We start from the raw sequence: 56,869 nt of genomic DNA on the forward strand, positions 1-56,869 counted from the left end.
TAGTTTAATTTAAAACTAGAGTTTGTTGTAATTTTTTTTAATTCGAACTCGACTCAAACTTGTTGTGATTATATGTGTGTGCGCACATAATTATTATTTTTTGAACAGGGCGCACACATAATTATTATATTCGTGAATTTGACCAAATTGATTTTTCCTTAGTTATGATATGATAATTAACTAAGTTGGACCAAATAATTTTTTATTGTAAACTGAGTACCATCCGCGCGTAATTGCGAATACTAATCTTTCGAGTATTATGTGACTTAAATAGACGACAAGCTCTCCCTAAGAGTTTTAACGTTATTGCATGTCTAAGACTGGATTCAAACCCAGAACCTTACTTAAGCTAGAAGAAATCTATGTCATCTCATCTAAACCCTCTTGGATCGGGACCACATAATTTACACTAGACTTAATGAGAAAAATTTAACGGACCATTTGTGTTCCTTCAACTTTAAAATCAATTCTCAACTAACCAACGACCATATAATTTTATTATATATATATAGACACACATACATATAATAGCTCGCTGATCACCTTAAAAGACAGTATATAATATGTGACGGATGTATTAGATGTATTAATTAAGTTAGACTAATTAGTTGTTCTCGTTTGTTGAATATTTATTTTGAGCACAAGTTCACCATAAGGCAAAATCCTAAATTGGAGGGGTTTTTATGGTTCGTTGCTTCCTCCACACGTGCGTACTCATCCCTCATGTCATGTCCTATTGCTAACATGGTACCACATGCACCGTACGCAACGAATTATAAACGCATCAATGAAACATGTGTTAATATGGATTCCTGTTCCTTCTGAGAATATGTATTCTTTTTCATTCATATTTTTGGACCACACAATCTAGGCCCAGGGCCGTCCATATAAAATTAGAGGCTCGGCTCTAACATTAAAAATAGACCTCTCATAAAATAAAAACACAATTTTTTAAAAGAGCAGCCTCTATTCATACTGGAAATAAGATATTAAAAAAAAATAAAAAAAATTAAAGTAGAAAAAGGAGATCCTAAAAATATTAAATTAATAAAAGAAGCAAAATAGAGGTTATGGGTGTTGAACCATGGACATCACGCATGCTAAAGCAAGCATAAACCACGACGCTACATCTACAAAGTCTAAATTTATGACGCATTTTTTATATATATTTACTTCTACGGGCAGCATATTTAAAAAAAAAAAAAAAAATTGGGCCCCAAAATTTAGGAGGCCCAGCTCAATAGAGCTGTTTGCACCCCCTCATGGCCGGCCTTGTCTAGGCCCTCATGGTTTTAGAATTGAGATTAGAGTTCTGCTCTTCACTCTGCACATTTTGCTCGCGCCCTGCACTTTTTTTAAATATAATCCTGTGTGAGTTAACTCACGCAGCGAGACTTAACTCACGCACCTCACAAGTTCTGCGTAACTTAGGTCACGCACCACTGAGCCTATGCGCGAGTTAACTTGCGCAAGTTGACCGGTGGTAAAAACTGAAGCACAAATGTTTCTTGGGCGATAGCCAATGATTTTGATTGGATTTTACACGTTTTTCTTAAGTTTTTCACACGTTTTTGGACCTCATTAAGTGCCATATACCTTATACCACCTATAAAAACCCTCACATACCTCCTCTTTTCCTCACATTTTCTCCTCCCACACTCTCCCCCTCTTTCTCTTCTTCTTCTTTGCTTCTTTAGTTTCTAGGCTTTTTTATACGCCTTTAGGTAAATACCGGTGGCTTTTTGGTGAAATAGTGGTCCGTTAAGTTGGGGAAAAAGACATCATCCCTTGAGATAAATGAATATTGAATAAATAAAATCGTTTTTATTTTCTAATTTTGCATTTAATGAATAAATAAATTAGAATGAAAATTGAATTAGTATAAAATCGAATTTATTTTAAGTGCATAAATAATTTAGAATAAAATAAAATAAAATAGAATATATATATATATATATATATATATATATATATATATATATATATATATTTAGACTTTGCGCCATATTGACTAAATAAAATAATTTATTGAATCATATTGAATAAATAAAATATTTTCGACTTTGCATCATATTGAATAAATAAATAAAAAGTAGGCACTTTGCGCCACTTGACATGCGCAACGCTACTTAACTTGCGCACAAGTTTATATTTGCGCTAGTTAACTAACACAAGGGCATTTTAGGCATGGCTGTAGGGTGCGAGCGAAATGTGCGGGATGAAGAGCATAATACTTGAGATTATCTACATCCTAGCTCATATGTCCTGCCCAATGGGCTAATTGATGTTCTACTGAGACCAAATTCAGAAAACTATAGCATAATGTGGTATTAATTGCTTAATATTAATTGGAGTTCATTTTTAGTCCCACTACCTTAGAATAAGGCGTGAAAAGAACATGGTGCAATATGGCTAATTAAAAACTACTAAGAAATATGTTGTTACATTAGCAAATCTCGTGGGGGAAGAAGCTGAAAGTTGCAATTTGGTTTAAGGGTTTTGTTACTTAAAAATCATAATTGGTAAGACTCAATCTTATGTGCTCTTCTTCACTTAGGGCTTTGGGAAGCAGGGATACAATATATATTATTGCTTTCTGTTTAACTATATTATTGCTCTTAATTAGTTTATTAAGTTAGTTTAATTAAATTGATGTATATTACAGTACGAAACCAAGTTTAGGTTTGTAGGGTTGTATGTCTCACGAGGCTTAGGTTTGAGTCAACTTGATGTAGATGTAGTGTGGCTTTGGATTTTGTTGTATTTTAATGGCAAAATGGAGCATGCAATCATGTTTGTTAAGTTGTTTAATTGTACAATAGTTACTTCAGGTTTTTTTTTTTTTTTTTTAAAAATATGTCATCTAAGTCTTATTATGTACATATATATACACAATTACCATTTTTCATACATTTTGTTACAAAAATGCATATAGGTGTACGTTACGTTGATTATTATGTTACTGGCGTGGTATAAACTGAGTTTGTAACTTATTCTTTGTATACTTCTTAGTTCTTTCTCATCTCTTATGGGTTCCTAATATTCATTTTAGAACGATTTGAGACAAATATTTTGTATAAGAGAATTGTGTGTTACGGAGTGTATTGTTAGCATAATTTTTTTCAATAATAAGAAGTTGTAGTCTATCCACATTTGTAAATTTTAAATAAATTTGAAACTCAGGGAATGGTTTTGATGTGCAGATCTTATCCGGCTCTTTGCAGTTGCACTTAAGTATCATTCAAACCAAAATCACATCTGCTCTTTATCAAACCATTCAAACTTCCATCGTTGTTTTATTCTTCGTACTTCAAGTTCTCATGGTTGATTTTCTATCTTTATGTTTTCATATATTTCAATCCCTTGGGTTTTCCGATATGCTCTCTGGTCACCGCATGTTGTTGTTGTTGTTGTTGTTTTGTTTCACTCCCTTGTTAATTACTTTCTATTTCAAAGAGTGACACCTTATATGTTCGAATTTGTTAAGAGAAATAGTACAAGATGCAAGAGTGACGATTCAATTAGACGTGTGAAAAAATAAATCCTTGTTGAACTCGATTGATTATTTTAGACAAACCGATCAATCGAATCGAACCAAACTGAATATCATAGGTTTAGTTTGGCTCGGTCCCCACCAATCCGAAAAGACAAAATTTAAACTCCTACCTTCCCTGTTTAAAGAAAGCAAGACCAAGACATCATTTTTATGTTATTTAACACCTCCAACAAGTTTGTTACCTTCCCATTAAATAAAATTGTGTTTCTATATAACCAAATGCTCCACGTTTTTTTGAGGAATCAAATGCTCCACTTAATTGCCTACTAAATTAAATGGGACAGTAATTTTTCACTTTTTTTCCTTTCACCAGACCATTAAAACTCCAAAAGGTTCACCACCACTTCACTATTGCCAAAGACAGTGGACAAGTGAAAAACAAATGATTATAAGTTTTCTCTTTATAAAAACACAATACACAACATTGTTGAAGAGGGTCTCTTACACATAATTGCCACAATTGCATCCGAGTATGAACCCTCCCATAAAACTGGGCATGAGGCATGTATTCACCTTTGTTTCTATCCAAAAATATTCACCTTTGATGGGCATGAGGCAGCCCGTAGCCACTGCATTGCAGTCCTAAAACTGTTGTCAAGGACAACTCCAATTTGCGAGCCTTTGTAGCCATTTCCTAATCCCCTTCGCGTAGCTTGAGAGAACCAATTATGCTCAAATTCATGCGCTTTTCCGATAAGCATCGTGTCATTTAAGAAATTTGTGTGGAATGTGCTTATTAGATACTACTATTAAAAAATTGGCTTAATTACTCTTTTGGTCCCTTAACTTATTTTTTAGTTTCGTTTTGATCCCTTAACTATTAAAAGTTTCGTTTTGGTCCCTTAACTTACTTTTTGATTTCGTTTTGGTCCCTTAACTATTAAAAGTTTCGTTTTGGTCCCTTAACTTATTTTTTTGTTTCATTTTGGTCCCTTAACTCTTTCTCCGTCAACCACTTTGGTCCTTTATGTTAGGATGAATGTATTACAGTTAAGGACCAAAACGAAATCAAAAAATAAGTTAAGTGACCAAAACGAAAACAAAAAATAAGTTACGGGACCAAAACGAAACTTTTAATAGTTAAGGGACCAAAACGAAACCAAAAAATAAGTTAAGGGACCAAAACGAAACTTTTAATAGTTAAGGGACCAAAACGAAACCAAAAAATAAGTTAAGGGACCAAAAGAGTAATTAAGCCTAAAAAATTATAAATGAGTGATGTGTACACTTGAGACCCATTTAAGTATCCAAAAATAGGTGTCTCAATTGTGGATGCTCTTAGGGCTCGTTTCGATTAGGTTTATTTTGAATTAATGCAATACAACTTATGCAAATAAATAAACTTTTATGTTAATTTATAAATTTTCACTAACAAAATTTATGTCTACATAAACCGATTTTTTCATAAACTACATTTATAAACTTATGAATAATACATAAAGACTTATTTATTTCCCTAAACTGTTTTGCATAAACTTAAAATAAGCCTGATCCAAAGTGACGGATTGCGCCTGTCAATAATTATTTCGTCCAAGTTGAGTAATTCATCCACTACTGGCCCATATCTGTAATATATCAATTCCCACCAAATAGAATTGGTGTATGTATGTGACACATCTTCGCCTTGACGTTCATAATAACGTGGCCAAATTGAACAACTCCACATTTTTACTTCCTAAACCTTTCTCCTCCGTTGGAAAACATACCTTCTCCCATGACACTCAATGAATCTTTATATTGTCTTTATCACTTCCCACAAGAAACTTTGAATTTGAGCGATTTCACTTAAAGTCTTTAGCACTTCTGATTTTCCAGCTTTCAGCAACACTTAATGGTGACAGTTTTGGTCCTTTGGCAACACTACTCTTGAGGATTTTATCAACCTTATAGACGAATATCCTGCTAGGATACACATTTCTTCTCCGTTATGAATGATAACAGGATGTGACAGAACAACTCAAATTTATCACAAAGATGTTAGAAGATGTAATCCAGAAACTCAACATATAAAAATAAATTGAAAAAGTATGTATGTGTGTATACCGTGTCTCTTTGTTTTCTGTGATGGCAATCACTATTTATTGTACTTCATCCGTCTCTTAATAAGTGACACAGTTGACCCAATTACGCATATCAATGTGTAATTTTGAGTTTAAATATTTTGAATAATATATTGGAAAAAATTATGAAAATTTGATACTTTGAAAATACTCATCGAGACGAATCTAAAGACATCTTATATGATATTATTTATCTTTGTATATTAGTAGAAAAATATGATCAAAGTAAGTTAGATCAAAATTGCACATTTTCAAACAAGTCATTTATTGCGGGACGCAGGGAGTAGTAAGTACGTGTAAAGAAAAAATGAAGGATTTTTTCAAGGAAATAGGCATAATAATAGGAAATGTGATTTAAGCCTTTGACCAAATGTCAAACATCAATTGTTACAAAACTAAATATAAAATAAATTTGGCAAATAAGGTTTTGACTAAGTAAATATCACATGGTTAAATCAACAAAAATAATGAACAACTTTTAATAACCTCTGAAATATAATATCAACTTAAAAATACAACATTTTTACATTAAAGAAAGCCTCCAATCTCATAAATCCAATCTTGATCATCAAGAATTCAACAAATGCATTCTCTCTATTTTGGGCCAAATTTTTGCCTTAGTGAATTTTTTTAAGGGTTTTGCTAAATATATCATATAATACACAAAAACTAATATTACGAAGTAACATTAGTAAAAATAATAAATTATATTTGAAACTTATGAAATTAACAAAAATATATATTAATAAAATATCTCATACTAATAATAAAATAAATAAGGATTAAAATTTAAATATGTTTTTTGTTTAATTTTTAATAATAAATTTGAAGTTAGTTTCAATATTGCGAGAGATTTTCACAAAAGAAAGTTCAAAAATTCAATAAAAATTTGGTTTTGGGTGAAAGCAATTTGATTTTACTTTGAATCAGTTTGGATAAGAATACTCTTACTCAACATTAATTCTACAATTTCCTCCAAAACTGCAGGTATTTGATTCCGACTATTTCTTAAAAACTACTTATATTCATTATTTAATTTTGTTTGGTAAACTAAAAATAGATCAAAATAATATAACCTATTGTTTTTGTGGCTCTTGAATTCACTTTTAACTGATTTTTTTTAATATTGTAACTAGATACACAAGAACCCACTCATAAGAATCGACAACCCTTCGTCGCCTCTGTCCCCCTACCTCCCTTATCCATAGTCCCAACACGATGTAGCATTGATGGTGGTGATGCTCACAATCCTTCACAACGACACCACCTCTAAACCCCTCTTGAGGTAGCAAACCCTGGGAATTTCTCTGGTTGTTTGATAGATATGGGTTTTGGTTTGGATCGTGTTTTATTCGTCGTAGTCAATTTGAGTCTCTTAGATCTTGGTTTCTGCTCAAACCTTGCATGGGCTGCCAAAATTTCCACTAGCAAATTCATGTCCCCGACATGTTCTGTGTTACTATTCGTCTCTTTGATATTCTGCTCATGTTGTGTTTCTCGTTGAATTGTGAATAGAAAGGTGGTTCAATGTTTCTTTGATATTCTTATTTTTGTAAAATCAAATGAAAAATGATTATTTTATTTTTTTGCAGGACCAGAAGGTCCTAGTCTTATTGGATTCATCATGCATTTCGCAAAGTCCAAAAATACTTTCCATATAAGTTACAACATTGTGTTGTAATCCAAGGAGTGTTATTGGTTACAATAAATGCTCATGAGCATTTTGGCTTAGGTTTAGCAAAAGCAGTATAGCATTCCTGAAATACGTAAACCACACAACACATGCTTTTGCCAAATTTCATGAAATTCTATGCCGAAAATGAATTATAAACATGTTTAATTCAAATCGCATGTGATTGCCATTTTCTATGCTAAATGACCACCAACAAAAATACTCCCTCCGTATTTTACTACGAATTTTTTTGACATTTTCATAATAATTAAGTAATATATGTAATTTTGTATTAGAAAAAAAATTATAAGTGAATGTGTAACTCAATGGATGTGTGATATATTTTGTAATCATCCTAAAATTTAGACAAAGTATTGTTTGTCTTTACATAACTATTTTGTAAAGTGGTAAGTGTCTCTTAATTACAATTTTTTTTTCAAGTCACAATACATCAAACGTAGAATTCACGACAGTAGCTTAAATTTATACTTTATTCTAATCTATAAAAAAACTTTTTTCACAATTTCCAGATTGTGTGTGCATATTACGGCTATCTAAAGAATGATTGTTTTAAGTTCTGTAGGGAATACCCTTAGCCATCGCGATGAATAGAATAAAAATGTTCTTATTATCTGTCAAAACCACTATGTAATCACCAACATAGTTTAATTTTAATGAAATACTCAATTATTTAATTTTAATATGATCTAGTGAGTTTATTGGATCTTTCTGGTGACAGATTCCAATAATAGCCCACATTGGTTCTAGCTTAATGGACTTATGGACTTAGGTCGGAAACGATTAAATTTTCTCTCTTTTTGTTTTCTTTCAAATTAGATAATTTATTTTCCCACCCGGCTCATATCTCGTGCGCCCTTTAAATTTTCTATTTTGTCTCGTTCGAATTTTATGATTTAAACATGCTCAGAATATAGAAAAAATACACCATTAAAGCACAACAATTTCAACAAAATAATTTAACAACGACAATTTCAACAAAATGAAACAACAATAAAAATTTCATTAACATAATTAAACACAAATAAGATCATGGATCAACCAAACTAAATTCTTCATAAGATCTATCAATGCAAGCTCTGATTTCTTCGTAAGTCTTGGGCCGTATAACACTTTCCTAAATATCATAAAACAATCTCACCAAAGAAGCGTCTATAACTCACTCGGTTGCTTCGAACTATACTGATCAAATAACGAAAACATGGTTCTCAAATTGTCATCATTTTATAGCTTCATTTGGATGGACTAAACACGCCCATCTGAATAGACAAAAGACAGTACTCAACATTGTCCATATTTCTTGTGTCGGTGTGGTTGAGTTGATGAAAGACTATATTCAACATTGTCCACATTTTTTTTGAGTAGAACCTTTCAAGAGTCATCCAATGTTAGATTTTTTTATTTTGGGGTGTGAGATAAAAGTTTTAGGGCAAAAGATATACTGTTGAAATGAGAAAAGTCATCAGATTTTAAGTTATATATGGACCTCCAATAATATATTAAGGGCTTGCCATCCCTCAATAAAGGCTTGCTGACCCTTCAGGGACCGCCTTTGGTATTAGAAGGTGTAAATCGCCTTTCCCAGATTCTAGAAACTTCTAGAACGCGCACCTGCTGTCTTGGGGTCTAAGTTACTTAGGGCCCAATACACAAAAATATAAGCCCAAAAGAGGCTATAAATACTCTTCTTGAGAGCATTCTCAAGCATAACCTAATGAGATTAAGCTCTAGTTTCTTAATCTTACTTAGCAGGTACATTATATAAAAAGGGTTCAAATTTTACAATCCGAAACATATTTTGATTTATATAATCCGACGAATGGTATATCTGGAAAGAAAAAGAACAGGACATGTGAGGATCAAATGAGAAAAGTAATAGTCAACGTTAACATAGTTTTTAATTTATATACATCGTCGATGTAAAAAAAAAATTACACACTCATCCAATGATGTATCATCGCATCATTTAATGATTTTTTTTAACAAGCGAAAATGAATTATATTAATACCAAAGGAGAATCAGCTTTAGCACAAGGCGTGTCAAAAGCAACCTCAAAAGTACACACCATAGTCACCTCACAATCAAAGCAAACAAAACTAGATTAGCCAATACTCAAACAAACAATCGAGTTCGACCACCAAATATGAAAGCTTAAACCAAAATTAACGTGAGTAGCCATCATCCACCAAAAAGAATGTAACTTAACTTTATATAACAATTGGTGTATGAAGCTTTCCTTATGCTTAAACAATATGTTATTTCTCTTATTCTACATAACCCAAGCACAAGATAACCAAATAAGGTTCATGAAGGAACGACGCACTTGCAACCCACCTAATGAATGAACAAACTGAACAAAGTGGTCATGTACACTACTAAAAAAACAAAAATTAGTGAGGGAAATTTTGTGAGGGAAAACGTGAAATTCCTCTCTAATTCCGTCACTAAATTTTGCGACCATGGAATTTGTGAGGAATTTCATTTTTTCCGTCACTAATTTCCCTCGCTAATTTTGCTTTTTCTAGTAGTGGTATGTGATATCGATTAGTTTTAAAGACATCAATCCACTCCCGAACTAAATTCCAAAGAGAAGCAAAAAATAGTGCAGGATAGAAAGAAATGTTGTGGCGTCTCTACCCCACCACAACCACTCTCACACAACCGAGCGTCATGAGGTATTATGCCACGAGCAACCAAATTATCCTTTGTCGACAGTCATGAGGTATTATGCCAAATGAAATATGAAGTTGCGTTTGTTGTATGAACTTCCTGAGAAGTCTGCAACTCATACACACTCTGAACCGAATAATCGTCGTCAGGATGGAGCTTCCATTGCCAACCGTCTGAATAATTAGTCTGCAAAGTAATATCATAAAGTAAAGTCATTCACTCCCCTAACATCTCCTCCTCTCACGCCCACAACCGCCACCACCACTGCCAAGCCACCCCTCCTTCCTCCCATCCCAAATCGCACATCTCCGACACGGTAATTCGACTTACACAATGGTTTCCCTCCTAACCATGGACCTGTCCAGAAAAAAGTATATCTCCCATACCAACCTTCCTCCCAATACACTCCTCAAACCACCCTCCACCGTCAACATCTTCCCCATCATGGATTTTCGCTACCTCCCTCCACCGAGAAGAAACACTCCGGTCCCCAACCTCCAACCTCCCATTCTCCTTGCCATAACGAGCTTTCAACACCCTATATCACAGTTCCCCCTCTATCGACCAACATCCTCAAACACTATTTTTCCAACAAAGCAAATTTAAACTCCCTCCACATCATTTAATTAATTAAAAATGCATGTTTGATCATACCTTATTAATTGATTTGACAACTAGATGAATATGTAACTGAACATTGTATGTAATTAAACATATTAAACGGTTGGCCCCTAAATCTTTTTACGAGCTTCTTTTTCTACCTCTACTGTATTTTGCACGAGTAATTATTTTACGAAAAGAAATTGTATTTTTTTGTCCTTCGGATGGATAAGTCTGGAAAACACCATTTTTTCGTCTATAAATGTGCTTCCATGCGACATATTTTTTGTATATTTTTTAAGAAATCATGGGAGGTAAAAGTAGCTCTCATATCTTTCTTTTGAAAAGAGAAATAGAAAAGTGAAAATTAATGATCATGGAAAACGGGACATAGTGCCACATCAACCCTTAATAGTTTCATATTTTTCCCTTAAAAAAAGTTTCATATTAGAGAATCACATTTAAAATGTGAGGTTTATAAGTGCTACTCAATTCTTGCATGAAATAGACTATTCTGTTGAGTTTATCATAGGAGTCATGCTAATGAAGTGTTACAAATGTCACATGTTAAAAACTTCTATTAGACAACCATTTATTTAACTCTAAAAAATTGTTTTTTTTTTAAACAGCCAATTTTATCGAATCGAGTCGGCATAAGACACACCAAACAAGATCAAAGGGAAACAATTACAAGGGGTCGTATATATGTGCAACACCAACCTAAAAAACCGTTCTTTATATATATGAGGAACCTCTACCCAAAAGTTGAATAATACACCATTTTTCAACATAATTTCTATATTTGTTACTATTTTAACTAGTGATTGTCATGTATGCACAATTCAGTTGATAGTTGCTAGAACAATATTATGTCAGAGTTCGAATCCGAGACTCCACACTTTTCTACGATTAAAACATGTAAGTTCTAGTCATTATGTTATTCGAGAAAAAGACAAAAGCTAGTGCTCTCTAAGACAATTCTATAGCATTCTACTTATTATAAATACTTAGTCATGTTGCCTCAAAAGAAAAAATGTATATCATCCTAATACGGATATACCATTCTTATCCATCTTTCATCATTTTTTTTTAAAAATATCCATTTTTAGTTTAATACTATTTCTATTTATAAAAGAATTTAAAACATGCTACCATCTGTCTTCTTTTTTGCCCTAAAAATAAAGTTGTCTTCTTTTGCACACAACAGTTCATGTAACTAATGTTTAAAATTGGAGAAACGCATGCAAAAGAATGATGATTATGTTCTAGATCGAGGCACGCAAACGAAAGACTTTTGTGCATTTTAAGACTCTGTTCCGCGCATTATCTTCCTTCAAAGCCCTTCCATTTCCCATATTTTACTGTTCTTTTTTCCCATCCTCTCTTTCTTTCTTTCTTTCTTTCTTTATCTCTATCCTTCCCTTATATTGCTCCATATTTTGCTTATATACTCCACAACCACAAGACACAAGCCTCTCCCACTTTAGCTAAATGGCTATGTTGTCACGAAAAGCTTTCAATGCTTAGGATTATGTTTTGTTTTTTTAGTGAACAACATATCAATCAATATATAGTAGTACTAGGTAATATTGGTAACAACCCTAATCATTTTTTTGTCCAAAAACAAATCAATATATTTGACTTAAACTAGTATTTGGATTGAAAATTCATATATGCTTAGGGTCATGTTTTATTTTTTTGGTGAAAAAATATTAACATGTAGTACTAGCTAGGTAGGTAGTATTGGTAACAACCTAATAATTTTTTTGTCAAAAACAAATCAATATATTTCACTTTAATTGTGAATTTTCAATTAACAATTAAAAATAATTTTTTTAAGGTACACCTCTTAACTTTGAAAATTTGGATAACCATAACCTTCTTCTCATTTCTTATAGTGCTAAAAGAAATGAGGAACCATTATCTCGCATTGTCGCCTACTCTTAGCATCTCAAATCAACTATACATTTTCGTTAATAAGGTTGTTCATAATGTAACTTGAACTTCAATGTTAGAGACTAGTCGCCAAGTCTTTTATTATATTCAAAATTGTACTACTTCTCTCATTTTCAAAGAAATGAAGTAACCCTAATTTTTCCTAAACAAATTGATAAATGTACAAATATGTGGTAATTAAATTAATCTTAGCTCAAATAAAGTTAACTTTAATAGAATTTTTATCAAGAAAGGATAAACTTTGAGGAGAAACTTTTCAGTTACAAAAAGACCAAATACACTTCCTTGGCTGCATACTTGGATTCACTTTTAGAGGAGTGATAAACAAATATAGAATCACCAAATTAATTCTGAATACACTATAGTATTTCAATTTTTTACCCTAACTTTAGTTTCAAATTTATTGGTTAACTTACATTTTAAGAAACAAAGAGAATATTATTGATATAAACACACAAAAAGTACAAAGAGTACAAGCAAACAGTCTGTGAAAAGTAAAAACACCACCAAAAGCCTCAATCTTCAAAGCAACTACTCTTGCTCATGAGACAACTTAAACTAGACAAGTTTCACTTCCTGAACACACTTCAGTCACACTTCAAATACGGATTAAGCTTGCTTTGTTCTCCAATGTCGTTGTTATTAATTATATATCCCCTCAAAAAATATATTCCTTCAATGCTAAAAAATATTTAAAGTTTATTTTTGTGTGTATCAGAGAAATGTTCAATCACTGCAAGTATAAAGTTATTTTTGGGAGTGGATGTATGCATCTCGTGTAGGTACTTTTCAAAAAGTACTATTCTTAGATAATTTTGTTGCTAAAAAGAGTAATGCTCAAAGTAATTTTCATGCAAAAGAAAATCTTAACCTGAATTAGTACTTTTCCAACTCACATTAGTACTTTTTTGTTACAGCTCCAACTCACATTAAAAATAGGTTTAATAGAGCTTTATCCCCCTGTAATATAGGTCATTTTCAGGTTTACCTCATGTAAAATTTTGTTTTGGTTTTCGTCCTTGTAATTATTTTTTTTTCCAGAATATCCCTCTAATAGGGCATTTTCAGAATTTTTTTTCGAGAAATTTTAGTTTTTGAATGACCTATGACTATTAAGGGGTATTTTGGAAAAAAATAATTTTACAAAGACGAAAACCAAAACAAATTTTTTACAGGGGACAAAACCTGAAAATGACCTATATTACAGGGGGTAAAACACTATTAACCCTTAAAAATATCAAAACAATGAATACTTTCACTTCACTCACATTCAACTAAAATTAATTTACTCAAATTAACTTACTTGCTACCAAACACCTAAACACAACTAATAAAAGTTTGAATTCAATAGGTAAAAAGTTGACCAGTATATTAGATTATGGATTCAACTCCCGTTGTTAATGTATTTTTTGTGTGGATGATCTCTATAGATCTTTGTAAGTATTTTGTGTTTCGAGGCCTACTTTTGCCCTCTGAGCCCAAAACCTAAACACAAATCACTTCAAATCTTAAGGTTTTAGGTTCGAACCCCACTAGTGTCTTTGAAAAGTTCGAAGACTTCCATGTCTTAAAAGTCCAAAGTTTATATCCAATCATGGGAATATAACATCGTTAAGTTTCTTAATGGAAATCTTCACTCATTATAATCTTATTCAACATATATAAGATAAATCTAAACAATTGCGTGTGAGTCAAGATCTTATCCATTTATTAATTTTTCTATTTCTTTTATTTGAAGAAATAAAAACACAAAAAATTTGAAAATAGTGAGAATCACTTAATAATTGGATTCACTACTTTTTTGTTATATTTATCTTTCATCAAATAATATTATCAATTTATTTTTAGCAAATAGGAAAGATCTTAACTCATTACGTTGAAGATATATTTAGTTGGCATTAAAGAAAGCAATTATAATAGGTAGACAAAACGACAAAGATGAGAATATAATCTAAATCCAGGCAAGTAAATAATAAATATGGGAAACCGCGCCGCTAGATAAGGCTATTTTGGTCCAACCAATATCTTCTCTTTTTCTTCTACTTTTCTCTGTTCCGCACTTTCATTTCATTTTCTTTCTTAAAATATTTCTCAACTTCACCTACACACAACAGTAACTTAGGGTTTCTTCAATGAAGATCGATCCAACGACACCGTTTCTCAGATTCAAAAAACTCTAACTCATCACCCTCAAACAATTAACTAGATTTGGATTTGTGCTGTGTTTGGATTTGATTAGAAGAAAATAAGCTGCTAAAGCTACTATGGCCTGCAAGGATGGTAATAAGCACTTAATGGATAATGGAAAGTATGTACGTTATACACCTGAGCAGGTTGAAGCTCTTGAAAGGCTTTATCATGAATGTCCTAAACCAAGTTCAATTCGAAGACAACAACTTATTAGAGAATGTCCTATTCTTTCTAATATTGAACCAAGACAAATCAAAGTTTGGTTTCAGAATAGAAGGTAATAAACTTCATTCTTGTTGTTTAATGCAACCTTTTTAGTTTATGTTTGATTCTGGAGAAGCTAGAATTGATTTTGACATGTTTGGTTGGTCTCGAGTATAATTGATTTAATTTTAACTTCAAGTTAGGATTTGTAGTTTCTAGAGTCGAAACGTAATTTTTACATTGAAATTTATTGTTTAACTTACTTTTAGATAGAGATATCCAAATATTAATAACTTTACCATTCAACAAATCAATTTTAAAAAATTGATTTATTTAAATTGATTTTTGGTTCGGGCTGGCAAAATTTGATTTTGAGTGAATTGATTTTGTAAAATTGATTGTGGCTAAAAGTGAACTGAATCTGAAGTGATTTGAACAATAAATTTGAGTGTAAAAATTAATTCTAAAATAAAAAGCTCAATTTTCTAGCTTCAAGTTAGAACCAATTTTGGTGGCCGAATCAATTCTACATTTTACACCTCTGGAATCAATTTTGGCTTGTTTAAAAGTGGAACCAAACATACATTTACGATAATTTAATAATATAAATAAATTTATAAAAATGGTATTATTTTTTTTCCTTTGGTTGTGTGTTTTAACTGCATTATTTTGTTTGAGAATTGTTAGTTTTTTTATTATGTTTTTGGTTGTCATTAATTTGTTTTGGTGTTATGTTGAGGTTATGTTTTGTTTTTGTTGTGAATTTAGGTGTAGAGAGAAGCAGAGAAAAGAGTCTTTCAGGTTGCAAGGTGTGAATAGGAAGTTGACAGCCATGAATAAGCTGCTGATGGAGGAAAATGATAGGTTGCAGAAGCAGGTGTCTCACCTGGTGTATGAGAATGGCTATTTTCGTCAAAACACCCAAAATGTAAGTTTATGTTGTTGTTGTTGAGATTCTTGATAGTCTGTTTAGTTTTTTCAATTAGGGAGGAACTTTTCCTATGTAGAACTGACATGGACATGACGCTGACACGTCGATATCAGTAATAATATGAGAAAATTTCATAATTGAATGTAATCACATGTCCGTGTCGTGTTGGACACTAACATGCGTCGGACACAGGACACACTTTCAATTAGAAGTGTCGGTGCCGGAGAGAACTTTTCCCTCCCCTAAAGCACTTGGGAAGTACACATTTGGAAAAATACAGTTTTAATATTGTCTGGACGTGTGTTTTCGAACAAAAACACAGTTTTTCCCATTTGGATGTGTATTTTTGGATTCTTTGACTGTTTTTTAGAAATGTGAGCCTAATGACACTATTGTGAATGAAAGTGATATTTGTGAAATTTAAATCTTTGTCTTGTGCTTAATTGTTCTTCTACCCTTACTTTCTTTGCATACTCAGGCAACCAAAGACACGAGTTGTGATTCAGTGGTGACTAGTGGTCAGCACAATATGACTAGTCAACATCCCCCAAGGGATGCAAGTCCTGCAGGGTGAGTGCGATTGATGGATACTTGGTCCCTTTCTGACATTGGTTTGTGATAACTTGTTTGTGTACATATGGCTAATGGAATCCTGGTTTCTCTTTTTCTTTTACTTTTTTCAGGCTTTTGTCCATTGCAGAAGAAACTTTAGCAGAATTTCTTTCAAAGGCTACTGGAACCGCTGTTGAGTGGGTCCAAATGCCTGGAATGAAGGTATCTCAAGAATTATTTCATTGGTTGACCCATTAGTTATTAGTTACATTATTTAATAAAACAAACTGGTAAAAAAACTGTAAATCGTCATCTTGGGATAACTTATCATCCAATGTTCCAATAATCTTCTTTAATTTTGATAATCTTCATTAGCATTTATGTTTGAGTAATTTAATTTTTTTAAAAATACGTTCCTGTTGTTAATTTTGCTGATGTGGACAGCCTGGTCCGGATTCCATTGGAATCGTCGCTATTTCTCATGGTTGCACTGGTGTCGCAGCAAGAGCTTGTGGTCTAGTGGGACTAGAACCCACTAGGGTAAGTGGTCCAGATTTGCAATCTCTATTATTGAATATCTTACTTGAGTTTATGAATCATGTGGTCAAACATACACTTTCCAGGTTGCGGAAATCCTAAAAGATCGTCCTTTGTGGTTTCGTGATTGCCGAGCTGTTGATATTGTCAATGTGCTGCCCACTGCTAACGGTGGAACTATTGAGCTGCTTTATATGCAGGTAAAAAACATTTTATAATGCATGGATGAAGATTCTAGATATTGATGATTGACACTCAATAACTTGTGTGCTTATTGTTGCTTTTGATGACCAGCTTTATGCACCAACCACATTGGCACCTGCTCGTGATTTCTGGTTGTTACGCTACACTTCTGTTGTAGAAGATGGCAGCCTAGTGGCAAGTGGCTCTAAAATTCTTAGCCTAAATTTGTAATTGATTAGATATTGTAGTTAATAATTGACATTCCTTGTGCAATGACCCAGTCCTACTGTTATATTTTGTAGTCCTACAACACATATGTCTAAATCATTGTTTATGTGTGCCTTAGATCTGTGAGAGGTCTCTTAAAAATACTCAAAATGGTCCAAGCATGCCTCCTGTGCCGCATTTTGTTAGAGCAGACATGCTGCCTAGTGGGTACCTGATAAGACCTTGTGAAGGAGGTGGTTCCATCATCCACATTGTTGATCATATGGACTTGGAGGTACATTTATTCAACTTGGTTCTAATAATAATAATAATAATATTTTTTAACTTGACATTAACTTGAGCATCTTGCTACTATTGATAGCCATGGAGCGTTCCAGAAGTACTGCGTCCACTATATGAATCACCAATGGTGCTGGCTCAGAAGACTACTATGGCGGTATGGTTGTTGTATTTCTTTTACTGATGGTACACCGGCATATATGCGTTTGTTCTGCTGTTCCTTTTTAAGTCCAGATTAGAAAAGATGTTGTCAACTTAATAGTAACAATAATATTGACTAGTGTGGTTGAAAGGACTATGACATAATTAATTCTTTCTCTTTTTCATACAGGCTTTACGTCATCTAAGGCAGATTTCGCATGAAGTTTCTCAGCCCAATGTCACTGGGTGGGGAAGACGACCAGCAGCTCTGCGGGCACTTAGCCAGAGATTGAGCCGGTTAGTATCTTTTGCCAAGGGGGTATGATTTTTGTTCTTACACTTCACAAATAAATGTGGAATCTGACATCTTCTTTGCAGGGGTTTCAATGAGGCACTCAATGGATTTACTGATGAAGGGTGGACAATGATGGGCAATGACGGTGTTGATGATGTCACTATTCTAGTAAATTCATCACCTGACAAGTTAATGGGTCTGAATCTTTCCTTTGGCAATGGATTTCCTTCTGTCAGTAATGCTGTGTTATGTGCCAAGGCATCAATGCTATTACAGGTCAGGATGCTTAGCAATTTCGATGAATTTCTTTATAATGATAAATTACAATATGTTTCTTAAAACTTTTTTTCGACAATTACTCATGTCAATCAAGCTCATGACTATTACTATGTTAAACATCCATTGCATAACGTGTACTGTCTGGCCTTTTCTTTGCGTAGTAGTTAAGCACGTGTTCTATTAAGTAATCATATAATTTAAATGATTGTTAATAGAGACTTCCAAATGCCTAGGCAAAACATGGCTCAGAGGGGTACTTATAGGGACTTGTTTGATCGCCCATTTTCTAATCAATTGGTAGTAAACATGCCTATTTGTTGTATCCATATTATTTCTGTCCTTTGCCTGTCCTGCTGTACCCCTATGAAAAGTATGGGCCAGAGGAATTGTTAAGTTACACAAAATTGTATGAGTTGCATTGCACATATCCAGTGGTTCATGTTAAGTTCTATATTGACACATTTCATTTCTTTTTGTCCAGAATGTGCCTCCAGCCATTCTCCTAAGGTTCCTGCGTGAACATAGATCAGAATGGGCGGACCATAATATGGATGCTTACACAGCTGCTGCCATTAAAGTTGGCCCTTGCAGCTTAACAGGATCTCGCGTAGGAAATTACGGGGGTCAAGTGATTCTCCCGCTAGCACACACTATTGAGCATGAGGAGGTGATATATTGGTGCTAATTATGCATTATAACTACTATTAATTTTATCATTCCGTATGACTAACTTTTGGCTTAATTATGCTAGTTTTTGGAAGTTATTAAGTTGGACGGAGTTGCCCATTCTCCTGAAGAAATGATGGCCAGAGAATTGTTTCTGTTGCAAGTAATTATTTTTCTTCCTCATATTGTTTGCTCCATGCTTAACCTTCTTTTACCTGGTTTCCTTGTCGTTTTGATTTGTACTCCTAACACTTTCATAGTTACATCACATTTTCTAGAGATCTTAAGGTTCATATTTATTCACCCTGTAATTGTGCTGTCTATATGTTTTGAACTAATTAAGGACTTAAATTATTGTACATTATTATAATACTTGAAAATTAGGAATGAATAAGAGAATTTAGGTGTGGTCTCCTCGTCCTGTTTATGTGATGCTATTTCTTCTCTTTACCTGTGTCTGAAAACAACATCGCCAATGTCAATATAGCTAGCTAGTTTTACTCGGTATCTTTTGAACTCCCGCTTCCATTAGAATGGGGAAGCATTCTGTTTTAATGTGATGATTCCTAAGACATATTTGGTTGTGATATTCTTACATATAACTCACTCTATGTTGTTTTGGTAGCTCTGCAGTGGAATGGATGAGAATGCTATTGGCACCTGTGCAGAACTTATATTTGCTCCAATTGATGCTTCATTTGCTGATGATGCCCCACTTCTACCCTCTGGGTTTCGTATCATCCCTCTTGAATCTGGAAAAGTTAGTTTCATATATTGCCAAACTAGTTTATTTGTTTGTATTCACCTTTCCTCTAGAATTTTCTTAATTATAGCAATGATATATTTTATAGGAATCGTCCAGTCCTAATCGCACTCTTGATCTTGCATCTGCCCTTGACATTGGCCCTACTGGAAACCGAGCATCAAGTGATAATGCTGGAAATTCTGGCTGTGTGAGATCTGTGATGACAATAGCATTTGAATTTGCATATGAAAGTCATATGCAAGAGAATGTAGCATGCATGGCACGCCAATATGTTCGCAGTATTATATCATCAGTCCAAAGGGTAGCGTTAGCACTTTCTCCTTCTAATCTGAGTTCACATGCTGGGCTGAGGTCACCGCTAGGTACCCCTGAAGCACAAACCCTTGCTCATTGGATCTGCAACAGTTATAGGTACGTGTCTTGCCGAGGCTGGTTAAATATACTTAATTATGATACAAGTGGGCTTGTCCTGAATAACCTTATTATATACGGAAACCTTTACTTTTCAAGATTTAACAAGGATGAGATGACAACTAAACTTAATATACTATCTCATTCACGAAAGACACTGCAGCTCTGTCAATGATAGGTTTGGTGAGTTGTATACATAGAGTGGGATATTCTTTTTTCCATACTGTCCTTATCCTCTGACCTTCCAACCTTTTGAATAATTGAAAATTCCAAAATAGTTTTGCTAGCGGCGAAGCTGAGTTCTGTAAATAGATGCATATCATAACCCCAAGTTCTGGTGTAGTTTTGCAGTTGAAAATTTCCAACTAGTTGACGGTCTTGCAAATCTCTTATTTTTTAACTTCTTATCAAATACTTTTTGACAAAGATTGAATGAAATGCTTCCATTTAGTATTCAATATCTTAGCATGCACTACATTAATGGTTGCTTTTCATAAATTCTGTGTTTTGCTAGTGGGCTTGTTCCTTCTTACTTGTAAATTTTATTGCTGAACAACTGTAAAAAAGTATTGTATTTAATGCTCATTTAATAGGCAGAAACTGGTACATTGATCACAGTGCTGTTTTTTGATTATCTTTGTTTTGCAGATGCTACTTAGGCGTGGAGCTACTTAAATCTAATACTGAAGGAAAAGAATCTGTACTCAAGTCCTTGTGGCACCACTCTGATGCTGTATTATGCTGCACTCTAAAGGTATGCTTCAAATTGATTTCTATTTCATAGGACGTGCATTTTATCTCATGTATCTCCTGTCTGCAGTGCAATTTATTTGTCTAATGCAAAAATATATTAAAAAATTAGTTGAACTATAAAATTGGGGATGTCAAAATGAGCTATAAAGCCTGAAAAGGCTGAATTTGAATATTATTTTCTCTGAAGTTTACTTAGGTTTTATTGTATTTTGCCTCAAGCCTTCAACTATAGATCCTTAGGATCTTTACCTGTCAGTTTTGAAAACCTTATTATTCTTGTTCAAACCATACGAGTTGAAATATCAATGAAATACTCTAGTTGTTTATGTTAAAAAAAGAAATTCAACTAGAACTATTATTATAATCTTCTACCTTCTTTGAATTAAGCAGGCAATGCCAGTGTTCACTTTCTCAAACCAGGCAGGGCTTGACATGCTGGAGACTACGCTTGTTGCATTACAAGATATAAGTCTGGAGAAAATATTTGATGATAATGGTCGAAAAACTCTCTTTTCGGAGTTCCCCCAGATTATTCAACAGGTCTACAATTTTTTATTTATTAAAATGCACCGTTTTTTTTTTTATTTTTTATTTTAAATCTAGTTTCCTTCTGAATTGGCGGTATGCTTTCAGTAGACCATCATTTTCAGGCTTTATAATGCTCTTTATTAATTTCGCCTCGTTCTCTTATGATAGGGTTTTGCATGTCTGCAAGGTGGTATTTGTCTCTCAAGCATGGGACGACCTGTCTCATACGAGAGAGCTGTTGCTTGGAAGGTGCTGAATGATGAACAGAATGCTCATTGTATTTGCTTTATGTTTGTGAACTGGTCTTTTGTTTGACATTATGTTCGGAGTTATAGGTATCAGTGTGTTAAGATGAAGACTTACTCCAAGACATTTATGCTGTATTGTTTTTGTTTTTGCTTTTGTACTTTCCCTGAATTTGCTCTGAAGACTTGGATTTGCATATGCTATGACTATTTGTGTTAGCCTATGTTGCTTTTATTCCTTCTTTATTCTCCAGCTAATATTTTGTGCTGGAAATAATTTGCACATCGGGTGTGTGATAAATTTTTATCGATGCTTTGACACAAATTTTTGGGGATTAAAATTGGCTTATCATCGTTACATCCCAATTCACTATGTATGCAAATATGTCACGACTCGTGGTGACCTCGAGATGATTTCTTTCTATACTCTTTGGCTGAGATGATTTCTTTCTATACACTTCGGCTACGTGCAATTTACCATTATAGAAAGTACATGTTTCATGTTTAACTTAACTTTGAAATCATGAACGTGATTGCGCCAAGATCTAATAAATGGGATTTCCCACGTCTTTCTTAAGGTATATACACAATTTCTGTCATGGTTAAAGATGATATGGCCTCATTGCTCAACAACTATAATCTCAGCATCACTTAGGGTGAAAAAAATCAGCGTAAATAGGAACAAAATCAGCCTTTGAGGTACCTATTCCTATTCCACTGATTTTTTTTTTTGTCTGCTCAATATTGGATAGTGATGTCTAAATAGGAAGTAACGAGTGCTCAAGTAATGATTCCACTGCTTTTTTAAAATGTGGGAATATATGGCTTGTATTGTTTCCTTCTAATCTTTAGGACAACTTGTAATTAAAGCACATTATCAATAAATTGTTTAGCTTATCAAAATATTATTATGTGCTTGTGGATAGATGCTTGTCTTCGTCATATGAACAAATCGATAACGGCTTAATCATCATTCACATATTCATTGCAACTACCTTCAACAACTTTCCTTCCTCTTTTTTCATGATTCATTAAGCTCCTCGTGAACTGAAAGTACAAGTATGTGGAGGAAAGCTCTATACTTAGCAAGTTCATTCCCTTCTTTTGCGTGTAAATAACTTCACCACAAAAGAAGAAAGTGGAGGATGGGTTTTAGCCACTTCTATTCTAAAAAAAGAAAGAAGAAAGCATAGGGAAAGTATATACATTTCACCATGCATGTGAGTACCTATACGTTGTGGTCAGTTGGTATTGGACCACATAAAATCGATTGCAAAAAGAAGGAACTTCTTATTAGTGGAAAAAGAAATTTTTTCATTAAATGAATGAATATAAAGAGGGCTCATCATAATTCTATCCAAAATGGGACTGTTTCAAAATATTTTTTTTTCTTGAAATTTTTAACAATGATACGTAATGAAAGGAACTTTAAAACTTTGTACAATGATACGTAAAGAAAGGAACTTTAAAATTTGTACCATTCAAAAGAAAAAGAAAAGAACTAATTTAAAATAAAATTTTGGCTCTCATTTTATGAAACTTACAAAATCCAATGCGTCAACCAATTCCTCAACTTCAAGACACTAGTAGTAAGTAGCTTAAGCCATGGGAGGTTTTTTTCCAATGCCACACGAGAGTAAAAGTAACTCTGTCGAAGCATATGTTTAATTTCAATTTTGAAAGGTCAAAAGTGATTTCGGAGATTGTAGTATTGATTTTACAATGTTTGGATGATTTAAAAGAAAATTGATTTTGCTTATAGAAACTAGAATTTGTACCTTTATCTTCCACAATTTACTTTATCCTTACTTTTTTTTTTTACAAAAACTTAAATTTATTGTTAAATTCACTTGTACATAAATACATCCAAACATTAATCACTTTATATTCTAATTGGCGGGTTTCGAACCTAGGATACACTACTTATTCATCTTAATATACGAATTTTTATCTATTAGGTTACTTGATCAATAAAAATAAAATTTTTTTTAGGTCATTATGATCCTCATTTCTAAAAAACAAAATTGCAAGAATTTTCATATCATGAATAATATTAGGATTTGAATTAATCACCGAAGTGTTAAAACTCTTGTTGGTAATTGAAAATAAAAAGGCTAGCAGTATCGGGTACAGTGATTTGTTGTTGTTGTAATATTTGGGCACATTCAAATTCTTATTCTTACCCAAAGTAGGAGTGATTTTTCATGTTTTGTCAACGCCACGTACATTCATCTAATTCTTCAATAGTGTAAGCTTGTTGAACTTTATAAATACCTAGGTAAACCTTTATTTTTAGTTAATGGCAAAAATATATAAATATACCTAGCTAAACCTGTAAATAAATTTGCGGATATAATTGAATATATCTTCAATAGATATAAGGTATTACATAGGTCATCATGCATGTCAAGTCAAGCTTCCTAATAGACATATTAGACCTTAAAAAAATTGCATTGATCATATGAAGAAATCATACTCAAATGTTATAATTCACCATGACTTAAAAGTTATATAACTCTAACTGAACCAGACCTCAAACGTTTAATTCACCATGACCTATCATTCATTTTAGTTTACATATTTTATGTAGTCAATTTCAAGCTATATGTATGTATAATATATGTAGGTATGATCATCTACTAGAACAAGGGGAAAACATTCAAAAAATGTAAAGAAAATATATATAGAGTAGGAAAAAGTGGCACATCTCGTTATTATAATTACACCATTATCAGCCATGGAAAGAAATCATGCACGTAGATGAACCATTGGTTTCACGTGTTTTTTTACTTTTTTTCTTCGAGACAAAACTATTCCAACCATGAAAGTTCACTTTAGAAGTAAAACAATTATGTAATAAAAAAAAGCCACAATCTTTCAATTTCAGATTGGATAAACATTTATTTCAAATTTCTAAAAGCTTCACTAGTCATTGCTTCTCATTAAATCTTTCTCGAAAAATCTAGTTAGTTCACGACTTGGAAGATGACATTTGAGTTTCTAAGATCCATACACTTTCTTCCAATGTTATATGCCAAAGTATTATAAATAGGGTTATCCTTTCCTTGAAAAGTTATAAGTCTCTTTTCAAATAGCCTCATTATTTAATCCAACACAAAAACCATACTTTTCTACAATCAAGTTCAATATATTTCTTATCATGATTATGGCACCTCATGGAGAATCTTTGTTGTCAAGTTCATTCTCAAGGAACAACAATACCACATCAAACAAACCAACAAAGCTTTCAACTTCCGACCACCTTCAAAGAACGGTCTCCGATATTTCCTTCGAGCTGATGGCGAAAGAAGCAATTGACAATTTAAAACTACCATCGATATCCGAAGTTGAAGATGCAAAGTGCGAGTGTTGTGGCATGTCTGAAGAGTGCACACCCGAGTACATAGATCGTATTCGCAACAAGTTCAAAGGGAAATTTGTGTGCGGTTTGTGTTCGGAGGCGGTGAAAGAAGAGTTGGAGAAAAATGGTGGGAAAAAATTAGAAGAAGCATTAAACACACATATGAATGCATGTGTTAAGTTTAACAAATATGGTAGGGCTTTTCCAGTTTTGTTTCAAGCACAAGCTATGAAAGAAATGTTGAAAAAGAGTAACATGGATGGGAAAATTAGGGCTAAGTCAATTAGTCCAAGGGACAAGAATGGAGGAGGAGGGCTTGCTCGTAGTTCAAGTTGTATTCCAGCACTTACAAGAGAGATCAACAATATCAAAATAGCCAATTAACTATCTATCTCTTTGAGCACGAAATCTTTATACTATAGTTAATTATAATGTTACTATAAGTATAAAGCTAGTTTTTCTTTTACATAGACCTTGTTACAAGCTAGTTGCCTAAGGTTTTTTTAGGGTATTATTGACCCTTTTACTTCTCAAGGCTGCTTAGTTTTTTTTTGGTCTGTGCAGTTTTTATTTTATAACTTCATGAAATGTACCGTAGATCTTACCAATCATATGTTATGGAATAAAATTTCACTTGGTGTACTGATATCATGTGATAATTATCATGTCAATTTTTTCTCCGATATTAATTTTATTTTCAACAAGTCAAAATGAAATATATTAACACGAGAGAAAATATCATATCCAGAACAAAGTGTACCAGAATAGAATACGAAAGTCTTACAAAAGCAATAAATTGAACAAGACCAAAAAGTAAAATTACCCAATGCCCAAACAAAAAAAAATACTAAGCCATCAACTATAGTATTAAAATAAATATGAGCAAATTTGGCCTTCAACCACAGTAAGAAAGTAGCTTAATTTTGTAAAGAAGGTGTTTATTGGAACTTTCTTTATTATTAAAAATAATGTCATCCGAAATTTTGAAACACCTTTGTATTGACATCCATCTTATGTAGCTTCAAAATTATAAAAGAAAACTAATATCATGACTGTCCTAATATAGTCTTTCGATTAAACTAAATAGAATTTCTTTTTTCAACAAATTCTTAATAACACTAAAAGCCCAAGCTGTCAAACTGAACAAAATGATCTCGTATTATGTATTATCAAAAACAAGAAACTAAGCTTGTTTTTGTCTACTGTATATTACATCGTTGGTTAATAAGAAACTGAAATTAAGTAACAAAAAACAGGAAAGCTGAAAGGAAAAAAATCAAAGTAAATCTCTCGTTACATGATTTGTAAATTTAGAAGAATAATTGATAAATAAAAACCATAATGCCATGGTGCCTTAAATTTCTGATGGGCCGATCATTGTTACTTTTAGGTCGGGAGTATCCGACGAACCGAAGATCGATTGATGGTGGCATTCGAATGAGTATTGGACTAAGGTGTTTTGAAGGTGAGGTGTTGGTTGGTTTTTATGGTTTTTTGCAGGGCTTTTGGTGTGAGCAGCGGACAATAGGTGTTTGTATTTTGGTTAAGTGGTCATTCGGGATGGAGTTTGAATTTTGGGCTCAAGTTTTAGTTTATGATGTTGTGTGGGGGCTTGGCGCTGATTTGTGAGTTGACATTGGCTTTGGTGATAGCCTCAGTTAGGTGGTGTATTTATTGGTGTTTTTGATGTACAAAGTGTGTAATTTTATTTTTGGGTGTTCCGCCTATATATGACGCTCTTTGGTGATAGCCTTAGTGGTGTCTTTATTGGTGTTTTTGATGTACAAAGTGTGTGATTTTTCTTTTGGGTGTTCCGCCTATATATGGCGCTCTTTGCTATGTTTGATTCTGTTTTACCGATTTCTATTCATCTTGTGCAAAGACTTGGTTATCAATAAATTCTATCTGGAAAAAAATGTCATGCATCTGGAAGCGCGTGCACACACACACACATATATATATATATATATAAGCACATCTGAAGAAAAAAAATGTCATGCATCTTATGCAAAGACTTAGTGTATGTTTTCAACATAGTATTTAATACTGATTGAAGAAAAAGATATAAAATAAATAAGGATATGTTGGTAAAGAATTACTGAATGTACTTGAAAATACCAAATATGTCTTATAAAAAGAGACAAAAAATTTCTCAAAAGGATCTTATATTTAGGGATAGATGTAGTATTTATGAAATAGTCAACGTTTTTTTTTTTTTTGTTACAAGGGATAAAGGAAAGAAACAAAGAAACTGAAAGACATGAACAAAAGAAAAAAAAGAAAACAGTCTAAACAGACCTACAAATAATTATCCCTAGGGAAGAAAGTTTCCCTAGCGTCATTTCTAAGTAGATCACTCATTCCCTGAGGCGTAGACAAGTGGATAAACAACGCAGAATCTGAAGAAGCTCTTAACTTGGGCAAAAAAATCAACGCATTGATTACCCTCCCGCAAAGTGTGAAAGATTAAAGTGTTGTTGGAGGATACCATATTCTTTATATCTTAAATGAGAGCAGCATAAATATAATATTTTATGGTTGGACAGGTAATAAGATTTAAGCTGAGAAGGAAATCCGTATAAAACACAAATTCAGGAGTATCCATTTCTCGAGCCAACATAAACGTTTTTAATTTAACACCAAGGGAATATCACTTATCAATAGGACAAGAGGATGTATTTAAAAATCTCATCTTTTAACATATTCCAATGATTTAGGCGAAATGCGCGTGTTATCAATAATTTTCATTTTGGGACAAATGCTCCATGAGATTTCCTTTGAAGTTTGAATTCAACTTCAAAAGTCTTTGCCTCTTAACTCTTAAGGCAACTCCTCCGACCAATCACAATCGGCTCTATAAAACAACATAAAAAAATTAAAAGATAAAAATAAAGTAGCACTAAATAATTTGAACCATTAAAATAAAGTAGCACTAAATAATATATAAATAAATAAATATCTATGCACCCACGGGTTATTCAAGTTCTAGGGTTAGTTGATTCAAACACAAAAAGAAAAAGAGAAGAAAAAAAAGAAGAATAAAAAAACACCACGTTTTTCTTTCTATTTCCTTTCCCTATTACATTCACTCACATGATATATATATATATATATACCCATCACCCTTCCTCTTCAATTCATCCCTTTGTGTCTCAATATTCATCTCTCTCTCTCCAAAAAAATCTCTCTAGCTCTCTCTTTCTGTTCTTCAAATAAAAATCCAACCAAACTAAATTAAAACATCAATATACAAAATGGAAAACAACGTACCAATAATAACCAAGAGAGTATGGAGTATGATACGTGTGGCTTTGTTCATGTTAAGAAAAGGCATATCAAAGGGAAAACTAATGATGGACCTCAACATGATGGTTAAACACCGCGGCAAGCTCGCCGGAAAAGCCATCACCAACCTCATGTTTCATCACCACCACGGTGGCTCCACCTCAAGCCGTCGTAACGACACACGCCTCTCTACCACAAGGGAGTATGAGTTCAGCTGTAGCAACACCCCTAAATACAAATTTTCATTTAACAACAAACGCCACCGCAACAACCACTTCTTCACGTGTGCTCACGCGCCTCTCACACAAGACGATGACATTGTTACCGTTAATGCGGTTAAGGCTGTGTTAGAGAAAATGGTAAACAATAATGAGGTGATAGGTGAGGCTTCCCCGGTGCTCCCCGGTTCTCGACGAACTCCTATGACCAGGCAGTTGATGGTTAATGACCTTGACACCGATACGGATGCCGAGGTAGACAAGGCTGCCGAAGCATTTATAAAGAGGTTTTACTTGCAGTTGAAGTAAGAGGATGGAGTTTTGTTTCACAATTTTGTTTCTTAACATTTAATTAATGTTACTTTGTGATTTGTGATTTATGATTTATGAACATACAAAGCTGGTATGCAGTTTTGGATAGTACTAGCTTCATGCATGTCTTTGTGGAACCTTAGGAGAAGATCATGGACATGCATGATAATTTTGTTACTTTATTTTTTTATATATGTTGAGAGTTTATTGGCAAAATTAATATCCTCTGTGAATTTGTCAAAAGAAATATGAAAGTTCCATTTTTAGAGAGATATATAATCGCAAAAAATCAAGATGAATAAAATTAAGGTATCTTGTGTTAAACATAGTTTGGGTCGGGGACATATGTCCTCAAAATGCTCCATAGCCCAAACTTGAAAGAAGAAAAAGGTTAAGAACACATCCAGGGCTGGTCCTAGGATTTTTCGTGTCCTGGACGAAACAATAAATTGTACCCTTTTAATTATTTTAATATTTTTTTTCTTGCATTTTTTGTTGAAAAATATTCGTTTATATATAATCAAAGTTATATAAAAATATATTTTCAATAGAATTAACCAAAGCGAATTAAAAAAAAATAATATATCTATATAATACTAACTACTAAATAAAAATAATAATTTTGGTGCCTCTAAAAAAGTGGTGCCCAGGGCTACCGCCCCTCGTGCCCGCCCTCAGGGCCACCCCTGAACACATCCAAAATATCTTAAATGTCATGCAAGCGGTATATCTTTAATGTTAGTAACACATCAGTCAAAATATCTTAAATATCATACAATATGATGATATTCTCACCAATGGAAAAAATGAAAGCTACTCGTGTCCCTATGCCACCACTTTGTCAATGTCGTGCATGCATGTGTTCTTATTAACTTGACCATAGTTGGTATCAACAAGGTTTGGTGTTGGCTAGCAGCGGCGTGGTGGCTGGTATTGGCATAGTTGGTAGCCTTTTGGAGCTTTTTTGGTTTTTAGGATCTTATTGTGTTTCTTTAGTGCTTTTGGGAGTTTACTACTAAAACAATGCTAGTTTTCTTGTCTTAGCCCAATTCGATAACATTTTGTATTCGCATTTGTGTATTATCTTAAAATTTTCCCTTTGAAAAAAAACATAAAATTAGTATTATATATGTAAAGAAAACATAAATATGATTATATTTTTATATACTACTCTGACCCATATCTTGACTGCAATGTGCTTACAAAAATTTGGCATGAGTGACATATGAGAAGGATCAACACCAATTCTATTATTAGCGTCCTCTGGTGGCGGTTGTGGTGGGTTATGTGGTGGAGAGCCTTCAGCCGAGTCTGTAACTTTTGTATGTCCCTACGCATGAAATTGTGCAATATCTCCCTTCATGTCTACCAACATCGTCCACCATATCTAGAGCTACCAACAAAAAGAGACAAATTAATCATTAAAGTATTTCATCAAACATATAGAGCTAAAAAAACAACATTTACATTTCTAATTAGCATTTGAATACCACATTTCGCTAGTTCAAACCCTAAAATACATTCACATTCACATCCTAACTACTTGATCAACAACAACAAAGTTCTGAACTACATTCACATTCAAATTCTAAAATAAACCCTATCTCGCAACAAACACAAAATGAGAGAAAATAAACATTTGTTGGGTTTAAGAAGAAATGTCAAAATAAATACAATTTCTTCGACCCTAGGTTGATGAAAATCAATTGTTGAACTATAAGAATGTTTGGATATAAAGAATTCAAAGTAAACGCATATAAGAACAAGTCTTTTATTCTTGTATAAGGCTGATGTAGATTGGAACGTAACCCTTTGTCGTTATATAAAGGAGAATTTTGGGATAACGTGTAAGCAATTCAAAGGTTACATGGAGAACCTTTCAACGTGTAAGCAATTCAAAGCGAATTAAAAAAAAATAATATATCTATATAATACTAACTACTAAATAAAAATAATAATTTTGGTGCCTCTAAAAAAGTGGTGCCCAGGGCTACCGCCCCTCGTGCCCGCCCTCAGGGCCACCCCTGAACACATCCAAAATATCTTAAATGTCATGCAAGCGGTATATCTTTAATGTTAGTAACACATCAGTCAAAATATCTTAAATATCATACAATATGATGATATTCTCACCAATGGAAAAAATGAAAGCTACTCGTGTCCCTATGCCACCACTTTGTCAATGTCGTGCATGCATGTGTTCTTATTAACTTGACCATAGTTGGTATCAACAAGGTTTGGTGTTGGCTAGCAGCGGCGTGGTGGCTGGTATTGGCATAGTTGGTAGCCTTTTGGAGCTTTTTTGGTTTTTAGGATCTTATTGTGTTTCTTTAGTGCTTTTGGGAGTTTACTACTAAAACAATGCTAGTTTTCTTGTCTTAGCCCAATTCGATAACATTTTGTATTCGCATTTGTGTATTATCTTAAAATTTTCCCTTTGAAAAAAAACATAAAATTAGTATTATATATGTAAAGAAAACATAAATATGATTATATTTTTATATACTACTCTGACCCATATCTTGACTGCAATGTGCTTACAAAAATTTGGCATGAGTGACATATGAGAAGGATCAACACCAATTCTATTATTAGCGTCCTCTGGTGGCGGTTGTGGTGGGTTATGTGGTGGAGAGCCTTCAGCCGAGTCTGTAACTTTTGTATGTCCCTACGCATGAAATTGTGCAATATCTCCCTTCATGTCTACCAACATCGTCCACCATATCTAGAGCTACCAACAAAAAGAGACAAATTAATCATTAAAGTATTTCATCAAACATATAGAGCTAAAAAAACAACATTTACATTTCTAATTAGCATTTGAATACCACATTTCGCTAGTTCAAACCCTAAAATACATTCACATTCACATCCTAACTACTTGATCAACAACAACAAAGTTCTGAACTACATTCACATTCAAATTCTAAAATAAACCCTATCTCGCAACAAACACAAAATGAGAGAAAATAAACATTTGTTGGGTTTAAGAAGAAATGTCAAAATAAATACAATTTCTTCGACCCTAGGTTGATGAAAATCAATTGTTGAACTATAAGAATGTTTGGATATAAAGAATTCAAAGTAAACGCATATAAGAACAAGTCTTTTATTCTTGTATAAGGCTGATGTAGATTGGAACGTAACCCTTTGTCGTTATATAAAGGAGAATTTTGGGATAACGTGTAAGCAATTCAAAGGTTACATGGAGAACCTTTCAAAGTTTGTAATCTTATTATGATTTTTTTTGTTTGTTTTGCGGTTTATGTTTTTTATTCTTAGAAAATAGGTCTTTCATCTCTTAAAAATTCATTTTATTTTAATTACATTTTTATTATATATCAGAATGTTAGAATATTAGCGAGTATGTAGCAATAACAATCTTTAAAAAATTTATAGAATTAAAAAAATCATGAAAAATTTAGTTAAAAATCATACTAAAAGAATCTAAGAAAATGCACCTAAGTTTATAAAAGGGTTAATGGTACTTTATCCCCCTGTAATATAGGTTATTTTTGGTTTTCCCCCCTGTAAAATATTTTTTTTTATTTACCCCTTGTAAATTTTTTTTTTGAATACCCCCTAATAGGTCATAAAAAAACGACTTTATTTTTTTTTTTGCAGAATTTTTTCGTTTTTTTATGACCTATTAGGGGGTATTCCAAAAAAAAAAAAAATTACAGGTGAGTAAATCAAAAAAAATATTTTACAGGAGGGAAAACTAAAAATGACCTATATTACAAGGGGTTAAAGCACCATTAATCCTTTATAAAATGTACACAATATCACGTTAGATTCAACTTCAAAGTCTTACCTCTTAACTCTTAAGGCAACACCCCTCACCAATCATACTCAGTTAAACTAAATAAAATAAAATAAAAAAAAAAGCTAAAACTAAAGTAGCACTAAATGATAAATATCTATGTACCCACACCACGGGTTATTCAAAAGTTCTAGGGTAGGTTGATTCAATCACACAAAAAAAAAAACACGTTTTTCTTTCTCCTCTTTTTCCCCATTACATTCACATATATATACACCCATTTCCCTTCCTCTTCAATTCATCCCTTTCTTTGTGTTTCAATATCTCTCTCCAAAAAATAAAATCTCTCTAGCTATACCTCTTTCTTTCCTTCAAATTAAATTAAAACATCAATATACAAAATGGAAAACAACGTACCAATAATAACCAAGAGAGTATGGAGTATGATACGTGTGGCTTTGTTCATGTTAAGAAAAGGTATATCAAAGGGAAAACTAATGATGGACCTCAACATGATGGTCAAACGCCGTAGCAAGCTTGCCGGAAAAGCCATCACCAACCTCATGTTTCATCACCACCATGGTGGCTCCACCTCAAGCCGCCGTAATGACACACGCCTCTCTACCACAAGGGAGTATGAGTTCAGCTGCAGCAACACACCCAACTACAAATTTGCCCTAAACAACAAGCGTCATAACTTCTTCACGTGTGCTCACGCGCCTCTCACAAAAGAAGACGACATTGTAACCGTTAATGCGGTTAAAGCTGTGTTGGAGAGCATGGTAAACAATAATGAAGTAATTGTCGAAGCTTCCCCGGCACTTCCCGGATTTGGAAGGACTCCTAAGGCGCGGCAGTTGAGGGTGACCGACTCACCTTTTCCGCTACACGACACTGACGCCGACGCCGAGGTGGACAAGGCTGCCGATGCATTCATAAGGAGGTTCTACTCGCAGTTGAGGAAACAAGATTGAGTCTTGTTTCATAGTTTTGTTTCTTAACATTTCTTGAATTTGTGGATGTAAGAGAGGATTCTTGTTATTTTTTTTGAGGACTTAATTTTTGTATTGCTTATATATGAAAAATAAAAATGTTATAAGAAGGGTAATTAATTTGATCGCTGTCTTTCTCTTCAGTTGATTTCTATGATACTTGTCACTTAATTCCATTTTATTTTATTTTTGTGACAAAGTACTTATATATTAAATGAAGGTAATATGGATTTTCATTTATAGATCCATTTTAATTTTATATTTTTATTATCATAAGAAATCACCGTATTTGATCTTTTGGCACCCTAGTAATTCTACAGAATATTTGTTTTTTGTTCTAAGAGTTCAATAGCAAAGCTCACACACACTACAAATATTATTATTAATACTACAATCTGTGTATAATAATTTTCAGGAAGCTAGCGTTTTTTATTTAAAACTATGAGGGGTTATAGTACTCTAGAAAGCATGAAAGAATAGAAATGAAATGGATGGTTTGTGTTATCTTCCATTATTAATTTGTTAGGTATTTAAATGATATGAAATTATAAAAATGAATTTTTTAATTAGTGTATACCTAACAAATTGTGGAGTACGGTTGATCGAATCCTCCCAAGAGGTACACAGTTTGGTACTAAAAGGAATTTTTGTTTTTGCTTTGACAAATGTACTCAAAAGATGATTGAATCTTCCAATTAGGGATTAATAGTATATTCCAATTTCCAATATACTTTGCAGATATGTTTTGTTCATAAATCATCATAATAAAGCTTTCTTTCTTTTTCCTTGCACATATAAATATATTATCATTCATTTTTCTTGATTGAATCTTTGATTATGTAATTTCTTTAGCATTCTCTTATTGCATGCTTGATTCAACTACTTAATGGAGGAGAAATGAGAGAGATGATAAGATAAATTTTAAAATTCGTTGTGTTAAGATTGATGAAGGGATGGGAATAATTTTAATTAATGGATGGAAAATATAATTATATTTTGTTACCATTGTAATATTTAATATCATATTAAATAAAAAATTATTATTTAAGTTCAAATATAAAATACAAATTATCTCCCCACTTTGTCAAAAACAAAATTAGGATGATTTTGCTCATCAGTTTTTTTCCCATCTCCTTCAGGTAACTGAACTAAACGATTCTTTTTTTATTTTTTTTTATTTTTTGTTAGGTAGTCTAGTGGCTAGAATTCACCTTATGCTCACGGGACTACTGAACTAAACGATTCTAATTGAAAATTATTTATCTCGTTTTTTCTACTTTCTCTTATACTACTTGTTTTGCGCCTCTTTAATTTTTGTTTTTCTAATCAAACAATGAACTTTGACCGATAACAAATTAGTCAAGACTCGCAAGAATTAAAGTTCAAATTCTAATTGAAATAATACTTAATTAGATTTCACCTCATGATCGAATTAACTATGATCAAATTATCTTGCTTGCCGTGTCTAAATAAAAATGAATGACGCTCTACAAATGTATAATGACCACAATTGGTGACAAATTATTGTAGTATATATGCATGTATTTGTGCCAAAATACATACATAATTGAACCTAAAGCTTTTGATTGTGTGTGATTGGTGACCCCGATTTGTTTTAAAGTTAAATAATGCTTTAAGGAGAAGACCCACCACTACATTGTCTTCATACAATAATTCCACTAACTTGTCAAACTGAAACCATAGCTGGCCCCTCTCCAAAAAATATTGCTACCTTTCTTAACTTTGGCTTTCTTTCTCTCTTCTTTTGCTTTTGCTTTTGTTTTTGTCATTCAATGACTTTTATAAAGATATCACTTTTCTCCTGCTTAATTAAGTTGGTTGCCAAGGAAGAAAATTTCCATGCTTACACGGGATGACACAAATTAATGGGCAAGTAACAAAATAGGCATACTTACCCTATACAAGCATAATATTTGTTTTTACTTTGATTAGGAGTAATATTGTATTACACATTTTCTCTCCTTAATTGCTCCTCTTTATGTTTTACTTTTTCTATTTATATGTCTACTTTTTCTTCCTTCAAAAAAAAAAAAAATGTCTACTTTTTCTTCATCATTAAATTACCTATTACAATTTTTACTTCTTTCCTTCTATAGTGTCTATTTTTTGTTGATAAATCCCTACTACTATACTATCCCTTCCATTGAAATTCACACATTCCATAGGGCGCCATCCAAATTTTTTTTGGCTTAAATATGGAAATGGTCCCTGCAAATATCTGGCATTTTGGTTTTAATCCCTATAAAAATATTTTTTTTTGGTTTTAGTCCCTGCAAATATAGAATATTTTTTGGTCCTTGGTATTTTGTTTTAATCCTTGTAAAATCATTTCATATTGAAATCGGTCCCTATAATATTCATTTTAGTCCTAATTTTAAGGGAATAAAATCAAATATTCTACATATTACAAGGACCAAATTCAATATGAATCAATTTTACAAGAACTAAAACAAAATATCAAGGACCAAAACCAAATTTTTTTATATTTGCAGGAACTAAAACAAAAAAAATATATTTACAGGGACTAAAACTAAAATGTCAGATATTTGCAGGAATTATTTTCATATTTAAGGCAATTTTTTTTTACTCAATTATTAAGTTTACGACTTTAAGAAATTATAAACAAATTAGTCTGAATCTTCCCCTAACAAAATATAGACTAATAAAGAGACTTTGTTTGTTTCATTTGCAAAAAGAAAATTACAAATTTTAAGGTGTGTTAACTTATTGCTCAACATATTTTTTTATTCTTATTTAAAAACGATTATTTTTCCAGTTTAATGAGTGTTTTTAATTTCTCGCTATTTCTCATTTCACATGCATGAAGGTGCTCGTTTTATTTGAAAAATATTCGAAAATTTCAAAAATAAATAAAAAGCTACTTGGTTTTGATATTTTTTTTTTATTTTTCTTATAATTTAGACCGAGGAAGTATAGTTAAAAAATGTTTTTTTTTTAAAAGATCCAATTAAATAGGGACAATAACTTTTGAAAAATGTTAACATGTGCCCTAAGAATACAAGACAAGGATCTTAAAATAGAAATAAAAAATAAATATTGCATTGAAAAGCTAAATTTTTAAACTTTTAAAGTTATGAATACACAATTTTCAAGATTAAATTTTTACATTTAGTTTCTTATCTTTGTGCCCTAAATTAGCAAAACGCTAAGCTTTTTCAAAAGACGGATATATTTAGGGAGTAATATAGTATAGTTAATTTGAGTTGAGTGCTTGTATTCTTAATTAATCTAATTATAAATTAAAACATTGTTCTGTAAAAAAAAAAAAAAAGTCAATTAATAACACTTGTGAATGTGAGCTGGGTCTCAGAGCTTTTATTTCTGGAGCCCTAATAACATTAATTAATTCAAAACTAGCCAGCAAGCTTACCATTTTAACTAGCTTACTAGAAGAAGTTAATTTATTCACTATATGAAAGCTGGCAACAAAGAACAACTCAAAAAGCGTGAGGCTTAGGTGAAGTGTGTCAATCAATAACTAATATGTACTATACTATAGTATTCAGTATTCAGACACCTATTTTTCTATTCATTTTTTTAGTTATATGAAAACACAAAAAAAAAAAAAAAAGAGAAAAAAATACTTGGTAAAACCCATTCTAAGCAGTAAGCATCATATAATGTTAAGAAAAAAACTTACTAATCATGTGTTCTCTCAAAATTAATTTCCATGGAAATATTATTCAAACATGCTAAATATTAAGTGTGTAGAATATTTTTATGACAAATATTAGTTATTGTTATTTATTAGGTTTATTAGTGGAAGAAGTAGCTCTTCAAGCTTTCAACTTTTATATGGCTGGCACTCACCAATTCACCTTTATCACTCATATACTTCAACAAAAGTGACTCCTAAAATGCACTTAATTTTTCAAAATATGAATAGCCTAGTCTAGAATTGCTGAAAAAGCATGCATGGAGTTGAAGTTTCATCAGTTGAATGCTAAAAGAATTCACAACAAGAAACCATGCTCCCTCATTACTTCATAAAAGCTTAAACTTAATGTAGTCCATATGCTTTATGCCTCTTTTTTGTGGACCTTGTTTAAAGCTCATTCAATTTTGTTGTTCTCAATACTTAAGTTTTGTTTTGTTGATGTTAAAATATGAGTGTGGTTTGCATTATATGATGGTAATAGCCCCTCAAACTGCTCACATTTTCAGAAAAATAACCATTCAAAGGTTACAGCCGCGATCGAGTTTTACTCACAAAAAATATTCATCGAGGGTGGGTTATGACCCGATCAATTGAGTAATTTGAGTGACTTATATTGAACAATCGTGTTACTAGATGGGCTCTATGTGGCAGTTTCAACTCACCTACTAAGTTAACCCATCCACTTCTTTTTTGACTGGTTAATGACACGAAAGGTGAAAATTGATCTAATTGACGTATTTTGTCTTCCCTATCATTTAGTTAGGTCTCCCCAGCCCTCGCATCCACTATTTCAACAAAAAAAAAAATTGTCAGCCATTGCTTAAAAATTCGAGTCCGATTTCACTAGGTTCAACGTAATGTTGGTTTAACTTTTAAGATTGATTTGAATCTTGACTCTAATTTTATTTCCCCAGAATATTACCTATTTTCAAACTAAAGAAATAGTATAGATCCGTCACTACAACTTCATGCTTGAAAATAATCTCATCTCAATTATAATGGAAGGTAACACAAACCCCCGTCTATTTTATTTTCATGTTTTCAAGAGTAATATTGTATTATCCAACATTTTTTTACGAGAACTATTATTCAACATATATACTTAAGTTTGTAGTATTAATATTCTGTAAAATTACTAGGATGCCGAAGACCAAGACGATGATTATTATGATAAAAGAAATCGAAATGGCTATGTAGTTTGTTTTTTTATACTAATGAAATAGCTATATAGATGAAAATTTATTAGCTTCGTGATTATATCTTTGTTACAAAAAATAAAAATGGAAATTAAGTGAAGAAAAAGACCGGGATCAAATTATTTACACTTGTAATAACATTTTATTTTTCATATGTAAGCAATAGAAGCCAACTAATAAACATACAAATATTAAGTCCTCAACATAAATAACAAGCATCCTCTCTTACATCCACAAAGACATAAGATTATCCAAAATTCATAATTAACATTAAGAAATGTTAAGAAACAAAACTATGAAACAAGACTCAATCTTGTTTCCTCAACTGCGAGTAGAACCTCCTTATGAATGCATCGGCAGCCTTGTCCACCTCGGCGTCGGCGTCAGTGTCGTGTAGCGGAAAAGGTGAGTCGGTCACCCTCAACTGCCGCGCCTTAGGAGTCCTTCCAAATCCGGGAAGTGCCGGGGAAGCTTCGACAATTACTTCATTATTGTTTACCATGCTCTCCAACACAGCTTTAACCGCATTAACGGTTACAATGTCGTCTTCTTTTGTGAGAGGCGCGTGAGCACACGTGAAGAAGTTATGACGCTTGTTGTTTAGGGCAAATTTGTAGTTGGGTGTGTTGCTGCAGCTGAACTCATACTCCCTTGTGGTAGAGAGGCGTGTGTCATTACGGCGGCTTGAGGTGGAGCCACCATGGTGGTGATGAAACATGAGGTTGGTGATGGCTTTTCCGGCGAGCTTGCCGCGGCGTTTAACCATCATGTTGAGGTCCATCATTAGTTTTCCCTTTGATATGCCTTTTCTTAACATGAACAAGGCCACACGTATCATACTCCATACTCTCTTAGTAATTATTGGTACGTTATTTTCCATTTAATTCGTAGTGGTTTTAATTTAATTTGAAGGAAAGAAAGAGGTATAGCTAGAGAGATATTGAAACACAAAGAAAGGGTTGAATTGAGGAGGAAGGGTAATGGGTCTATATATATATATATATATGGGAAAGAGGGGAGAAAGAAAAACGTGGTTTTATTATTTAGTGCTTGGGTGGGTGGGTTTGTGTTGCCTTAAGAGTTAAGAGGTTGTAGTTGAATCTCACGTGAGATTGTGTAGTTTAAATGAAAATGTCACGTGACTATAAAAAATCATGGACGTATTGTAAGAAAAAAAAAATTAGGTGCATGCATTCCTTTTTAAGTGTTTTTTCTATGGTTTTAAACTAAATTACTCAATTTTTTGTAACTATTGAAGATGTATTTTTAGTTAAAAATCTTAGGAAAAGTCGATAAAAAAATGCACCTATATTTTGTACATTTTATAATACTCCTTTTTTCAAATCGTGTAATGTAATAATCAAAATAAATATAGTTTGAAAATAATTATTATGAAGTTCAATGCCATGCTTATAATGCAAACAGAAAATTAATCTAAATGATTGAAACTAATATTTCGACATTCCAATATACAATAATGTAAATAAAATAAAATGATTTTTTTTAAGAGATGATGAGATGTCACTAATCTGATGGCATGTTTTTGTCTATCAAGTTGCTGAAATGGTGCAAATTGAATTTAGGGTTGTCTAATATTTTGGGGTGTAGTTTAATATGTTTGTTTTCAAGTTTATAGAAGTTTAGTTTGACAGACTTATTCTTTTATTTCATGTAGAAACATATCATTTCATGTGGCCATAGATTATTATAGGTTTTCATTATTGATATGTATGGCACTAATTAATAGTTCATTTTCTATCTGTCTAATTTTAATTTAATTTTTAGATTTGAAACTATGATTCCTTACTACTTAGTGTGTGAATCATCCGATTTTTGTAAAAAAAAATTGTGGTATCGTTGTTACCGTAATAGTTATGGTTGTAAATCAAAGATAAAGTTACTCGAGCATCTGCGCGCTGAGGTACGTTTTCGTAAATATGGCTACTCAAGCGAAGGTTAAATTTTAAATCTTGTGTGCTATTAAGAACATTTAATTAAAACAATAATAAAATATTTAGTTCAACAATAATATTTGTAAGTTATAAAAATATTAAAACTAAAACATTTCTTTATGAAAAAAAAAATCTTAAACAAAGTTATGGAATAAACTCATGAAGGACAATTCGATAATCATAATAAGTGCTCAACAAATAATTTAGTTTGACTATCCCTGAAAATGATAACAAACAAAATAGAGTTGTTAGAAGACATAGCAAACGTGCTCAATTATTTAACTGATGATAGATCAGTTCTCATTTTGTAGTTTTCCTCATTCATCCCTCTTTGTCAACAACGTTTGTTTAATTTCTTTAATTATTTATGTTTAGTGGAACTTAATTTATAGATGGTTTCTATATATGCATGCCGCACCAAAGTAAAATTACAAAAAACTTACTGACTTCAAACCATTTGATGTGTGACATCCGGATTCCATGCAAATTTTATGTACTTTTTTACTCTCAAATTGCAAGCAAGCGTTAAACTTAAAAGATAAATACACAGGTTGCAAGCGACAAACCTATTAAATAAAGGTTTCTAGAATCCATCGAAATTGAGAAAAAAAGTCTCGAATATTTTTATTGAATGAAAAAGTTTTTTTTTTTTTGACAAATTATTGAATAAAAAAGTGTCTCTTGGATTGCATAAGTTCTGTTTAAATACTAAAAGAAATAACAAATATGTATGAGCCGAAAAATAACAAAATGAAACAAAATATAAAGTTTTAGAAAATGCTAAAATATTAAAAGGCGGTTTTCGAAAATCTGCACTATTCCGACTGAATCTTTCTTGCGCGCCACTTCGTCTTCGATTCGTGCTGCCAGCTTATCTACATCAAATAATAATACATAAAACGAAAGTAGGGACCAATATATAGAGGTTGAGTTGGTTGATAGTTGGCTCTTATTTTGTAAAGAATTGTGTTAGCTCTCTCTAAATCTCAACACATGTCCAAACCTTTATTGAGCTCGAGATTTAACTTATTTAAACTTTTATTTTGTTAAAAAAACGAAAGTAGAGTTCATGGAAGGTGCATGTTGTGTAATGTAATCACATGAAACATGATCATTTTGCCTTTATAATCTAAATCTTTAATTTTCCTTTAAAAAAAAAAATCTAAATCTTTAATTTGTAAAATATTAAGGCAGTCATTATCAATAGGAAAATCACAGCTATTTAAAGTATTGGAAGAAATAGTCTAGATGGAAAATATATAATTCTTAATTTGGCCAAAAAGAGGAACCTTTCTTCTCGGTCTCATTTTGCTTTTTTGCATGTAATAATTTTTTAAATACAAGTGTTTAAAATGCATAAAAAAGTTGCTCACCAAAAATAACTGCCTAAAAAGGTTCTATGTATGTCTGTAAGCAATGAAAGCGGAAAGAGTTCTAGCTTAATGCGTTTGGCCACTTCTAATTGTTTACTCAGTTAGCACAAAAGCAAATAGTGACACAAATCAAAATAATACTTATTTAGAAGGAATGAAAGACAGAAAAATCTTTTGGCCACCAAAGGAAGCTTGTTGGAGCCAAAGGTAACAACATATCTAACCAAATATTTTTGTATAAGGCTCAATACGACACAAGAATTAATATATTATTATTCACACGATTGAATTGAACAGATTATGTATTGGTGGACACCTTCATGCAGATCTTAAAGGTTTATACTATTGACTAGTGAGAATTTGGCTTTTAAGTTTAGTAGTTCCTTTTTTTGACATAAATTTATTAGAACTTGCTTAGATGATGATTATTATTATTATTATGATCATCATCAACATCTTGATAAAGTGCGGTATATATCTCTTACGTTAAGTAGATTAACCTATTAAGTTAAGAGTAATTCATGTGACTGATACGATTCTTTTCGAGTAAGGATCAAACTCCAAAAAAAATTACAACGGATCATATAATAAAAATACGTAGTTATTTCTTGTATATATACATTCCTACTAAGTCTACAGTAATTATATTCAAAATCCTAACCAGAATGAACAGAACTCATGACAAGTGTATTGTGAAAACTTGTTATATGTGACTTAACACTTCTAGAAGCAAATAAATAAATTGCAAGAGATTGAATGACATGTAAAATGCAGCTCTTTTTTTTTTTCTTGTAAAAATAGTTGAGTTTTCATTTCAAATAAGGAATTGGCCCTAAAGGCCGGGCCGATTAGGGTAGATATCTAATACAGAAGGGATAGCTTTCGACTCAAGCACCAAAGACATTTAGAAACACAATTACTCTCGATTTCAATTGAGGCAATATAATAAAAAACTTTAATTTAAAAAATATGGGGGGTTTGAATAGTCCCTGTGACTTAGTTCCACGAGCAGATGAAAAATAGGTGAAAAATTAAAAAAAACGCCCACCGTGGGGCTCGAACCCACGACCACAAGGTTAAGAGCCTTGCGCTCTACCAACTGAGCTAGACGGGCTTCTTGCATTTATTTCACAAGTTTATTTACTTAACGATAAATATATGAAAGAGGAGAAACTACAAGTGATTTAGTGAAAGGATAATAAAAAAATGTTTTTGTATTAAAGCAAATGTTTTTCAATATTTTATTTACTAGTCTTTGAAAATAATTTAATATTTTTTACTTTATTTATTTTAATAATTGTAAATATTTACCATTGGCGTCTATAATATGTCTTTTTATTTCCAAAATATAAACGAAACACTAAAATGCAATCAAAGAAACGTAGATTTTGTTAACAAAGTTTGGCCAAATATGCTTATGTCTCCGACTATAAATTAGATGTATTTCCATTTTGTCATCAGTAAAAAAGGATTAGGGTTTGCAATGTTACAACTCTTATTTAAATAGTTCATATTTCATGATACATCAATTAGGGTTTACACAGTTAGAACTCGTATTTAAAAACTAGGTTCTGATAACAATAATGCACACAAACTATACAATGTGGTCCTTCTCCACGCCCCCACCCCACAACAAACATATTGGTCAAGCGCATGTAGTTGTTACTTGTTAGTGAATTGATGAAATGCATGTAGTTGTTTCTTGTTAGTGAGTTGGTGAAGAATACGTAAGAGGAAGAGTCAAGATTGCAATTCACAACTAGGAGTTGCATAGTCATTTTTTTTTCTTCATGCAATAGATGTAACACCCAAATTTAGGTTAAGAATTTGAATGAAATATTTTCTCAATAGGAACTTTAAATGTCTTTAAAAACTTTATCGAAAAGTTTACAACTAAAAAAAATGAAATTTTACAATAACACATGACATCAAGTCCTAAAACTCTAACTCTCGACGTGATCCGATTCGGACTGAGACATGGATGGATGACGAGCTATAAATACTCCTCAATCATCCAATGTGCACTTCTATACCTGAAAACATCACCCCAAAAACATAGTGATCAAAACTCAGTGACATAGAATTTAATGGAAATAATTTAGAATGTTACCAACCATGTCGGTGTACTAAACATCGAAAAATCCTCTCTTTAATTTAAAGACAAAACTTACACTTATCATACTTTTAACCATTACAGAAATCACAACAAAGGAAATAAAATGTAATCATTTATAAAATGAATTGACGCACTCACTTTCAAAGTGAGCAGTCATCTATTTCGGTCAATATAATCTTGTGCATTCACCCTTTAATATATACTTTAGGTGGTGTTTAATTTGGGAAAGGAAACTTTTTTCCCATCATGGGAAAGTGAGTGTTTCACCCATAGATTTATTATTTTTTAATTGAATGGTCCAGATCTTTCACCTGCTACCTCTTTGCAACTTGTTGATAGACAAAAAATGAGGGCTATTTTGGTAATCTCACATCCCCAACACATTTTCTTTCATCCCCACCACCGCATCCTCCATTGACACCAGCCACCACCATCCTCAAGCTTTTCTCAGACAACCCCATCGCTTCTGTCCTCCTCTCCGCCGCTTGCCTCACCCTCTCCGGCGTTGTTACCATCACCGACCACACCCTCGTCTCCTATAACATTGTTCCGGCGTTATATATATATATATATTTCTCTTATTCATGTTCGAGATCTCTGAAATTTAAAGGGTTGTTTCCAGCATCAGAAGAAGGAGGAACAACAATGGTGATATAACATTGTCAGAATTTCATGAGTTTCAACTTCACTTTCCAATGCCAATTTCTAATTCCAAAACAATTTCAATTTCATAACAACAACTTCACTTTCCAGAACTATTTCAAAACAACAACTTCACTTTTCAATTTTCAACAATTTCCAATTCCAAAGCTTTCACATTTTCTATTCCAATCTCAGATTATATGATATGAATTTATGGTGTTATTGGTAACAAAATATGTTGTTATATAATATGTTTTTAGGTTCTTTAAGCTGTTATTGCAGCAGGTTTTTATCCAGATTTCATCTATTGAAATGGGTGGAAAGAAATGAGTTTAAACATTAACAAGTGGCTGAGGTAATTTGTGTTCTATGAATCTGAAAAGAATTGAACTGAAGCAGAGGAGATACACTAGAAAATACAAACATTAAAAAACCAATTTCATTTTTATTTGTTTTTTTCTTAGCCAGTTTACCACCGCCACCTGTCCAAAAAAAAAACTCTTTCCCATAGTAGAAAAAAACTGTCCTTTCCTAAATTAAACGTACCTATACTTTAACTTTAGATACATCATTCGGGTAAAAGCCCACCTCATAAACATTATACTTTATGTAATTACATAATTCGTGGGTTCCCGAATGTGAGATAATTCGAGAACTCAATAAAAATATGATCAGGCTACTTCAAGTTAAACTTTATTTGGCAGATATAGAGGTTAAATTAACTCCTGCAAGTGACTGTCCTCACTTACCTTTCATGCACGTGACCGCCTTGGGACTGAGCGGAGAGTCCGACTAGCTATGAAGGACCATATATTCTCACTTATAATAAGGATAATAAGCTATATAATTCAATACATAAAAGGACAAAGCCGTCCAAATTCACATAGAATTTACATTTAGACAATCATATCTATCATTGAATACCTTATAGAAAGGTATAAAACATAAAACTATATATAGAATACTATAACAGTACCAAACAAAAAATTTCTGCAAAACTATCCTTCAATTAAAACCATGAATGATATGTAAAATGAAATCAAACATTTCTGTAGAATTTATTGGAGATAACCAATTAACATACGAAGGAGATGCAGTTGGTCTCGTATCAAAACTCCAAGTAATTAATCCAGGAAAAATCACACATTCAAACTAATCAATATAATATAGTTTTAATCCAGAGTTGCAATCGATAAAAACTATAAACGGATAGTCATACGATGTCTGAAAATTTTCTAGATTTTATTGAAGGTATTCAGCTAACCTATGAAGTATGAACATGATGCAATTGGTCCCGTCTAAAAATATTGTTCCAAGAATTTATGAAAAATCACACACTGAACATGTTTTGTGCAGTAGTTTTCAGGCTTTCTCTAGTTCATCTAAACAAGTATCTTTCTTTCTTTTTAAGCATGTACAAAGTTCATATCCGGAACCAAACTTCAAGTTCATATCCGTAATGATTTATTTCAGTTATAAACTAACTCATACCCATCAAACTCAATTAAAAACAACATGCAAACTAATTATCATTTTGTATGCAACAAAAATCATCTCATAACAACAAACATTCAATCACCCTATAGATGTTTTAAGGAAGGGATTCTATGTTACCTTAGGCTCTCTTAAGAAGAGATTGATGAAATTTCCAAATTGACTTTGATCTCTACAATTCCAAGCTTCCATTCTCGTGACTTCTCTTCATCTCTAATTACTTCTTCTCCTTCTAAGTTGCTGCCCACATAGGGAGAATTAAGGGGTTTGAATTTTGATTCTTCTCTATTGATGGACAAGGAGAGGGTTTGGGGTTGATTCTCTCTCCCTTTTCGCGGAAAAGAACATACTTTTAACTTTTAAAAAGTAGAATACATAATTTTCAAAATAATATTTCATTTTATGATTCCTTAACAAGTATCCCGAAAACACTTGTTAATTTTTCTCTAAACTTAAAAACAATTGTTAATATAACTATATATTTAAAGAGAAAAGATTCCACTATCAATGTGATGATTTTTTTATTAATGATCTACAAATACCTCTATTACTATTAAATTTTGTCGATCGAGAGCTTTATCATTATTACAGTTTTATCCGACATACTCAAGATAATAGTCTATAAAGTTGGGCACATAAATGGCGATTAAAAAAAAAAAAAATAGTTTTGATATTTATGTTTTTCATTTTACACACAAATATAAAATAAATAAAAACCTCGTGTTCTGTGTCTTAGTACAACAAGTACCAAAAAGCCTCTCTCTCTCTCTCTCTCTCTCTCTCTCTCTCTCTCTCATCGTCTTCTAGACTTCTTCAATTCCACAGTTTCTTCTTCTTCTTCTTCTGTCACTGTCGCATCGTGTCAGAACCCTAATTCCGACGCTAAAATTCCTTCCATCACCATTTTACTCTTCATCAATTTCTCACATTTTGCTCCTTCACTTTCGTGTATCAACCAATTTCAGAATTCGTCAAAAGAGTACCATTCACTTCTTTTGAGGCGTAAATAGTTTTGATCGGAGAAAAACGCGATTTTCAATTTTCCTGTTAAAATTTTCGATTTTCCGGAGGATGAGATTTGAACGATGAACAATGCCGGTAATGCGTAGTGGAGCGCGCCGGGGACGGCCAACGAAGCGGCAATCTCAGAAGAAGCAGGAAGAGGAGAAGAAAACTCCAGTTGAAGTGGAGGCGGTTGCGACGAGAACGAGACGGCGGCGTGCAGCTGCAGCGGCGGCGGTTAAAGAGGAGCCGGCTGTTAAGGTAAATGATGACGTAGTTGCTGTTGTTGCCGTGGCGGAGAAGAAGGAGGAGGAGGAGGAAGCGGGTGGAGTGGAGAAGGAAATGATAGAGGAGAAACAGATGGAGGAATTTAATCGTGGTGGTCATAGCATTGATAAGGCTAATGCTGGTGAAGAAGATAGCAATGGCTTTGTTATTCCTGAAAAGGTTCATTTTTTGATTCCATGCAAGTGTTTATCTTTTAGTTTTAAGTGCATGTGTAAATTGTGTTAAAAAAAGTGCATGTGTAAATTGTTGTTTGAATTGGTGTTATGGTTTAAGCTTTTTCATGTTTTGGTGGCTTGATGGGGGGAAATTGCACGCAGTTCATTTTTGTTGGTAATGTGGGTTTATTTCTATGATTGTGATTTGTTTGTTACTTGTGAACTTTTTTACTGTGAATGTGAGTGTGATTTTGTCTTGCTTGTGGAGTGAGTTTTTGTGGTATATATTTTTGAAATTAAGGAATCCCGAGTTAAATTTCAGTGGTTTGGCTATGAGGACATTTTACGTGGAATATTGGGTTCATTCCTGGTCACTACGCTTCCCCTCCCTGTGTGTGTTTATATGATTATGTGTTGACGACTAGACCAATAGCAAAATATTTTTTATTTTTTATTTTGGAATGTGTCAGCAGGAATTCTGTCTGTGAATTAGATCCCCAAAGTCAGTCTAGTGGTTTAGAGTTACCTGTGGTGGTCCTAGTTTGAGGGTGGTGAATATGCCATTGGTTTTTTATTGTTATTAGTTAGCATGATTTGCCAGGCAGGAAAAAGGACACCCCCAGTCTGTTAAAGCTCTAACTGGAGCTAATTCCGGGACCAATAATGGCCCTATTCGTGATTGGGAATATGACTTATCCGGGGAGTGTTGTCTTGAGCCATTAATGTTCTTTAATCTCGGAGGGTACATTCGTACATCTCTTCTACTCAGTTTTGAAAACCGACGTGACATTCGGCGAGTAAAAGTGTACATAGACATAACATACAAGTTGAAATCATGGTTGACAATGTAAGTGTCTCTACTGAACAGAACTCCCCTATTTCTCCCCACTTTATATTGGTCATAGAATGGAACTGTCACATTGTTCTTTTATTGGTTTCTAAAACACAACATTTGGATTTTTAACGAAATCCACAACAATTTATCAACCCATGTTAGACAATCCTACTTAAAGTCATAAAATGAATATTTAGTGTGCTGGTGCCCAGTAGTTTCTATAATACATACTCTGTATTGATTCTTAAGGACACCCAACCTAATACTTGTCTCTACACTTGAGCTATAGTTAGCAGCACTACTCAACGTTTGTCAACTCTGCATTTCGCGATCTTATAAATGACTTTTTTCCCCTAGGAATAGTATATGATCATTTGTCTAATGGCATGCCCTTCCATTTAAAATAATGTATGGAGTGATATTGTGGATGTAAGCCTAACAGAAATATTGCCTTTCGATTAATATTGGCATTTTGAAAAGTAACTCCTGAATAAATTACAAAAAAATAATAATATTGAAAACAGAGTATGATCCATGATAAGACAGTACGGCATTGTTTTTTCCTATAGCAGTGCCTTTTAACAATAATTCATTCAAACTGTTTTTTTTCTTGCTAGTTTTCTATCGTTTCTCTTCAATCATGTACGGGCATAAGTATGGTAATACTTTGCAAGAAATGTTCCAGTTGCCCCTAATCTATAAGTCTGTTATGCTAATACTGATATCATAATTTTGTTTTCTTATCACAGGTTCAAGTTAGTACTTCTCCTTTGTATAAAACAGAGAAAAAACTTGGCAAGGGTGGATTTGGTCAAGTATATGTTGGTCGGCGTGTTTCTGATGGAAATTTGAATGAGAGAACTGGACCTGAAGCTTTAGAGGTACGTGCATCCTATCAATACTATGTGATTAGTTATACTTCATATATCTTATTTTTACATGCTAAAGTATTTTAATTTCAGGAATTCACGGTTTTTAATTATTTTATCAGGTGGCCATAAAATTTGAGCACACAAGTAGTAAAGGATGTAACGAAGGACCGCCAAAAGAGTGGGAAGCGTACGAGTGAGTGTTATCATTGGTCATTCTTATATTTTCGCTTAATATCCTATCTATTTTAGGGTATGTTATGTATACTTTCCTATGTATCCTATAATTTTTTATTTGTGCAGCACCCTCGGTGGAAGTCATGGTGTGCCACAGGTACATTACAAAGGCAAGCAAGATGGCTACTATATCATGGTATGTTATTGGGTTTTATTTTTTAATCATATGGTTTTGATTGTTTTTTAATTATTAATTAATTTGAATGATAATGTAACATTTCTTTTATTTGAGTTTGGTTTGTTTGAAGGTTCCTGTTTGTCTTACTACTTTCATATGTGCAGATTATGGATATTCTAGGACCTAGCTTGTATGATGAATGGAATAATAAATCTCACTCGTAAGTCTTTTGTAAGTTATTTGTTAGATGTGCATTAAAGTATATTCCCTGTTGTTAATTTTGACTGTCAATTGTTATGTTAATGTTTCTTTTGTCAATTCCAGTATGTCCACTGAAATGGTTGCTTGTATTGCCATTGAAGCAATATCCATATTGGAGAAGATGCACTCTCGAGGGTAATTTGTTACCATTCAATTTCCGTTCATTTCTTTGGGTTATGCATATGAATAGTGGATAGACACTTTTTGTAAAGCTAGACATTTTCTCTCATTTTCCTATTCTTCCGCTGACATTAGCAATTTACATAAGAATATGTGAATCAAGTTATTTTATAATAAAAATAATTGGAATTATGTTTCTTACACTATATGGTGATGCATATGGGTAGGTATGTGCATGGAGATGTGAAGCCGGAAAATTTTCTGCTTGGCGCCTCTGGGACACCCGATGAGAAAAAATTGTTCCTGGTAGATCTTGGATTGGGTATGTTTTTGATCGATTATTTATTGGTCACATGTAATATTTTAATTTTTGCATCATTTAATTATTCCTTTGGCTTTTTCTGTGCAATTTCGGGCTTGCAGCTACTAAATGGCGGGATAGGACAACTGGTTTGCAAGTGGACTATGACCAAAGGCCTGATCTTTTCAGGTATCGATTAAATATCTGTTTAAATATCTGATAATTTTGGCCTGATAGTTTGGGATTGTGTAGAAAATGTTTAAATATCTGTTCTCCATATTATATTAACTTGTATCATATGAAAAATATGTTCAGGGGCACAGTCCGCTATGCAAGTGTGCATGCGCATTTGGGGAGAAATGTAAGCAGGAGGGATGATTTGGAATCTCTTGCATATACATTGATTTTTCTTCTTCGAAGTCGTCTTCCTTGGCAAGGATACCAGGTTCGTCATTTTTTAACAAACTTTTAGTTTTTACTCTCATATTAAGAATGTTGTTCTGAGACATTTTTTGCTCAGGGAGAAAACAAAGGATATCAGGTTTGCAGGAAGAAGATGGGAACGTCTCCAGAGAACCTATGCTGTTTTTGTCCCCAGCCTTTTAAAGAGTTTGTTGAACATGTAGTGACCTTAAAGTATGATGAAGAGCCCAACTATGCAAAATACATTTCTCTATTTGATGGGATTATTGGTCCAAACCCAGACATTAGGCCACTGAATACAGAAGGTGCACAAAAGGTATCGATTTTGCCACCCTTTTACTTGTGTTTTTTTTATGTATATACGAAGTTTGTAGTCCAACCTTTGACACTGCTATTTTTTCTTCTTCTTGAAGCTTGTTGGTCATAAAAGAGGCCGATTGGCTTCAGAAGATGATGATGAACAACCCAAAAAGAAGGTTCGAGTGGGTTTACCAGCGAACCAGTGGATTAGTGTTTACAATGCTCGTAGACCGATGAAACAAAGGTATACACTAATGAAGTATTCTAATAAAATATTCTGACTACTAAGATACCCTACTAACTACTCAAATACCTCACTAGTAAACTTAGTCACTAGTCTTCTTAGCTTTCCTTTCATTAACCCTCCATATCCAGGGTTTGCCATAATACCCTTATTTGCCATCAGTTGCCTTCCTATCATACACCAATAAGTCTTAAAACTTGTTATACACGTGTGATTCTATGTTTATGTGTTTTAAAATTGATGCAAGGGGATGACTTCTATTTCCTCATCTTTAAGATTGTGATTTTTCAACCCATACCGTATGTGTGAATCTATTTACACCCTTTTCTGTGTATATGTTGCATCATATGTTTGAATTTCGTTGCATTTTTTAATCTTTTGGTTACAAAAGTTGGATGCTAAGGGTTATCCGGGTTTAAAACTTATGATGTAAGGGAATTTCTATGCATTAAGAGTGGTTTTCTTTGTGTTGTAGATATCACTACAATGTGTCAAGTACAAGACTATCACAGCACATTGACAAAGGAAATGAGGATGGCTTATATATTAGCAGTGTTGCTTCATCTCAGGGCCTTTGGGCCTTAATAATGGATGCAGGGACAGGTTTCACTTCGCAAGTTTACGAATTCTCCCCCCAATTTTTCCATAAGGTAAATTTAAATCTATTGCCATACATTCTTCTACCTGTGAATTATTAAAATTTCCTGTATAGCACACCAGATATATGCTTGTAGAAATTTTAATCCTAGTTTCAAGGCATGCTTATTATTAACTTAGGGTTTTCTGTTTTTTTTTTTAAGGAATGGATCATGGAGCAGTGGGAAAAAAATTACTATATCACTGCAGTTGCAGGAATTGCAAATGGGAGTTCATTAGTAGTAATGTCTAAAGGTTGGTTCCTCTTTAAGTTATATATATTGGCTTATGTACATTGGCAATTCTCCATTTTGCTCTCTGCTAACTTAGGCCATGGATTTCAGACACCCAGTATTCGCAGCAATCATACAAAGTTAGTGATTCATTTCCTTTCAAATGGATTAAAAAAAAGTGGGAGGAGAAATTTTTTGTAACTTCAATGGCCACAGCAGGGCCCAAATGGGGAGTAGTTATGTCTAAAGGGGCAGGGTTTTCAAAACAGGTCATCTTTGGATTGAACTTTTATCTGTCAGCAGTACTTTAGTCATAATGCAACTTAATAGTGTGAATAAATACTTACTTTATGTTTATGTATAACAGGCGGTCGAATTAGATTTTCTGTACCCTAGTGAAGGGATTCACAAGCGGTGGGAGTCTGGTTACCGAATCACATCGACTGCGGCAACTTGGGACCAAGCTGCTTTTGTTCTGAGTATTCCAGAGAATAAGCTGCAGGACGAAACTCAAGAAACACTAAGGACTACTACTTTTCCTAGTACTCATGTTAAGGTGGGTCATATATATTCACATTTGTTGTCCATGCACATGATTTTCAGTTAATTGCAGTCTGATGATACTTGATTTTACAGGAGAAGTGGGCTAAGAACCTCTACATTGCCTCTATTTGCTATGGACGCACTGTTTCTTGAGACTGCTGATCCATGGAGGGGCTGAAGGAGTATTTGGATTTCAGTGAAAAACCACTCCAAACGTAAGTTTAGACCGAAAATAATTGTGTTTTTTGGGACAAACATACTTTTGGACTCAATAGCATGTCAAGAAGTTTGATGGGCTGGGACATAGGAAATTTTGATGGCTTCAGTGTTTATTTTATGTATGTAGGATGGGAATGAATATTTTCAGTAAAACTAAGTGAACATCTCAATTTTCCATTCATATAGAAAATTGATTTTATGTCAATTCTTAGTTAATGTTTTCCAGACGAGGAACTTTTTTATACAGGTACAGACAGGTATACTCATTATTTTTTTGAAGGATCAGGTATACTCATTTTAATTTTAAGTTTGGTAGACTTATCATATGAGCCATGTAAAAAAAACGTTAAATTTTTTGTTTATAAAACTAAAATTAAATATAAATATACAAATATACTAGAAATCTTCAAAGGTTTGTACCAAAAAATTGATTTCACGATTAGATTTTACTAGAAATCTACAAATAAATATATGTATTCTGAAATGTAACTTGATTAGATTTCACGAAAGAGGTCCCAAAAAATTGATTTTGTTTGAATTTTTATTTTTTATCAGTTTTTAATTGTTTATTTGAATCGGTTAGAAACACTCCTTGACTCCTGGTCTAAACTAAACATATAATATACTTATTCTCAAATTCAAGAATATTTGGATGTGCATAAAGAAATGAATTACATACGTTCTCTCACATTCCCGCTCAACAAATTAAGAATGCTATACTATTTTATTTTTAGAGGCAAAGAGAAAAAAATGTTAATAAGAAAATGGAACACTGCTGTGTTTCAGAACAAAAATTTGAAACCACGGTTGTCTTTATCTTTGGTCGAGCTAAATAACTTGGCCTCTATCTTTGGTCGAGCTAGGATAGATTTATATTTTATTTTTGTGTGCTATGAATATGCATTATGGTACCATGTTATGGTTATACTTTATAGGTGTGTGTTCACATGGGAAATGTTAATCATTTCCCATCATAGGAAAGTTGAATTCAATGATTATATTAAGTGAAGAACATATTCTTAACATGTTCTCGCAACACTAGATTTTTCTTCACACTAACTACCAACAATTTAAAAATTCTGAAAATTAATTTTCAGAAATTAAAAAAATCAAAAAAATATAAAAAAATTCAGATAATTTTTTTTAAATTATGTAATTCATTTATTGAATGTTAGAATTTTTTTTTTGAATTTTTTTTTATTTCAATAAAAATAAAATTTTGGAAACTAAGATAAGTTTTTATTTTTCTAAAAAGAATATATTTTTTAATTTCATAATAAAATAAGATATTCTGAAAAATAAAATAAAAATCCTAAAAAAAATATTTTGAAATTAAAGTTTTTTATTTTTATAAGAAAATAAAATTCTGGAAAATAAGGTTTTTGAAAATATTTTGAAATAACATTCTGGAATTTTTTTTTTCATTTTTTCAAAAAAATAAATTATCTGAATTTTTTTCGATTTTTTTAATTTCTGAAAATTAATTTTCAAAATTTTTAAATTGTTGGAAGATAGTGTGAAGAAAAATCTAATGTTGAGAGAGCATGTTAAGAATATGTTCTTCACTTAATCTAATCATTGAATCCAACTTTCCCATGTGAAATGCCACCATATAACTTTATTAAAATAGTACTTATGTACTATAGTAGTGAATGGAAGCAGAAGGAATTCAGTTTAAGTATGATGAATAAACGATGGCATTTCACATGAGAAAGGTCAATCTTTTCCCACCATAGGAAAGTTGGTATTTAACCATTAGATCAAATCAATAAAATAATTTTATCATACTCTCTCCACACTAGAATTTTGTACACACTTTTACTACCATTCCAAACCTTCTAAAAAGTTTTTTTAGTATAAAAACAAAAAATTAGATAATATTTTTTGAAAATAAAAAACTTATTTTCCAGAATTTTATTTTATTATAAAAATAAAAAACTTTAATTTAAAAAAAATTAGGATTTTTATTTTATTTTTCAGAATATCTCATTTTATGACGAAATTAAAAAAAAAAATTAGAAATAAAAACTTATCTTAGTTTCCAAAATTTTATTTTTATTGAAAAATAAATAAATAAATTTTCAATTTTTCAACTTTTTTTCTAACATTCAAAAAATGAATTACAGAATTTAAAAAAAAAATTATCTGAATTTTTTTCTATTTTTTTAATTTCTGGAAATTAATTTTCAAAATTGTTGGAAGATAGTGTAAAGAAAAATCTAGTGTTGAAAGAGCATGTTAAAAATATGTTCTTCACTTAATCCAATCATTGAATCCAACTTTCTCATGGTGGAAAATGATTCATCTTTCCCATATGAAATGCCACCATACTTATATTCAATATTAAAATAAATTAATTTCACTATGGTGTACTTTCTTGTGATCAAAGTAGTGCAGTCTCATAGCATTACATATATATTGTTATTTATAAACTAAAGCAGCATCTTTTTTTTTCAACTTTAGTAATTATTTCTAAGGTTACTTTTTTGCTCGAGTTTGACAAATAAATCTGATTATAGAAGACTTGCATACACATGTTAAGTTTGGTAGATCTTTCAAAAAAAAAAAAATGTTAAGTTTGGTAGACTTATCAAGGTTAACGACAAAACAAAAAGAATTTTAATTTTGGTGTTATATTAATAAAACTAAAAATAAATATAAGTACACTACTTGAAATCTTCAAAATTGAGATCTCAAAGGTTGAGCACCAAAATTAACTTTGATGAATAATATCATCTTCTCATGATTGAACACAACAATGAAAGATTTCTAAAAACACTCGTTAACATTTTCTTAAGTTAATAAGAGTTTTTCTAAGTGATAGTAAGAGAAATACTACTTATATCACAGTGGAAAAGGAACAATAAAAAATAAAATATAATTTTAACATTTTTTTTATCTTAAACAATAATTATAAACCAAAATATTAAATAAAGATATGGCTAAAATATGGTTTTAGTCCCTGCAAATATGCCTCGTTTTGGTTTTATTCCCTGTAAAAAAAAATTGTTTTTGGTCCCTGCAAAATTTTTTGTTTTTGAAAATAGTCCCTGACCCCACTTTTGTGATGATTTGCATACGTGGCACATTATAACTGAACCAATTTTGTAGTTTTTGGTCCCTGCAAAATATTTTGTTTTTAAAAAAGGTCCCTGCAAAATTTTTTGTTTTTGAAAATAGTCCCTAGGGACTATTTTTTTTTTACATTGACTAAAACCAAACGAAGCATATTTGCAGGGACTAAAACCATATTTTAGCCTAAAGATATTAATATCATGTCAACGGAGTTCACCATTAATTTTAGAGTTTTTTAAAAATTGAACCGGATTAGTCGAATTAGTATAGGATCGAAATACACATAGTATTCAATCAAGTTGATCAATTAAGAGATATAAATGAATTGATGCTTCGTAATACAATTAACTCAGAATTTAGAATTGAGTCAAACAGGTCCCCTAAGTTTGTAAAGGTTACAATTTTGGCTCCCTATTAAAAAAAATGACAAAGTGACCCTCTATGTTTAGCCCCTTTTGCAAAACACTAATTTTGACCGGGTCAAACCTATGTGTCACGCCATTTTGTATAATTTTTTTAAAAAAATAAATGAATTTGCCACGCGTATAATTGTTTAATTAAAAAAATTAAAAAGTAAAGAAACCCAGGAAGAAGCACATGAGTAGGTTTCATCTTCAACATTTCAACATGATCTTCACAAAATGATGCCCGACAATATAACAATCCAAAAACCTCTTCAGTTTTTTTTGGAATTCTCTTATTTTACAATTCATCATTCCAATAACCTCTTAATTTTATTTTTTTTTGTTTCAGTTTCATTTCTGAATGTTTATCATGTTAAAATATCTATTCTCCAGATCTACACATTCTATGATTCTTACGGGTGTGAAAAAAACTGGATTACTTGAATTGATTTGGAACCAAACTGGATTAAACATAAGCGAT

The 56,869-nt window shown here is 32.4% G+C and overlaps 6 protein-coding genes, 1 long non-coding RNA gene and 1 other non-coding gene across 8 annotated transcripts; 5 read left to right on the forward strand and 3 right to left on the reverse strand.

Moving 5' to 3' along the window:
- Nucleotides 1-14,797: 14,797 nt before the first annotated feature.
- On the forward strand, nucleotides 14,798-21,959 carry LOC11428604 (homeobox-leucine zipper protein ATHB-15). Its single transcript, XM_003626957.4, has 18 exons — nucleotides 14,798-15,000; nucleotides 15,696-15,855; nucleotides 16,337-16,428; nucleotides 16,542-16,632; nucleotides 16,855-16,950; nucleotides 17,034-17,147; nucleotides 17,242-17,325; nucleotides 17,477-17,632; nucleotides 17,720-17,794; nucleotides 17,969-18,075; nucleotides 18,157-18,349; nucleotides 18,834-19,019; nucleotides 19,104-19,181; nucleotides 19,644-19,778; nucleotides 19,870-20,195; nucleotides 20,844-20,949; nucleotides 21,339-21,488; nucleotides 21,645-21,959. Exons 1-18 carry the CDS (start codon nucleotides 14,798-14,800, stop codon nucleotides 21,789-21,791), a joined length of 2,499 nt encoding a protein of 832 aa, XP_003627005.1. The 3' UTR covers nucleotides 21,792-21,959.
- A 2,826-nt stretch (nucleotides 21,960-24,785) lies between these two features.
- LOC11430410 (uncharacterized) lies at nucleotides 24,786-25,753 on the forward strand. Its single transcript, XM_003626958.4, has one exon. It carries the CDS (start codon nucleotides 24,882-24,884, stop codon nucleotides 25,464-25,466), a length of 585 nt encoding a protein of 194 aa, XP_003627006.2. The 5' UTR covers nucleotides 24,786-24,881; the 3' UTR covers nucleotides 25,467-25,753.
- Nucleotides 25,754-28,227: 2,474 nt separating this feature from the next.
- On the forward strand, nucleotides 28,228-29,007 carry LOC11420694 (uncharacterized). The gene has a single exon (XM_003626960.4). It carries the CDS (start codon nucleotides 28,337-28,339, stop codon nucleotides 28,892-28,894), a length of 558 nt encoding a protein of 185 aa, XP_003627008.2. The 5' UTR covers nucleotides 28,228-28,336; the 3' UTR covers nucleotides 28,895-29,007.
- Nucleotides 29,008-32,951: 3,944 nt separating this feature from the next.
- On the forward strand, nucleotides 32,952-33,795 carry LOC11425513 (uncharacterized). The gene has a single exon (XM_039828451.1). The coding sequence runs from the start codon at nucleotides 33,062-33,064 to the stop codon at nucleotides 33,632-33,634; it is 573 nt and encodes a 190-aa protein (XP_039684385.1). The 5' UTR covers nucleotides 32,952-33,061; the 3' UTR covers nucleotides 33,635-33,795.
- A 4,863-nt stretch (nucleotides 33,796-38,658) lies between these two features.
- Nucleotides 38,659-39,499, reverse strand: LOC11422002 (uncharacterized). The gene has a single exon (XM_003626962.4). The coding sequence runs from the start codon at nucleotides 39,426-39,428 to the stop codon at nucleotides 38,856-38,858; it is 573 nt and encodes a 190-aa protein (XP_003627010.1). The 5' UTR covers nucleotides 39,429-39,499; the 3' UTR covers nucleotides 38,659-38,855.
- Nucleotides 39,500-42,914: 3,415 nt separating this feature from the next.
- TRNAK-CUU (transfer RNA lysine (anticodon CUU)) lies at nucleotides 42,915-42,987 on the reverse strand. The gene has a single exon. It is a non-coding gene; the product is annotated as a tRNA-Lys (tRNA).
- Nucleotides 42,988-43,712: 725 nt separating this feature from the next.
- Nucleotides 43,713-46,474, reverse strand: LOC112417254 (uncharacterized). The gene is made up of 2 exons (XR_003007828.1): nucleotides 46,246-46,474; nucleotides 43,713-43,906 (listed from the first exon to the last, which is right to left on the reverse strand). It is a non-coding gene; the product is annotated as an uncharacterized lncRNA (long non-coding RNA).
- Nucleotides 46,475-46,871: 397 nt separating this feature from the next.
- Nucleotides 46,872-53,188, forward strand: LOC11422003 (casein kinase 1-like protein HD16). The gene is made up of 16 exons (XM_003626964.4): nucleotides 46,872-47,574; nucleotides 49,155-49,286; nucleotides 49,397-49,470; nucleotides 49,578-49,647; nucleotides 49,794-49,849; nucleotides 49,954-50,025; nucleotides 50,238-50,332; nucleotides 50,434-50,500; nucleotides 50,627-50,756; nucleotides 50,832-51,050; nucleotides 51,148-51,278; nucleotides 51,754-51,928; nucleotides 52,079-52,169; nucleotides 52,259-52,416; nucleotides 52,515-52,703; nucleotides 52,784-53,188. The coding sequence occupies exons 1-16, from the start codon at nucleotides 47,218-47,220 to the stop codon at nucleotides 52,841-52,843; spliced, it is 2,076 nt and encodes a 691-aa protein (XP_003627012.2). The 5' UTR covers nucleotides 46,872-47,217; the 3' UTR covers nucleotides 52,844-53,188.
- The last annotated feature ends 3,681 nt before the right edge of the window (nucleotides 53,189-56,869 follow it).

Source organism: Medicago truncatula, chromosome 8, assembly GCF_003473485.1.
Source record: "Medicago truncatula cultivar Jemalong A17 chromosome 8, MtrunA17r5.0-ANR, whole genome shotgun sequence".
Taxonomy (NCBI): domain Eukaryota; kingdom Viridiplantae; phylum Streptophyta; class Magnoliopsida; order Fabales; family Fabaceae; genus Medicago; species Medicago truncatula.

Bases quoted from the DNA above. Each gene is read 5' to 3' on its own strand.
- LOC11428604 (XM_003626957.4), top strand. From the start codon at position 14,798: ATGGCCTGCAAGGATGGTAATAAGCACTTAATGGATAATGGAAAGTAT. The intron at 16,429-16,541 runs GTGAGTGCGATT...TACTTTTTTCAG, and splicing joins AGGGATGCAAGTCCTGCAGG to GCTTTTGTCCATTGCAGAAG. The intron at 16,951-17,033 runs GTAAGTGGTCCA...TACACTTTCCAG, and splicing joins TGGGACTAGAACCCACTAGG to GTTGCGGAAATCCTAAAAGA.
- LOC11430410 (XM_003626958.4), top strand. From the start codon at position 24,882: ATGATTATGGCACCTCATGGAGAATCTTTGTTGTCAAGTTCATTCTCA.
- LOC11420694 (XM_003626960.4), top strand. From the start codon at position 28,337: ATGGAAAACAACGTACCAATAATAACCAAGAGAGTATGGAGTATGATA.
- LOC11422002 (XM_003626962.4), bottom strand. From the start codon at position 39,428: ATGGAAAATAACGTACCAATAATTACTAAGAGAGTATGGAGTATGATA.
- LOC11425513 (XM_039828451.1), top strand. From the start codon at position 33,062: ATGGAAAACAACGTACCAATAATAACCAAGAGAGTATGGAGTATGATA.
- LOC11422003 (XM_003626964.4), top strand. From the start codon at position 47,218: ATGCCGGTAATGCGTAGTGGAGCGCGCCGGGGACGGCCAACGAAGCGG. The intron at 50,757-50,831 runs GTTCGTCATTTT...TTTTTTGCTCAG, and splicing joins TTCCTTGGCAAGGATACCAG to GGAGAAAACAAAGGATATCA. The intron at 51,051-51,147 runs GTATCGATTTTG...TTCTTCTTGAAG, and splicing joins ATACAGAAGGTGCACAAAAG to CTTGTTGGTCATAAAAGAGG.